Source organism: Vigna umbellata, chromosome 6, assembly GCF_029865625.1.
Source record: "Vigna umbellata cultivar VRB3 chromosome 6, Vumbellata_1.0, whole genome shotgun sequence".
Taxonomy (NCBI): Eukaryota; Viridiplantae; Streptophyta; class Magnoliopsida; order Fabales; family Fabaceae; genus Vigna; species Vigna umbellata.
Genome location: NC_142170.1, coordinates 26,233,676 through 26,305,764, shown reverse-complemented (window position 1 = coordinate 26,305,764; position 72,089 = coordinate 26,233,676). Strand labels below are relative to the sequence as shown.

At 33.3% G+C, this 72,089-nt stretch overlaps 5 protein-coding genes across 10 annotated transcripts in view; 2 read left to right on the top strand and 3 right to left on the bottom strand.

Annotated features, from left to right (window-relative positions):
- LOC124830763 (uncharacterized) overlaps positions 1-799 on the top strand; it is a 3,936-nt gene extending 3,137 nt beyond the window's left edge. Inside the window, exons 5-6 of the mRNA XM_047304569.2 lie at positions 10-101; positions 232-799. Of these exons, the coding sequence (XP_047160525.1) occupies positions 10-101; positions 232-473 (334 nt within the window). The 3' untranslated portion in view covers positions 474-799. The remainder of the gene's footprint in view (positions 1-9; positions 102-231) is intronic.
- Positions 800-14,443: 13,644 nt separating this feature from the next.
- LOC124820994 (ELMO/CED-12 family protein) lies at positions 14,444-18,827 on the bottom strand. 6 transcript variants are annotated; one of them, XM_088093301.1, is made up of 10 exons: positions 18,594-18,827; positions 17,358-17,460; positions 16,580-16,686; positions 16,390-16,458; positions 16,084-16,199; positions 15,860-15,914; positions 15,603-15,723; positions 15,294-15,341; positions 15,094-15,188; positions 14,444-14,660 (listed from the first exon to the last, which is right to left on the bottom strand). In XM_088093301.1, the coding sequence occupies exons 1-10, from the start codon at positions 18,810-18,812 to the stop codon at positions 14,565-14,567; spliced, it is 1,029 nt and encodes a 342-aa protein (XP_087949427.1). In that variant the 5' UTR covers positions 18,813-18,827; the 3' UTR covers positions 14,444-14,564. The 6 variants fall into 6 exon arrangements, 5 of the variants coding, with proteins under 5 accessions (XP_087949427.1, XP_087949429.1, XP_047148743.2 ...); XM_088093303.1 differs by lacking the exon at positions 18,594-18,827 and adding an exon at positions 18,299-18,490; XM_047292787.2 differs by lacking the exon at positions 18,594-18,827 and adding an exon at positions 17,974-18,277.
- A 22,601-nt stretch (positions 18,828-41,428) lies between these two features.
- Positions 41,429-42,922, bottom strand: LOC148197079 (uncharacterized). Its single transcript, XM_088093598.1, has 3 exons — positions 41,980-42,922; positions 41,547-41,830; positions 41,429-41,434 (listed from the first exon to the last, which is right to left on the bottom strand). The coding sequence occupies exons 1-3, from the start codon at positions 42,812-42,814 to the stop codon at positions 41,429-41,431; spliced, it is 1,125 nt and encodes a 374-aa protein (XP_087949724.1). The 5' UTR covers positions 42,815-42,922.
- A 10,041-nt stretch (positions 42,923-52,963) lies between these two features.
- LOC124823806 ((R,S)-reticuline 7-O-methyltransferase-like) lies at positions 52,964-58,514 on the bottom strand. Its single transcript, XM_047296107.2, has 3 exons — positions 57,927-58,514; positions 53,593-54,357; positions 52,964-53,503 (listed from the first exon to the last, which is right to left on the bottom strand). The coding sequence occupies exons 1-3, from the start codon at positions 57,969-57,971 to the stop codon at positions 53,204-53,206; spliced, it is 1,110 nt and encodes a 369-aa protein (XP_047152063.2). The 5' UTR covers positions 57,972-58,514; the 3' UTR covers positions 52,964-53,203.
- A 13,504-nt stretch (positions 58,515-72,018) lies between these two features.
- Positions 72,019-72,089, top strand: part of LOC124827841 (uncharacterized) — a 662-nt gene continuing 591 nt past the window's right edge. The window contains exon 1 of the mRNA XM_047300992.2: positions 72,019-72,089. This exon is cut by the window's right edge and continues 591 nt beyond it. The gene's annotated coding sequence lies outside the window, so the exon portion shown is untranslated.

The following is a 72,089-nucleotide window of genomic DNA, read 5'->3' as shown; positions in this document are numbered from 1 at the left end:
TGTTTTCAGGTACCCCATATATCATATTCCAATGGGAAGAACAATTAAAGATCTCTCAACATGCTTCCTCACATACCACACACTGTCATCTTCGTTCCAAGGTATAGTTATCATTGATCTCTTATTCATGCCTGACACCCTTTTGAAAATTGAGACGAAAAACAAAAAAAGAATAAAACTTTGGAAAGAGAATATGCACTGAGTGGAAGTTTTACTGATGATGTGTGATAGATATGGATGTGGATGATGATACCGGAGGAGGGAAAGAGAAGAGAAAAGAAGGTGAAGGAATATCGCTGGCAGCATTTGGTTTGGCCACGTATAAGATGCAAGGGAATTTGTGGGTCTCAGGGAATTGTGGTAGGGACCAAGAAAGACTGGTCTCACTGTTGAGCGTGGCAGATTCATGGTTGAAGCAACTAAAGGTCCAACATCATGACTTTAATTACTTCATGGGCATTCGGCATGGCTGAGACAATTAATGCACTGCTTTACCAATTCGTCTCTCGAATCACTAATCCTCCTTTTTCGGATGCTTCCACCATTAATTGCACCCCCGTTTTTGCTTATAAGGATTTGTAATTGTAATTGTAATTGTAGTTCTAGTTCTTGGATTAGGACAAGCTATGCCCTTGTAAAGGGTACCCTGAATGAGTTGACTCCTTTCAATGTAGAGTGGTAGGTGAGGAGGCCATAGTTACTTACTATGATCATGTGAGAGAGTGAGAGTGAGATTGCATACAACTTTGAACTTGGATTTTGTATTTATATCTATGTATGTAATGTATGTATGTTCTGACGTGGAATGTTTCTGCAAATGCCACGTATTGCCATGAACATTTTTTTATGGTAGTTGTTTTGGTTTGGTACGAAGAAACAAGAGTAAAAGAATGCAATCTGATGAAGCGGTTGGGCATTTGGGTTGTGGGCTTTATTTGCGCGTGGGCCCATCATTATAACAGAACATAGCACATGGAGTACCCTAATTCTGCTTTTATAAAATACGGTTGTGATATGAGCATAAATATCCTCTCACCTAGATTTTGGAGCCAAAAATTATAAATTCATTTCATAATTATCCAGATCCACGTGCGGTGTTAGGTTGCCGCGTGCGTTTTCTTCTCTCTAGTACTTTTTTTATTCATTTTATAAAATTTACTTTTAATTTCTTGGCCTATTTATATTATTTATTTTCAATTCTACTTTATTAATCGTTAATTTTATTTTTCTTTAACATGTACCCAATCGACACTGTTAAATGTTGCTCTAAGATAATTTCGTATGATCAATTTTCAAGAGATAAATCCGTGAGTGATGAAAACTAGTATTCTGAAATCAACGTGACGTTGTGCGTTAAAATTAAAATCATAGTGTAATACGTCTAACGTATACCCCACTATAAATAATGAATGATGTATATCTAAAGATATGTTTGTGTATTTCAGGAAATTCTGAATACCATAAATGGTATCATACTTGTATTAAAGATATCTTATCATATATCCACGTATTACGTATTTTTTTCTCTTCTGTTTAATATAAGACATAATATAGAAACTATGACATTTTAAACGGAATTTAATGTTTTTTTTTCTCTATGTTTATTAATAGTGATATAATATATAATAATTTTTTAAGTTATCTAATAAACTAAACATACTTTATCAATTTAAAATGGAACAAAATAAATATGTATCACTTATTCTATTACAGTAAAGGTCATTGTAGATTTGATAAAGTGCTAAAAACAATAGCATAAAAACATGATTGTTTTTAGCATATTATGCTTTGTCTAAAATATCTTAACAATAGATCATAAGATAAAAGTATTTCATTTTATAAATAATATAATATCATGCGTTTTTGTTTTCGTTTAACGTAACACAAATGTACTTAGATAATAAACATATAGAAATGAACTAAACTTGTATAAAACGAAAATATATATACTTATTTTTTATTGTTGGAGACATCTAATATTTTCGTCAATCAAATTAAATCTTTAACAAGTTTTTCAAATAACGAAAGTAATAAAAAGAGTCAAATTTGCTCAACAAACATAAACATTTTCAACAGTCAAGAATGACCAATAATGATTTGTGAAAAAAATTTTAACAGTCAAGAGTAATTAATGTAAAAAAAACTTAAAAAATTAACTAACAGTGACTATAAATCTAAACAATACTCAATAAGTTAGCTAAAATATCTCAATTTATAATATATATATATATATATATATATATATATATATATATATATATATATATATATATATATATTCTCAATTTCAATTTTTTATTAAGTATATCTTTAGTTTATTTGGTAATATATTTTACAATTTATGTAATTATAACTTTTATTATAGAAAAATATGTATTTTTTTAATACTTTTTTATAATATCATATTCCTTTTATTTTTTAATTTTTTTGAGACAACTTTATTAAATAAATATTTAGACATATATAAACAAACATGAATTCAATAAATAAATATACCTACTATTATTACCAAAATAAGAAATAAGTTTCATACCTATCCAATATTAATAACAAAAATGAACATAAATTTTTATTTTAAATACAATAATAAATATAGTCAAACATGTACCATAGTTAAACATTGTCAAGCTTATTCGCATAAAATCAAACTCATCACATTTTTCAATATCATCTTTTTTACTTGTTTAGTATAATCTTCATTTTATAAAACTATATTTTTTTATTAAACTTATCATACATACATACATACATACATACATATATATATATATATATATATATATATATATATATATATATATATATATATATATATATTAATTCAAAGGTGAATAATAGTGTAAAAATTCTTTAAATATCAACATATATATTGATTATTCATGCCTAATTAAATGTGGTATCGGTATACAAGTCACAATCCACTAAAGCAGCAACTGGTTTTGAACATGTAAAGTTGCAGTTTGTTTAATAAAAGGTTTGGAAGCCAGTTTTTAAGTCACATAGAAAATAAGTAAATCAGACAGTGAAGTAATGGTTCCAGACTGATTGCTTTAATTAGGAAATCAGGCATATTCTTACCAAATAAATCAGGCATATAAATTTCTTGAAAAAACATAATATTACTATAAATTGGTTTAGTTCCAGTTAATTGAGAAACATGATACAAAGATTAGTTTAAAATAAAATGTATCCGAATGAAGCAAAACCAATTCTTAAATATAAGAAAGTTGGTGTAGATATTGCAAGAAGTCAAAAGCAATATAGACATAGTGACAGATAACTGTCCTCTGGTTGAAGTTGTTTTCTCTTAAATTATGCAAAAAATGTAATGCTGTGATTAAAGGAGTGTTTGAAGGCTCCATTTTCAATGAAATCGGCACGATGTTTAGCACTTTGATGTTAATGATAATAAAAAGTAAGTGAAATTTGAGAAATGAGTTGCATGAATGAATGGGACACTTATAAAGTGAGTAAAGCCATGAATTTGATCCTTCAAAGTGTTGAGAGTGGTAACAACCAACAAACCCATCACTGATGCAATCACTAACACATGGGTTAGGGTTCTGAAAGTCAATGCATCAGTATCATTTAGCTGTTTGCCACCTTCGCCTGTTGCCATTTCATTCGTCTACAACTTTCATTTCATCAATTTTAGAACCCAACTTCTATCACACTAATTCGGCAAATGCCACATCACACATTCCACAAAATTCCTTCACAGGTGTTCTCTTTTTAAATTGGTAGATCACTGTCTAATTAAACTCTACATTGCTACAAACAAAGGCCTCATGGATTGTTGGCATTACTAGACATTGCACCATACCATTAAGGTTCTGGTCTATATATATTTTAATACTTTAAGTTCATTAAAAAACCTAAAATTATAATTATCTAATAATGTATTTTTATCTATAAAATATCAAAAAAGGTTTACGGAAAAACTATACTAATAGAAATGCAATTTCACTCAAGTTCACAATAAATTCGATGAGAAAGAAAATTAGTTCCCTTTCATTTTTCCCATTCATTCTTTTTATTTTTTTTCTTTCAGTTTTAATCATCAACATCCATCAAAATCCTTTTTTTAATCACTATGTAACTAGTCTAACTGATTTATAAAAGTGAGTAAATAATGATAAAAATACTTTTAACTATACGAACAATAGTATGAGTTGTTGGGTTATTGGGCTCCCTTCCTATGTGGAGAATGTGCCCAAATAATGTGGACCTTTATGTCTCACTAGGTTAAATAGAGATGAGTCAGATTAGTAGAACACATTAGAGTCATTTGAAGAGAGGCAAAAGCCAAGTGAGAGAAAAAGGAAGAGAGAAAGTTATTCCCGCATAACCCTAAACCTGCATTGGTGTTTTCGTCGCTGTGAAGGCGTTCATCGTTGGATCGAGTTGATTTTTGAACAGTAGGTTCCAGACATATGGTGTTTCATTCTGATCATTTGGATCGTTAATCGGAGGTCTAGATTGGGAGAAATCGGTCCCGCACCAGAAGCCCTGTTTTGGAGAATTTTCATCTTCTTTGTTCTCATTTGTAAGCATTTGTGCTTATTTAAATTGGCTTATTGAACACATCATTTGGTGTTATTATTGGAGACTCTTTTGTACCCTATTATTGATGATAGTGGATTTTTACCATTGCATTGAGGGGTTTTCCACGTTAAAAATTGTTGGTGGCTCTTTGTGCTTTGGATTCTATTTTTGTTCTATTTGTTTGGTGCTCCTTACAGATTCTCGCAAGAAGGGGGATTGAATTTCCACTGCATTATTACTTTTTTCTAAGTTGTTATATTTTTTGGCCCTTCTCCATCATCTCCATCAGAGTGGCATCGGAGCTCTTTGGTTAAGGGACTGTTTAGTTTGCGTGAATGATGGAGGCACATACAAAATTGATTCCTTTGAATGGAGAAAATTATCCCCTAAGGAAAGGCAAGATGAAGGACTTTCTGTTTGTGAAAAATTTGCATCTTCCTGTTTTTGCTTCCAATAAGCCGGAATCCAAGTCCGATGAAGAATGAGATTTTGAACATCAACAGGTATGCGGATTTATCAGGTAGTTTGTTGATGATAATGTTTATAATTTTGTTTGTAAAGAGACACATGCGAGAAGCCTATGGGATAAGCTTGAGTCCTTGTATGCTTCTAAGTTAGGGACTAATAAATTGTACTTGCTGAAAAATTTTGTGGAGTTGAAGTACAAGGAAGGAACTCCTGTTTCAAATCACTTGAGTGAATTTCAAGGATGCTATGATCAATTAACAGGAGTGGGTATAAAATTTGATGATGATTTATTAGGCTTATTCCTATTAAACTCTTTACCGGATTCATGGGAGACATTTCGGGTTTCCATGATAATTGCTACCCCTAATGGTGATATCTCTTTGCAAATTGCAAAGAGTGGTGCTCTTAATGAGGAGATGAGAAGGAAGACACATGGTACTTCATCTCATTTAGAAGTGCTTATTACAGAGAATATGGGGAGAAGCCAGAAGAAAGAACAAAATAGTGGTAGAGATAAAAGCAGGAGCAAGTCCAGGTCTCCGTATAAGAATGTGGAGTGTCACTATTGTCACAAAACAGGGCATATAAAGAAGAACTGTTTTTTGTTGAAGAAAGAGAGCAAAGACAAAAAGGGTAAGCAAAGAGAAAAAGATACTGATGATGGTGATCGTGTTACTACTACTACATGTGGTGTCCTTGTTTGTGTTCGTGATTATGACACTATTAATCTTGTATCTGATGAAAGCATGTGGATAATTGATAGGGGTGCTACACTGCATGTTACATCCAAGAAGGAGTTCTTCACATCTTATACACCTAGTGATTTTGGAGTATTGAAGATGGGTAATGATGGGGTGTCTAAGGTTATTGGTGTTGGTGATGTTCACTTGCAAACCAACATGGGGAGAATAGGCCCAAATAATGTGGACCTTTATGCCTCACTAGGTTAAATAGAGATGAGTCAGATTAGTAGAGCATATTAGAGTCATTTGAAGAGAGGCAAAAAGTGAGAGAAAAAGGAAGAGAGAAAGCTATTCCCGCATAACCCTAAACATGCATTGGTGTTTTCATCGCTGTGAAGTCATTCACTGTTGGATTGAGCTGATATTTGGACAGTAGGTTTCAGGCATATGGTTCTTCATTCTGGCCGTTCGGATCGTCAATCAGAGGTCTAGATTGGGAGAAATCGGTCCCGCACCAGTAGCCCTGTTTTGGAGAATTTTCATCTTCTTTGTTCTCATGTATAAGCATTTGTGCTTATTTAAATTGGCTTATTGAACACATCATTTGGTGTTATTATTGGAGACTCTTTTGTATCATATTATTGATCATAGTGGATTTTTCTTTGGTCTGGACGACTCATGGTTTTACCCTTGCATTGAGGGGTTTTCTACGTTAAAAATTTTTGGTGTCTCTTTGTGCTTTGGATTCTATTTTTGTTCTATTTTTTTGGTGCTCCTCACAGATTCTAAGTTGTTATATTTTTTGGCCCTTCCCCATCATCAGTGAAGTTACACCTCATATAGGCCTCAATATTATGGAGTATAGATTGTAAACATACTAATTTTTTAACATTGAGTATTCTTCCATTAAAATAATGCACACAAGGTCATATAAGCATCACTTCATCATTGCGGTGTGTGAATTTTGTAAATTCTTTTTTATTTCTCTTTTATAGTCATTAGTTATATGTATTTTACTAGTCCAACTTTGATCTATATCTACATCTTGTTGGATGATTAAAATGAAGTTTTGTCACTAGTGTACAACGCACTTTTATAAGACTCGAGAAGATTTTTTTTATATAGTTTATTAGAATATAAATTTTAATTAACATGTATTTTGGATTTTAAAAAATGGTAGCATTTTGCATTGGTTTTGATGAGGAGACACAAATATGAAAGTAATAATATTAAATCAACCACAATGAAATATGCACAACACATAGTGCAACCCACCAAAATTTTCTACAAAATTTGGAATGTGAATCAAAATATATGTACTAATGAACTATTAAAATAGTTGAGCTCCCTTTGATATGCTTATTTATACTTATCATTCAAAAGTATATAAAATCTTTTTACGATTTTCTTTGCTTTCATGACTACTAGATTCTTTCTAACCACATGTAAGATCTCACCTTTAGTATGAGTCTTACATCTAAGGTTATTAATTACCCTATGAGAAATAAATTCTTCTCCAACATCTTTGTTTTTCTTACCCTTTGAATTGTTTATGCACTATTATCATATATTTTTTATTTTGACAATACTAATCCCAAAAATCTCCAAAGCATGATTATTTCCCATGAACAATATAAGATCCTAGAAAATCATGTCGTAGTTGTCACAGAGTGTTTTAAACAATAAGACTCAATTATTTTAATATTAAAAGTTCAAAAGTATAAATATAATTTCTATTAATGAGCTTCCTTATCTAAAATCCAAAACTCTTTCTCTAGGAGCTTCTTATCCTCTCTCTAAATTTTCTAACTCCTTGTCCATATATCTGAAGATCAAGGTTGCCTAAGTGATCCTTGAGGTGAGATCATTGAGTCTATTTGATTAGTTTCTGCGAAAGAAAAAGTTTATCCATGCTCTTTTTCTTAGTTTGTGCATTTTTTTCATGCAAATGAATTGTTCTAGTCGCATGTTTCAACTAGTCTTCTATAAGACTCTGTGTTTATCAATGGTCCTGATGGTATGCGATGATCATGCTTTTGTGGTTTGTAGGAGTACATAAGGTTCCTAGAGTTGTTGGAGCTGTTTTAGGATCTTTAGAGTCGTTTGGTCATTTAATAGGTAAGCGAAGCTAGTTACTTTGATTTTAGCTGATAGGTAAGTTTTGATTGATGCTTGTATGCTTGGATGATAGTTGGATTGTGTAATTTAGTTTTTTGATATTGAGTTGAATTAGGAAGCTTGAATTTTCATTAGAAATAATGTGATTGAAACCTTGCTATCATTGAATGATTGAGCCTCTATTTGAAGTGAATTGTATTGTTGAAATGTATATGATTTGAGAACTGATTGGTTTGAGCATCTATAGTTGGGTGTTAGACTGGTTTTGTAGAACTAGAATGACATAAATCTGTAAAATTCTATTCACACTGAGATTCTTCACTTTTTCTTGAAGCATCCAATTTAGCTTTCCTGGACATTGTATCTCCTTATATTTTTATTTGAGTTTCTTCTCCACGACCTCTTGTATCATTTTCACCAACATCTTCGATTGCCTTACTTGCTGCTCCATGAGCACCAATTTTTTATCGTGTTTTATCATCTTTGTCAAGCTTTGCACGTCGTCGACCATCTTTTTCGAGCTCCTAAACAACTCAACACAGCTTCCCACTTGCTTTACTGGGTTACCCATGCTCTCCACAAAGCTTTACACTTCACTTTCTATGGAATTTCTCTCCGCCGAGCATAAATTTAGCTCGAGATCAACCAATTTGGATCAATCCACATCCAGCTTAACACAACTTAGATCTATCCCGGCATCCAGTCTTCTCGCCTTTCAACAAATCAAATTGAACTCGACAACCGATCTCCAGCTCGACAGGTCAGCTTTGAAGCTATTTGCCATCAGTAGAATTCCTATTTCTTCATCATCTTCCTTTATAATTATCTCATTCTTCTCAACCCGAAAGTACCTTGTAATGTGTGGTCGAGCTTACCAATATTATAGCCTTTTTTGGATCTGCAATCATTCTCATAGTGGTTGTGCTTGTCACACTTAAAACATTCCACTCCTGACTAACCTCCTCGATTGTTTCCTTGTCCTCAGCCAACCTAATTTTGCTGACTGATTTGCTCTTCGCTATCATCCTTGTTAGCAAAACGAAGAAGATGGACATCTTGCTTCAATAAAGAGTTTTGATGATGATTTATAGAGAAGTGTTGAAGTTTAAAGAATACTTTTATTCAAGAGATACACTGAAGAATGGATAATTTAGTTTGTTAGAGTCTTGTAATTTGTGTCTTATATTTAAAAATAATAGTTTAAGAGTCAATAGGTAGAACCCAAGTACGACATCGCTCAGGGATGTTTCCAATTTTTCAAAAAGTTTTGGAATAATCGATTATTATAAGTGATAATCAATTATCACAATTAATTTCAAATTTTTAGAAAAGCCTTTGGAATAATTGATTATGACTAGTTGGCAATCAATTATCACTGATAGAAAATAAGTTTTGAAATAGATTTTGGAATAATGATTATCACTTATGATAATTGATTATCAGTAATAATTGGGAATAGACTCTTAAGTTTTCTGACATAATTTTCAAATTAAGGGTCTATATCTAGTTTACCTAACACTAATGCAGAAAGAGCTTTAGACGTCTGTTATTTTGGGCTTTTAACGTCTGATATTTGTCTGGCGTCTATATGGGTGACGTTAATGAGACGTTTGACCCAATAGGTCAGACGTCTATGTAGACGGCCGATCCATACAGGTCAGATGTCTATATAGACGTCTGACACTATAGATCAGACGTCTAAAACGTTGCTGTATTTGATTGGATCTTTTTCCGCTTGAGGCCTCTCGAATTGCTCTTGGCTCATGGTGATTCGAGTTTACAACTTTATATTTTAGTTGAAGAGAATGTATTGTACGTTTTTTTTGTATTGGATGGTTTTAAAAACGTAGTGGAGAGAATTGGAGGAGTGCAAAACGCAAGAAATCGCCGCCCAAGCACACGAGCAAAACTGCACCAAACCCAATGAAAACGCATTTTAATCGGTTCAAATGAAATTTAATGCATCAAAGAGTGATGTAATCGGAGTAAAATTAATTTAAAACGGTGCGAAAGTGAGAAAACGAACCTGAAATGTGTAACCCGTAAAGAGAAAATGCGAGGAAGATGATTGACATTAAGTGCACGTAATTGCTGCCTCGCGCTCGTAGTGTTTTAATGCAGCCACATAGAAGTCGGTTCCCCCCACATCAGACGTCTATATGGATGTAGAAGTCGGATTGGCGGGATCTGACATCTAAATGGAGTTAAAAAGTGACTTTTTAGATTTAAAAAATGAGTATATAGAAGTCGGTTCCCCCCACATCAGACGTCTATGTGGCTGTAGAAGTCGGATTGACGGGATCTGACGTCTAAATGGAGTTAAAAAATGACTTTTTAGATTTCAAAAATAATTATATAGAAGTCGGTTCCCCCCACATCAAACGTCTATATGGCTGTAGAAGTCGGATTGGCGGGATCTGACGTTTAAATGGAGTTAAAAATGACTTTTTAGATTTAAAAGATGAGTATATAGAAGTCGGTTCCCCCCACATCAGACGTCTATATGGCTATAGAAGTCGGATATGCGGGATTTGACGTCTAAATGGAGTTAAAAAGTGACTTTTAAGATTTCAAAAATGAGTATATAGAAGTCGGTTCCCCCCACATCAGACGTCTATATGGCTGTAGAAGTCGGATTGGCGGGATCTGACGTCTAAATGGAGTTAAAAGGTGACTTTTTAGATTTCAAAAATGAGTATATAGAAGTCAGTTCCCCCCACATCAGATGTTTATATGGCTTTAGACGTTTGTTCCTTCCAGAACAGACGTTTATATGGTTGTTTTATTTATGGAAAATGTCACCGGTCATTTTTTAGTTGGATATTTGAGGGTCGGACGTCTAAAGGGTGACGTTAAAGGTCTTTTTTGCACTAGTGTTAAACCTAATTTCAAAATAACTTTTCACTCAAAGGTTTAGAGCTATGTGTCTGAGAGAAACTCTTTGCCTTTTGTGAAAAAGACCTTTGAAAAACCTAGCGTGGGTAGAGTGAGAACTTTGACAAAGTGTGTCTTGAATGATTGAGTGTTGTTGTTGTTGCTAGGAAAGTTGTTCATCCTTTGTGTGTCGAAGGAGGTGTTATTCATCCTTTGTGAAGGAAATGCTTTTTGACCTTAATTTTATTCTATGTGATTGTAAGTTTTTGGCAATTTTTAGTGATTAGTCAATCCCTCTTTGGAGAGATTAAATACTGGACATAAAGTCTTTTGATCCGAACCAGTATACAATTCTTTATTCGAATTTCTCATTCCCTAGACTCTTTAATTTTATAAATGCATCGTTTGTTAAAACATACAACATGTATAATTAGATGGTATTAAATTTAGATGATTCTTTAAAGGCTATAACATTTAGCGATCATTCGTCAGACAATATATTCTTTAAAAGGCTTTGCTTGATATGACACTGTATTGAATAATATTTTCTTTTAGCCTTAGTGTTATATAAGAGACAATCTTTCATTTTCATGAGACGTTAGCTTGTTTTACTCATATAGTCTATTAGATGATTTCAAAAGAGAGACATTTTTTTTTCTTAGATGTTGTTTATGATTTTATAATTTATTAGACAACTTGGTCTAGAAAACATTATTTATAAGCTTGGCTTCAAACGTTACAAAGTATTTCTTCTTTACCCACTATTTCTTTAAACGACTTTTCATACACAACAATATTTCGTTTAATTCTCCTTTCTCTGTAAGACTCTCAAGCGCACACTCTTTCACACAGACTCTCTCTTTTCTCTCTTTGATACCACTTTGTAAAAAAAAAGAAACTATAGAAAAAACTTTAATGCACACACTAATATATGTATTTAAATTCATTGTGCTTTCTTTCAATTAATTGTGATGGCTTTAAATAGTCATAGAAGTGGACCCTTTGGCCAATTACTGTACATGAAAACTAAACGAAATAAAAATTGGACCAACTAACTAAATAACACTGACCTATATCCTTAGAATAAAAACCAACCCGGTAACAAAACAACCACCCTAGTTCTATCTTAAAACAGAATGGAAAATAACCAGTGAGAATAGGCTTAAACAAATTTACTCATTAACCTCTTAAATTTAAATTTATCCTAATAAGATGCAAATGTAGTCGTGGTTATCAAACTCGTGATTCAACTTGTAGAATCATCCAAGTTTACGTTCCCACACTCATCTCATAAGTTAACTTGGTAGTAAACTCACGATCTAGCAAACGGGTTGGCGAGCCCATGTGACTTTTCTTCAAATCCAAAATGACAACAAAGATTATAGTTTCCTATGTGAAATCAACTCTACGTTTTTCTCCTCAATGACTCGCGATAAGGGTTCCAAGCTCTTCGCTTTATCACTCTTATGACTCGTCATGCAATTATTGATGTAGTGTAGTTTTGTTCTGGTTGTTCTTCGTTCTCTTGTAGGTGGCCTATTGTCAGTCTTCTTGTGTTGTGTTAGTTTTGTACCAGTGTCGCACTGATGTTACTCAACTATGGGTAGAAGTAAAGTTTGGTGAGAGATTAAGCTTAAAGTTTCCTTTATTCTTTTATGGGTTTTGGGCCTTAGTCCATCACCATTTTGTTGTTTTATATAAAGTGTATTATATCTTATATAAAATATTGTAACTAATTAAATTTATTATAAAATTATAATCATATTAGAAAAATATAAAAAATAATTAATAATATTTTATAATAATCTAATACTAATAATAATAATAATATTTCATTAAAAAATTATTAATAAAATCATATAACAATAAAATATTATATTATTTATAAATATTTTAATCTTTTTATATAAAGTAAACTCATAGGAGATTAGTTTCGAGTCTACTATTCGAATTTACCAAACTCTCGTAAGTTTCCGTTAACTCTCGAGTTTATCAATCTTGGACATTATCTCCCATTTGAGCCGTGATCTAAAATACGTCATAATTGAAGGAATGTGGACAAATACAGTAATTGAAAATGGCTCACCTAGTATACATATCCAGCTAGCACTGGATGATGGATGTGGATAGGCTTCAATGGTGGACATGAATATGCGCTTTTAATGCTTATATACCAAGTAAAGCAGAATTCAATGTTCTCCTTTTGCCATGCCATGATGAGTTTGATGAGGTCACAAAAAAAAGTTCAATGCTCTTTGGTGAATCCAATCCACAACAATCTCTTATGTTATCCTATGTGTTCTCATGAATATCGAATGTTCTTCACTCATTTTAACCATGTAACAGCATGGTGTGCTACCTTTGTCAAACCATTCGTGCATTATGCTGATTAGTTATAGTTAACTTTCCTAGTAACTAAACTCCTTCGAGGGACAAAATTTTGATGGACAAATGTATGCATGTCTTCTAAATATATATGAAATTAATTAGTTCTTCGTAAGCAATATGAATAAATTAGTTCAAAAGTGTGATGAGTAGAAACAATCATGTTAAATTGATGCTCCACCATATAATTTTGTTACACTTTCTTTTATAGTACTGCTGCATTTCAAAACTGTGTAACATAACAGCTAGCTAGGTGTCACTTATAGATGCCAGTTGAAGGATTATCAGAGAGAAAATGGAACAAATAAAATACGATTATAAACCCATCTGCATTAGCATAACTACAAATCAGAAGGTCATTTTCTCATTAACAATGACATGTTAGACTTAAACTAGTCATTTATCAGTGTCAGTTCCACTATGTATTGACATGTTTACATGTATGGAGACCATGTCCATTAGAGTTTGAAAACCATGCAACTGTCTCTTTTAGCAGTAAAATTCAGAAAAGACAGCAAATAATTCAGAAAAAGATAGAGACAGGAGGAAGAAAATTTTAGATGGTCTTCAATTAATCTGGTATTCAAATTTTAGTAGTATTAAGATTGGCTTCTATTATTTAAATTCAAAAATTTGATTCTTGACCTCTATTGTTATTAATAGTTTTAGTGATTAAGACGGTCAAATTCATAAACCACATCATTGTTAGTTGTCAACTTCTAGAATTAAATTGGTTCACTTTTTTATACTTAAGTTAGGAATCAGTTTTTTCAAGGAATCAATTCAGTATATTTGATTAGAAAAAACAAAACTGAGAGAGGAAGAATTTTAATGGAAGAGGAGAACAAAAACATTATATTAGAATAGAATTTTGAAATTTCCTTATTTCTGTATTAAGGAATATTAAACATGAGGATTATTGTATTAGATCTGAAAACAAATATATGTATGTGATAGTTTCGAATGTTCAAATATTAGAAGTCTTAACACAAAGATAAAGTAAATTAATTAACTGCTAAAGTAGTTAAACTAATCATTCTAACTACTATTAACTAGTTGAACTAGGCAATAACAAGTTGTTAAACACCTGTCACAATTAAACGAATTTAATCAATGTAACATTTTTTCAGCTAAGGAATTAACTTCTGTATTAACCTCATCAGTATTCTATGTTCAAGATTTGTAATTCAATTTTCTTTTGAACTGTTTGATGAGATGGTTTCTCACAGTTCATCTCTTTCCTTTTTCCCCAAGGATTGAGAACTCCACAACGACTACAATTTTATGCTTCTCAAACGCCCCCTTTCAATGTCATTATCTCATATTTATTCAGCATACAAAGAACTTCGAAGGTGACTCATACAAATCGATTCAGAAGAGAAGCAAAGTCCTGCAGTTCATTTAGGATAGACATTGTCTGCAATACTTACAAAATTGTGCCACTTGAATTTTTTTTGCTTATGGACAGAAGAGGAAGAATTATTCTTAGTGTTACAACAGATTGTGAGCAGGCAGATCTTGAATTCTGTTGATGTCTTCTAAGGAAAGCTCTCTCTCCAATTGAATTCGGGTTGCATTTAGAACATCCTAAAGACACGGGATCACGGGCAGTATCAATGCATTGCAAAAGTTTAAAATGACCAAACAATATAGTAGTGTGTCAGATAATCATTAGTGTCCTTGTTCCATAACACAATATAACAGCTCTCTTATTTTAAGGAAAGAAAAATGGTATTTTGACACCCTATTATTTATATTAATTTCATACTACCTTGTTACTTTTCACTCTTTTTTTCATATAAATACAAAAATTTAGTTTTTTTATCAAGTGGTTGTTAAATGGTGTCAAACAATCTTTTTTTTTTCACACCCAACATCTTTTATATCTATTTGATTTTCACTTTCTCTTTGTTTTTACAAATACAATAATTTATTTTTTATGATTATTTCACCCTACAGCCTAGGACGGAAAAGCATGAAGAACTGGTGATGCAGAAAACATGGAAAATAAAAAGCATACGTTAAAATCCATATAGGAAGCGTGCATAGCCAGCCATTGTGCATCCATCATCTCAAACGCTATGCAGTATAAAATATCGAACGCTTCTTCATTTTCTGCAGTAAGATGCAATGAGAATCATGAGCATTTGAAGGAGTAAAACATCAAAAGAAGAAAATATATGCACGCATTTGATACAACAGATTAAGATGTAACCACACCTCCTAATAACTTGACAAAATTCGAGCCTGGAAGACATCGTGGCTTTTCTGCAAAAAACAAACAGTTGGTGAAAACGTTATTGGAAAATGTACTTTGCTTTCTCACTTTCTGACAAGGGGGAATATTTACAAACCCCAAATGGTCAAACAACTAAATCATTGCTGCAACATCAGAATAAAGCTAAGGGAAATGTTGTCCAAATGCAATGTAGTGGTTTCTATCATTTTCCTCAAGTGGGTGTGGTGGTGGAGTACTAGTTCACTGGGCTACCCTTTACTCTTTCTAGCATTGTGAAATAGTACACAAACCTGAGTATAAATCCAACATCTGTATCAACATATATGATATATTAATGCCAGCAACAGCAAATGGGTACTCCCAGGTTGCTCTCATTCCTTCTTTCTTCAGTAACAACCTGTGAAAAGATGCCTTCATTTGAATTTCCATAAAATTAGTAATAACTCATCTTTTCTGGCAACATCGATATCAAGAAACTAAAATGAGAGGACATAAAAGGCAGATGAAGTTGTTTCAGGTGAGCTGAATAGAAGACACAAATGCATACCGGGTATTTCCTCGCGAAAAACAGTAGATTTTCAAGGGAAATGAAGCCACATCCCCTGAGGAAATCAGGATATCAGACATAATATAACGTTGGAATACAAAATTCTGAGGTAACGGACTGGTTAAGCATAATGCATTCTCTTTAACTGTGCATGATCAAGTGCTTTTATATAATATGCAATTACTAATCACAAAAAATGTTGTCGTATTCCTGAATCTGTGTACCTAAAGTCGGTTGATGGATTAGGACCTTGCCATCCCATATCTTTCCATTGGTCAGAAATTAGGCCTTCCAGAGATACATTGGGAAAGGAACACACCCATAATGCTCTCAGTGCTTCCTGTTGGAAGTCGATGATGTTCTTAGTAAAACGTGTATTGACATTACAAATCAAAAGTTGAAAGCATTCCTAAAACTTCAGGATAGAGTTTGTCTTTCTATGAAACAGAAATGAAGCTTTGATTTTCCAAGAACAAACTGAATCATTGAGAAATAAAGAGGCAAAATAGGTTCACAAAAAACATATGTACTTGATGTTCGGGGCGAGTTTCATCATAAGCCACTTGCACCCGTTCTTGAAGCCTTTGAAGTCTCTCCTCCTGACATAATCATAGAAACAATTTAAGTTCATCTGATCTAAAACACACAGGAATCAAAGAGAAGGAAAAACAGCAAGACAATGACAAGGGAAATTCAACACATCATCAACTTCCATTTTACCTCAATGGGACTCAAAGGATAGTCAACAAATTTGTCATTATTTCGCTTAGTGCTTGTGCGGTGAAAGAGTCCTCCTATCCATGATCTTGATCCAACCATAGCATTAGCTACATGCAACAAAATGTCGATCATCACCAGAAGAAAATTTGAATGATAAATAATGCTGACACAGGATAGAATCATCAAGTTGAAGTGTTGTTAGTCATTGCATACTTTGACATACTGAATTTCATATCTGAAATATTTCTTCTAATGCATTCTGAAAATGGTCATTGATTTCATTTGCTATTTCAGAAAACAGAATGCAGAAGAGGGATTCCTTGCAACAAAGTCCTTAAGAATTAAGAGGTGAATCTTGGATAGAACAAACCAAGCAAACAAGCTCAATTTTTCTGCTTGAAAGGCAGAGTTACACATGTCTAGTCCTCACACTTCACTTTAGGTTAATCATTGGTGGAAAGGGTACTATAATTTCATATGTAGGATTGAAATCAAGAATGCTCCCAAAATGAAACTGCCAAATAAAAAACATAATCCTTATTGATAAAAAATAGGCAGCTAAATATATCACCATATTTACAAGAATAACGTCCTTATGGAAGCATGAAAATCTGCTGATTGAAGTATTTTATGGAAACTGTCTGAAATTTCTCACAATGTTCACTTGTCCTCCACATTCCCATTGACTCATAACATCTATGAATTAACATATTAATCTGTGAAGAGAAGCAAAAATGTGCAGAAAAAGAAAGAGATGGAGAAAAAAAAATGTACTCACTAAAACATTGAGTCAACTGAGATATTAAGTGAGTGGAATTAGGTGTCCATTCCAACTCTTCATCTTCCTTTCTGTGTCTCCAATAAATCTCATCCTCGTCAACCTGCATTTCAAATTTGGAAGCATCCTTAGGCAAAGAGTGATGGCATAAAGGGAACATGAACAACATGTCAATGAACCGAAACGACTGACAAATTTCAATTCCAATCATTCAGATGAATGAATCCTGGCCTTCTATCTCAAAATGCTAAACAATGACTCAGGGAATAATCATGTTTTGGTTTTTAAACTCATCAAAAAGAAATTCTTCGTTTTCCAGTAGCTAGAGTGAGAAGAAGAAACAACAAGACAAAAGACTATTGAACCAAATGGCAGATAATTAGCACAAAACCACTTGAGGCTACATCAGTGTCAAGATCGAAATGCAAGTGAAGCATCCACATGATAATTTATTTAAAATCATAACAGTTAGGTAAAAAGAGACAGATTCTGAATGGTAGGACAATGCTTTAATTCCTCTGAAGACTCTACATTGTAAACATCTTTTTCTTAAGGCGAATTTTCAAACATGGAGCTCAAGATAGAGAAAGATGTGAGAAAACAATGGTGAATTTACTTTGCGAAGAGAAGAACAAGAGGGAAAACATCGTTTACGCTTCCTCAATCTCATGAGGGTGCAATCAGAAACAAGATTCTATCAACCTTTTTTCCTTTAACCGAAAGAAAAAGGGTGGAAAAGACAAATCCATTTTTGAAACAAATGGGTGACCTATGATTGCACTAAACTCATGCACCCTATCCTATAATTCAACCTCCCCATCATTCCTATGTTGTTTATTCGCTGATTTCGTCTGTAGCAATTACTAGAGAGAGAGAGAGAGAGAAGAAAATAAAATTAAAAACAAATGAAACAAAAGTGACAACATAATTGAATGCCAAACCTGAGGTTACAAAAGCCATAATAACATGTTGAAATAGAAGGAAAAGCATATAAGAAAGGGGTCTGTTTTTTGGTTTAACTTTATGCTGTAAAGAAGTTAGTGATGCAAAAGAAGATTTGAAAAGGGGAGGTGGGTGTCTCTGCTCTGCCTAGCATTGATTTTTGCTTTTTTAGCTCACCAACTTTCCATACAAGACAACCATGATATTTGTCCTATCAAGGTAAAGCCTAGGCATAAAGACATGTAATGGAACACAGTGCAATGTAAGAATTGAAAGAGATATAATAAAAAAAACCTGGTATGTGATGTTATGGTATCGGAGAAGAGGTGTCAGTGGTTGTGATGTTGTAGATACTTGGTGGTGGGGCAGTAAGTGGTGGGGCCAGACGGAAGAGGGAACATGGGAAGTGGAAAAAAGGCATTTTTTTTGGAGAATGAGTTTTGCATTGAGGAAGGAAAGGAGAGAGGGTGTTGTGTTTGTGTGTCTGTTTCTTTGTGTGGCTTTGGATGCCATACATTTTCCCCATTGTTAGCCTATACCGTAGTTATCGCTGCTGCCCAAAGTAACTATCTTTTGTGGTTTTTTTCTTCCCCCAAATAATAGCATTATTCTTTACGTGTTTCTGGTACAAAAGGACGTAAATTTTGACTACATTATTCTAGCATTTGGGACATAGACTCGTGTTTGAAAATATAGTTGATAAGATTTTAGGATATTTTAGAAGAGGGATTTTGTTGAAAAGAAATTCAAGCATGTAGGTGGAAACATTAAGGATGATGTTCACGATCCAACCAATTCAAAGGTTGTAGATGGATGCGCATGTGACAAAACTGCCAATTCATTCAGCCTAGTAAATGCGACAAGGAAAATGTTATTTGGACAACGTATTTTTAACACTGTTTTAACAACGCCACGTGTCAGCGCTTCATTGGCTCAGTAATTTGAAATTAAAACAGAGAAAGGGTTACGGGGCGAGGGGTATTTTGGGATTTCCAGGTTAAAATTTTAAGAATTGGGTTTGGCGGTTTAGGGTGGGAAAGACGTTCGTTCAACCCTTCCAGTGTCTCGCTCTCTCGCTCTCTCGCTCTCTCGCTCGTCTTCGAAACTTCCATTCCTCCTTCTTCAATACGTGCGTTGAAACCTTGAATATTCTGTGTGGCTGTGTGTTCAATCTTTACCGTAGTCGGTCTGTCGTCCACAAGGAAACCCTTCCATCTTGTGTGTCGCTCTGTCCTCCATCTTGCCCTTGAAACAAGATTTGAAAACATGGACATGGTCATCACTACAAGGTTTGATGCGTTGCAATCGCGCGTTGGGAACATTGAACAACAACTGCAACACTTCCAAAGTGCTTCTGAAAACAATCCTCAGACTTAAAATTGGTTGTTTAGGCTTTATTTTCTGCATTATAAAGAACTATGTACCACAGTTCCTACTTTGATAATTTCAAGTCTTTAATTTAATGAAGTTGTTTACTTTAAAACTGGTTCCTCAATTCTCGACATTTATTATGTAATGTTCAATTTATGATACACTTAATACCATTGCAGTTGTGAGTAAAACACCAATACCACTTAATGACATTGCAGTTGTCTGTAAAACTAAAACACTGTTGTAATCGTTTACAGTGGCCTGGTAAACGATTACACGAGAGAAATCACTGTTTTGTACAGAAAGTTGAACTGAAGTAGTCAGCTGTGGTGTCATGGGTGATCATTGGCAAAAACTGTTACTTTCAGGCACAAGTCCACTTGTATTTACTTGGTGTTGGTGTTTCAGTCGAGGTAGAGAGTGGAAAGTGATGGGAGGTGACACCAAGAAGTGGAGAAGAAGCCATTCTTACTTAGGGGACCAAGTTGGACAAGTGTAGAGCCAATCTGTAGAAAAAAACACTATGGTAATCGTATACAATTTCCTTGTAATCGATTACAGTGTCAAAGAAGGTGTAAACTTGATTTCTAAGGCATAATTTGAATGGTCTTTGAGTATAGATTCCAACAAAACAAGAATCAACTCATTTGGAGTTCGGTGGAGAAAGTTATGAGCAAAAGAACAAGCAAAGGTCAGAGTTGGCAAAAATATAGGAAACGCTAACTTGAAACAATAAACTGTACCAACTCAGATGTCCAAAAATTACAAATTAGTAGTAATTGGAAAGATTTTTGAGTCTAGTTTCTAATAAAAAAGAATCACATCATTTGGAGGTCGGTGGGAAAAGTTATCAGTAAAATAGCCAGCAAAGGTCAAAGTTGACAGCATGTTATCTCACCCAAGTTGCTCACCTCATAAACATTGTTTCTTTCCTCCATCATGGGGTGCCAAAACATCACATCCCACCACTAAAACACAAGGAACAGCCTAAGACAAGTGCAAAAGTGCCTAAAAGTCACTTCTTTTCCCAATGGTGACCCCTGTTCACCTAACTGAGTACCTGTGTTGGACTTTCTGTACAACTTCCAATTTTCTCTCGGGTAATCGTTTACAGTGTCCTTGTAATCGATTACAGTGTCAAAGAAGGTGTAAACTTGATTTCCAAAGCATAATTTGAAAGGTCTTTGAGTCTAGATTCCAACAAAACAAGAATCAACTCATTTGGAGTTCGGTGGAGAAAGATATGAGCAAAAGAACAAGCAAAGGTGAGAGTTGGCAAAAATATATGAAACACTAACTTGAAACAATAAACTGTACCAACTCAGATGTCCAAAAATTACAAATTAGTAGTCATTGGAAAGATTTTTGAGTCTAGTTTCTAATAAAAAAAGAATCACATCATTTGGAGGTCGGTGGGAAAAGTTATCAGTAAAATAGCCAGCAAAGGTCAAAGTTGACAGCATGTTATCTCACCCAAGTTGCTCACCTCATAAACATTGTTTCTTTCCTCCATCATGGGGTGCCAAAACATCACTTCCCACCACTGAAACACAAGGAACAGCCTAAGACAAGTGCAAAAGTGCCTAAAAGTCACTTCTTTTTCCAATGGTGACCCCTGTTCACCTGACTGAGTACCTGTGTTGGACTTTCTGTACAAATTCCAATTTTCTCTCGGGTAATCGTTTACAGTGTCCTTGTAATCGATTACAGTGTCAAAGAAGGTGTAAACTTGATTTCCAAGGCATAACTTGAAAGGTCTTTGAGTGTAGATTCCAACAAAACAAGAATCAACTCATTTGGAGTTCGGTGGAGAAAGATATGAGTAAAAGAACAAGCAAAGGTGAGAGTTGGCAAAAATATATGAAACGCTAACTTGAAACAATAAACTGTACCAACTCATATGTCCAAAAATTACAAATTAGTAGTCATTGGAAAGAGTTTTGAGTCTAGTTTCTAATAAAAAAAGAATCACATCATTTGGAGGTCGGTGGGAAAAGTTAACAGTATAATAACAAGCAAAGGTCAAAGTTGACAGCATGTTATCTCACCCAAGTTGCTCATCTCATAAACATTGTTTCTTTCCTCCATCACGGGGTGCCAAAACATCACTTCTCACCCTATACTCACACTTAAACAACAAAATCAAGTTAAAACCATGGGATTTATGCCAATCATACTGGTTTTCACAATGGTCGCCCACGTTAACTTGACTAACTACCTCTGTTGGACTTTTTGTACAAAACCTTATTTTCTCTCAGGTAATCGTTTAGGAGGGAGTTGTAAACGATTACCACAGCCTTTCTTCAGCACTCTCAGTCATCCCTTGCACAAGTTGCTCCCCCACTCATGAGGGGCCACTCTGTAAGATCCTTGAAAATATTTGTTAGATACTTAAAAAAAAAAAAAAAAAAAAAAAAAAAAAAAAAAAAAAAAATTATTTTTGGAAAGGATAAGTGTTACACGTAGCATTGAGATCAGAATTCACCAATTTGCAAATAAAAAATTATTTTTATAATAGTAAAATGAATAAAAAAATGAATAGTAAAAATGAATAGTAAAAATGAATAGTAAATTTTTTTACTATAAATAGCCAAGGGGGGAGGCTGGAAATTTACACCAAAATTCTAGAGAAATTGTGAGAGAAGAGAGTTGGAGTAAATTCTAGTTGAAGAGGGGAAATTCTGGAGGTTTCCGGAGAACGGTTTGAGAAGAGGAAACTAAGTCTGGAATAGAGGTAAGGGGAGCTAACTTTGAGTATTTCCCTTTGTATTATCTTGAGTCTTGAATATGCTATATTTTGCGTTTGTCTGATCTTAAATCTTGAGTGTGAAGTATTTTGTTTCTGTATGATCTTGAATTTAAATGAGAGTATGCTTTTATGTTGATATCTAAGTGTGATAGTTGTAAAATGTGATGTTGATTATGTTATGCCATTTGTATGTTATTAGTTGTTTATTTTTGTATTTTGGAAGGATTAGAAATTGTCTAACCGGCTCTGCCAGATTCAATTTCTTATTTCCCCAAACATTTTATTGCTTTCCTTATTTATTTTTATTGTATTTTGGAAGGATTAGAAGTTGTCTAACCGGCTCTGCCAGATTCAACTTCTTGTTTCCCCAAACTATTTATTGCTTTACTTATTTATTTTATTGCATTTTTGGAATGGATTAGAGGTTGTCTAACCGGCTCTGCCAGATTCAACTTCTTGTTTCCCCAGACATGTTAATGTTCGTGTTATTTAATTATATTGTATTTTTGGATGGATTAGAAGTTGTCTAACCGGCTCTGCCAGATTCAACTTCTTGTTTCCCCAGAAATTTTATTGTCTTATCTATTTTTTTATTGCATCTTTGTGGAAGGATGAGAAGTTGTCTAACCGGCTCTGCCAGATTCAACTTCTTGTTTCCCCTGAATTTTTATATTAATATTATTTTGATGGTAAGGGCAACTAATTATTTTTGTATGAATTTATAAATATACGAATGTTGAACTGGTGTTCTCTTGCGAAACTGTTTTATGACTTTTATTATATTGGGTGTTATAACTGAAACTGTTAAATTGTACATGTTGAGATGCGATGAATTTATTGAATGAGTTTGTTGGCTGAAATTGATCTTGTTGGAAGGTCTGGAGTAAGGGTTCTATAATTGCTTATATATGAGTATTAAATAGATATACAGATACTGTTTGAGGTTGTTGTGAGATGAAGTAAAAATATTAAAATTAGACATTTTAGATTTAGAGCATAAGACAACAAGGTAGATAAATTAAATAAATAAATTGATTAATTATTGAGGGCCTCCCTTTGTTGGTAGGATAGAGGAACCTTAAAAACCTGAGTTGGCACATCCCTGATCATAGAGCAGCCCTGGCCTGGTCCAGTCAGTTGTGACTAGTCATATGTGCTGACGTCGAAGGTGAGTTTGATGCGTTCAGACATCTGGGTCCTCTCCGGTGACCAATTGGAGTAAAGAAAAATCTCTACTAGGATGAAAATAAAATAAAACAAGTTGATTGTAGATGCATAATATTATCATGGTAAAAATTTCATATATATTTTATTTATTATTACATTGAGCCCAGACTTTAATATGTAGTTCCTACGATATGTTGATATATTTTGGTTGATCCATGATCTTTGTTTGGTGAAAATATGTTGAGTTATACTCGTTATGGGCAAAAATGAGTTTATAATATGAAGCATAATATATGGTAATATGTTTAATTTATTGATACCAAAACGGGTTATTATAAATTCTTGATTAAAGAATGAACATGATTGAGTTAGGTGGATAAGAGGGTATGAATTGTTGGTTTTATGAAATGTTGGAGTGGATATGAGAAATCATTACTTATGAAATGATGTTTACTACCGGGAGTAGTATGTTCGAGTTATACCATGAGAGTTTGGTATGAGCAAAGTAACACCTGAGGTTTATGAAAGCAGGCAGAAAGTGGTCTGACCATAAGGCTTTGACATAAACATATGATTCGTAAGTTATAAAGAAGCAGGCAGAGAGGGGTCTGACCATAAGGCTTCAGAAAGTAAGACATAGTATATAAGTGAGGCTTAAGGAAGCAGGCAGAGAGCGGTCTGACCATAAGGCTTCATGAGTAAGCATGGTACACTTGTAAGATTTATGGAAATGGGAAAGATGACTTTGATAATGATGAATTAATGACATCGGAATAATGATATTTTATCAATTGCAAAAATACATGATTATAATATTTTTATTACAAGTTTAATGATTTTATGATAAGGTTGGCTTACCCTTATTTGTTTGTACTATGATCATATAACTCATGTTATATGTGATTAGATAATGTTGCAGATGCGGTTGAACAAGCTTAGAGATGAGAGAGATGCGGGCAAAAACTTTCAGGGGTTTTTGTAAAAGAATAAATTTGTATGGGGAAGATTATGTTGTGTAAAACTTATAAGTTGAAATTTCAATGGTGAAGACTATATTGTTTAAAGTTTGTAAGTTTGGTATTGTACTTTGGATTAAATGAAATAAAGTTTGATTGTTTATAAGAGATATCAAATTAATTTAGTCTCTACTATCAGTAATACCCTTTAAAATAGTAGGGTGTTACATTTTGGTATCAGAGCAATGGTTTTCGAAAATATTTTGGGACTCTGGGGAGTGAAATTATTATTCTTAGTAAAATATCAATTGAGTTGATTCTTATTTTATTGGAAACTAGACTCAAAGAGCTTCAATTTGACTACTCATACGCATATTTTGGACTTCGGGAAGGGGTCTAACCGAGCTGGGGAAAAACGTGACAGTTTTGCTATCCTAGGGGCTAGCGTCCAACCTTAATTTTAGGTGTATTTTTTTACAAGTTGCAACTTTTTGGAGTGAGTAGGTTGTGTTCTGCACTAGGAGAACATTTTGGGACCCTTTGGAGACTTTCCTACCATGTTTTAGGGCTGGAAAATGGTTTAGAATGGTCCATTGGTTGTTTATTATTGTTAAGTGCGAAGTGCATGGGTCCTTAGTTGTCTAAGGCATCTTCTTTTAATTCCAAATCAGATTTGGAGTTTTGGAGGAGAGTAGAGAGGTCCTTGGTGGGAGGTGAACGAAATCCTAAGTGTCCTAAGTGTGGAGGCTGACTTGGTCTAGCAAGGAGGAGAGGAGTTGCTCTCTTTGAAGAAGAGTTTAAGGTGTTTGAGTCTTCAAGAGGTAAGGGGAGCTAACTCAACTTGATTTCTAGAATTTTGTAGTTAGAAATATGGTTCCAATTGCTTGACTTTGATGAAGGGGAGCTAATCCTTTATTGTTATGATCATGAATATGAATATGTTAAAAAAAAAAAAAAAAAAAAAAAAAAATTTGGTAATGGTAGTTATATATTGACTTGTGTAAAATTTGGTTTTCATGATTATAATTTCTTATTTTCGAGTTACTGTGGTGATAAATTTCTATTAATTGTTTTTACCGTTGGATTTAGCTAAAATTTTAATATGTGAATCCTAAGACATATTACTAAACTTTGACTGTTCGGATTTGAAAATAGAAGTCTGTACTGGGAGAAATAAATCCTGTAAGTTTGAGTAAATTAGTTACCCCTGTAGTTCTGTTACTAAGTTGTCTCAGTAAAATATAGAATTCTGACCTATTTGGACCGTTAGATCAACCTCAACATTTGATATAGAATCCCTAAGACATATTAATACATTGTGACCGATTGGATTTGTAATTAAAGGTGTATGCTTAGAGAAAGAAATTTCGAAAGTTTGAAATATTTGATGAACACTATAATTCTGTTCTTACGTTATATTGGTAAAAATTTCATGTATATTCCATTTACCGTTAGATTGAGCCCAAACTTTAGTATGGAGTTCATAAGACATAATAGGTGATCTTGACCGTTCAGATTTGGAATTAGAATGTCTGTGCTTAGAAGAATTCATTCCGTATTTTGAGTTTAAACCGAGAACCACTTAAATTTCTGTCTCTGAGTTAGCTCGGTAAAACCTTCATATCTACTTAGTAAGCCGTTAGATTAACCTTGAAAACTTTAGTATGAAGCGCGTAACAGATAGGGACATACGTCGACCGTTCGAATTTTAGATCGGAGGTACCGATTTAGGGATATTAATTTCGTAACTTCTCAGGGATTTCAATATTGCTTAATTTATGTTTTTGGATCATTTATACAAAATTGATGATTTCTGCCTCATTAACCGTTGGATTGGACTGAAAATCTTACCATATAATCTAAACATGTTATTGATTAGTTTGATTGGTTCAGATTGTCGATAAATAATATGTTGAAAAAGGTAATTTGGTTAATTTGTGCTACTTTGATAAGTAGGCAGGACGAGATGATGAAGGAAGAGATAAAGAGAATGATATAAATCGGGCTACTTTGATAAGTAGGCAAATTAATTATACCGTACTGCTTTGGTAAGTAGACAATAATGTCTTGCGGTGCTACTTTGATAAGTAGAGAGAATAACTTGGTTTGTACTACTTGGTAATTAAGTCAGATGAGGTGAAGTTGTAACACTTTGATAAGTGGAATTTTAAATTTCAGAAGTTTATGAACTGTGTGAAATTTTATTTTAGAAGACTTGTGTTGTAATAAATAACTTAATATTTTGTTGGTGTTGAAAATTGTTAAAGCAAAGTTGTATATGTATTTTTGTATAAATTGTAACGCCTAAATTGGGGTATTACACTATTGGGTATCAGAGCAATGGTTTTCGAAAATCCATATCTCTTTTGTAAGTAATCTTTTGTTAAATAGTCTTTGTTTAAATAAATAATTTTCGAGGACGAAAATAAATGTTGTTGGGGAGATTGTAAGATCCTTGAAAATATTTGTTAGATACTAAAAAAAAAAAAAAAAAAAAAAAAATTGTGAATAGTAAAAAGTGAATAGTAAAAAAAAAAAAAAAATTATTTTTGGAAAGGATAAGTGTTACACGTAGCATTGAGATCAGAATTCACCAATTTGCAAATAAAAAATTATTTTTGTAATAGTAAAATGAATAAAAAAATGAATAGTAAAAATGAATAGTAAAAATGAATAGTAAATTTTTTTACTATAAATAGCCAAGGGGGGAGGCTGGAAATTTACACCAAAATTCTAGAGAAATTGTGAGAGAAGAGAGTTGGAGTAAATTCTAGTTGAAGAGGGGAAATTCTGGAGGTTTCCGGAGAACGGTTTGAGAAGAGGAAACTAAGTCTAGAATAGAGGTAAGGGAGCTAACTTTGAGTATTTCCCTTTGTATTATCTTGAGTCCTTGAATATGCTATATTTTGCGTTTGTCTGATCTTAAATCTTGAGTGTGAAGTATTTTGTTTCTGTATGATCTTGAATTTAAATGAGAGTATGCTTTTATGTTGATATCTAAGTGTGATAGTTGTAAAATGTGATATTGATTATGTTATGCCATTTGTATGTTATTAGTTGTTTATTTTTGTATTTTGGAAGGATTAGAAATTGTCTAACCGGCTCTGCCAGATTCAATTTCTTAGTTTCCCCAAACATTTCTATTGCTTTCCCTTATTTATTTTTCATTGTATTTTGGAAGGATTAGAAGTTGTCTAACCGGCTCTGCCAGATTCAACTTCTTGTTTCCCCAAACTATTTATTGCTTTACTTATTTATTTTATTGCATTTTTGGAATGGATTAGAGGTTGTCTAACCGGCTCTGCCAGATTCAACTTCTTGTTTCCCCAGACATGTTAATGTTCGTGTTATTTAATTATATTGTATTTTTGGATGGATTAGAAGTTGTCTAACCGGCTCTGCCAGATTCAACTTCTTGTTTCCCCAGAAATTTTATTGTCTTATCTATTTTTTATTGCATCTTTGTGGAAGGATGAGAAGTTGTCTAACCGGCTCTGCCAGATTCAACTTCTTGTTTCCCCTGAATTTTTATATTAATATTATTTTGATGGTAAGGGCAACTAATTATTTTTGTATGAATTTATAAATATACGAATGTTGAACTGGTGTTCTCTTGCGAAACTGTTTTATGACTTTTATTATATTGGGTGTTATAACTGAAACTGTTAAATTGTACATGTTGAGATGCGATGAATTTATTGAATGAGTTTGTTGGCTGGAATTTATCTTGTTGGAAGGTCTGGGGTAAGGGTTCTATAATTGCTTATATATGAGTATTAAATAGATATACAGATACTGTTTGAGGTTGTTGTGAGATGAAGTAAAAATATTAAAATTAGACATTTTAGATTTAGAGCATAAGACAACAAGGTAGATAAATTAAATAAATAAATTGATTAATTATTGAGGGCCTCCCTTTGTTGGTAGGATAGAGGAACCTTAAAAACCTGAGTTGGCACATCCCTGATCATAGAGCAGCCCTGGCCTGGTCCAGTCAGTTGTGACTAGTCATATGTGCTGGACGTCGAAGGTGAGTTTGATGCGTTCAGACATCTGGGTCCTCTCCGGTGACCAATTGGAGTAAAGAAAAAATCTCTACTAGGATGAAAATAAAATAAAACAAGTTGATTGTAGATGCATAATATTATCATGGTAAAAATTTCATATATATTTTATTTATCATTACATTGAGCCCAGACCTTAATATGTAGTTCCTACGATATGTTGATATACTTTCGGTTGATCCATGATCTTTGTTTGGTGAAAATATGTTGAGTTATACTCGTTATGGGCAAAAATGAGTTTATAATATGAAGCATGAATATATGGTAATATGTTTAATTTATTGATACCAAAACGGGTTATTATAAATTCTTGATTAAAGAATGAACATGATTGAGTTAGGTGGATAAGAGGGTATGAATTGTTGGTTTTATGAAATGTTGGAGTGGATATGAGAAATCATTACTTATGAAATGATGTTTACTACCGGGAGTAGTATGTTCGAGTTATACCATGAGAGTTTGGTATGAGCAAAGTAACACCTGAGGTTTATGAAAGCAGGCAGAAAGTGGTCTGACCATAAGGCTTTGACATAAACATATGATTCGTAAGTTATATAGAAGCAGGCAGAGAGGGGTCTGACCATAAGGCTTCAGAAAGTAAGACATAGTATATAAGTGAGGCTTAAGGAAGCAGGCAGAGAGCGGTCTGACCATAAGGCTTCATGAGTAAGCATGGTACACTTGTAAGATTTATGGAAATGGGAAAGATGACTTTGATAATGATGAATTAATGACATCGGAATAATGATATTTTATCAATTGCAAAAATACATGATTATAATATTTTTATTACAAGTTTAATGATTTTATGATAAGGTTGGCTTACCCTTATTTGTTTGTACTATGATCATATAACTCATGTTATATGTGATTAGATAATGTTGCAGATGCGGTTGAACAAGCTTAGAGATGAGAGAGATGCGGGCAAAAACTTTCAGGGGTTTTTGTAAAAGAATAAATTTGTATGGGGAAGATTATGTTGTGTAAAACTTATAAGTTGAAATTTCAATGGTGAAGACTATATTGTTTAAAGTTTGTAAGTTTGGTATTGTACTTTGGATTAAATGAAATAAAGTTTGATTGTTTATAAGAGATATCAAATTAATTTAGTCTCTACTATCAGTAATACCCTTTAAAATAGTAGGGTGTTACACACTCCACACTCCTTGGGGCATAATCACATCACCAACCACCCTCTCCCACCACTGAAACACCAGGACCAGCCTAAGACAAGTGCGAAAGTGCCTAAAAGTCACTTTTTTTGACAATGGTCACCCCTGTGAATCTGACTGACTACCTGTGTTGGACTTTCTGTACAAAACCTTATTTTCTCTCGGGTAATCGTTTACCAGGCACTTGTAAACGATTACCACATCCTTTTTTCAGCACTCTCAGTCATCCCTTGCACAAGTTGCTCCCCCACTGATGAGGGGTCACTCCACACTCCTTGGGACACAATCACATCACCAACCACCCTCTCCCACCACTGAAACACCAGGACCAGCCTAAGACAAGTGCAAAAGTGCCTAAAAGTCACTTTTTTGACAATGGTCACCCCTGTGAATCTGACTGACTACCTGTGTTGGACTTTCTGTACAAAACCTTATTTTCTCTCGGGTAATCGTTTACCAGGCACTTGTAAACGATTACCACATCCTTTTTTCAGCACTCTCAGTCATCCCTTGCACAAGTTGCTCCACCACTGATGAGGGGTCACTCCACACTCCTTGGGACACAATCACATCACCAACCACCCTCTCCCACCACTATTTTAAAGGGTATTACTGATAGTAGAGACTAAATTAATTTGATATCTCTTATAAACAATCAAACTTTATTTCATTTAATCCAAAGTACAATACCAAACTTACAAACTTTAAATAATATAGTCTTCACCATTGAAATTTCAACTTATAAGTTTTACACAACATAATCTTCCCAATACAAATTTATTCTTTTTACAAAAACCCCTGAAAGTTTTTCCCCACATCTCTCTCATCTCTAAGCTTGTTCAACCGCATCTGCAACATTATCTAATCACATATAACATGAGTTATATGATCATAGTACAAACAAATAAGGGTAAGCCAACCTTATCATAAAATCATTAAACTTGTAATAAAAATATTATAATCATGTATTTCTGCAATTGATAAAATATCATTATTCCGATGTCATTAATTCATCATTATCAAAGTCATCTTTCCCATTTCCATAAATCTTACAAGTGTACCATGCTTACTCATGAAGCCTTATGGTCAGACCGCTCTCTGCCTGCTTCCTTAAGCCTCACTTATATACTATGTCTTACTTTCTGAAGCCTTATGGTCAGACCCCTCTCTGCCTGCTTCTATATAACTTACGAATCATATGTTTATGTCAAAGCCTTATGGTCAGACCACTTTCTGCCTGCTTTCATAAACCTCAGGTGTTACTTTGCTCATACCAAACTCTCATGGTATAACTCGAACATACTACTCCCGGTAGTAAACATCATTTCATAAGTAATGATTTCTCATATCCACTCCAACATTTCATAAAACCAACAATTCATACCCTCTTATCCACCTAACTCAATCATGTTCATTCTTTAATCATGAATTCATAATAACCCGTTTTGGTATCAATAAATTAAACATATTGCCATATATCATGCTTCATATTATAAACTCATTTTGCCCATAACGAGTATAACTCAACATATTTTCACCAAACAACGATCATGGATCAACCGAAGTATATCAACATATCGTAGGAACTACATATTAAGGTCTGGGCTCAATGTAATGATAAATAAAATATATATGAAATTTTTACCATGATAATATTATGCATCTACAATCAACTTGTTTTATTTTATTTTCATCCTAGTAGAGATTTTTTCTTTACCCCAATTGGTCACCGGAGAGGACCCAGATGTCTGAACGCATCAAACTCACCTTCGACGCCAGCACATATGACTAGTCACAACTGACTGGACCAGGCCAGGGCTGCTCTATGATCAGGGATGTGCCAACTCAGGTTTTTAAGGTTCCTCTATCCTACCAACAAAGGGAGGCCCTCAATAATTAATCAATTTATTTATTTAATTTATCTAACTTGTTGTCTTATGCTCTAAATCTAAAATGTCTAATTTTAATATTTTTACTTCATCTCACAACAACCTCAAACAGTATCTGTATATCTATTTAATACTCATATATAAGCAATTACAGAACCCTTACCCCAGACCTTCCAACAAGATAAATTCCAGCCAACAAACTCATTCAATAAATTCATCGCATCTCAACATGTACAATTTAACAATTTCAGTTATAACACCCAATATAATAAAAGTCATAAAACAGTTTCGCAAGAGAACACCAGTTTAACATTCGTATATTTATAAATTAATACAAAAATAATTAGTTGCCCTTACCATCAAAATAATATTAATATAAAAATTCAGGGGAAACAAGAAGTTGAATCTGGCAGAGCCGGTTAGACAACTTCTCATCCTTCCACAAAGATGCAATAAAAAGAATAGATAAAACAATAAAATTTCTGGGGAAACAAGAAGTTGAATCTGGCAGAGCCGGTTAGACAACTTCACATCCTTCCAAAAATACAATATAAAGATATAAAAAAAAACAACAAAAGCTTTGGGGAAACAAGAAGTTGAATCTGGCAGAGCCGGTTAGACAACTTCTCGTCCTTCCAAAAATACAATATAAAGATATAAGAAACAACCAAAGTTTTGGGGAAACAAGAAGTTGAATCTGGCAGAGCCGGTTAGACAACTTCTCGTCCTTCCAAAAATACCATATAAAGATATAAGAAACCACCAAAGCTTTGGGGAAACAAGAAGTTGAATCTGGCAGAGCCGGTTAGACAACTTCTAATCCTTCCAAAATACAATGAAAATAAATAAGGGAAACAATAGAATGTTTGGGGAAACAAGAAATTGAATCTGGCAGAGCCGGTTAGACAATTTCTAATCCTTCCAAAATACAAAAATAAACAACTAATAACATACAAATGGCATAACATAATCAATATCACGTTTTACAACTATCACACTTGGATATCAACACAAAAGCATACTCTCATTTAAATTCAAAATCATAAAGAAACAAAATACTTCATAATCAAGATTTAAGATCAGACAAAAGCAAAATATAGCATATTCAAGGCTCAAGATAATACAAAAGGAGATACTCAAGGTTAGCTTCCCTTACCTCTATTCTAGACTTAGTTTCCTCTTCTCAAACCGTTCTCCGGAAACCTCCAGAATTTCCCCTCTTCAACTAGAATTTACTCCAACTCTCTTCTCTCACAATTTCTCTAGAATTTTGGTGTAAATTTCCAGCCTCCCCCCTTGGCTATTTATAGTAAAAAAATTTACTATTCATTTTTACTATTCATTTTTACTATTCATTTTTTTATTCATTTTACTATTACAAAAATAATTTTTTATTTGCAAATTGGTGAATTCTGATCTCAAAGCTACGTGTAACACTTATCCTTTCCAAAAATAATTTTTTTTTTTTACTATTCACTTTTTACTATTCACAATTTTTTTTTTTTTCGAAAATCCATATCTCTTTTGTAAGTAATCTTTTGTTAAATAGTCTTTGTTTAAATAAATAATTTTCGAGGACGAAAATAAATGTTGTTGGGGAGATTGTAAGATCCTTGAAAATATTTGTTAGATACTAAAAAAAAAAAAAAAAAAAAAAAAAATTGTGAATAGTAAAAAGTGAATAGTAAAAAAAAAAAAAATTATTTTTGGAAAGGATAAGTGTTACACGTAGCTTTGAGATCAGAATTCACCAATTTGCAAATAAAAAATTATTTTTGTAATAGTAAAATGAATAAAAAAATGAATAGTAAAAATGAATAGTAAAAATGAATAGTAAATTTTTTTACTATAAATAGCCAAGGGGGGAGGCTGGAAATTTACACCAAAATTCTAGAGAAATTGTGAGAGAAGAGAGTTGGAGTAAATTCTAGTTGAAGAGGGGAAATTCTGGAGGTTTCCGGAGAACGGTTTGAGAAGAGGAAACTAAGTCTAGAATAGAGGTAAGGGAAGCTAACCTTGAGTATCTCCTTTTGTATTATCTTGAGCCTTGAATATGCTATTTTGCTTTTGTCTGATCTTAAATCTTGATTATGAAGTATTTTGTTTCTTTATGATTTTGAATTTAAATGAGAGTATGCTTTTGTGTTGATATCCAAGTGTGATAGTTGTAAAACGTGATATTGATTATGTTATGCCATTTGTATGTTATTAGTTGTTTATTTTTGTATTTTGGAAGGATTAGAAATTGTCTAACCGGCTCTGCCAGATTCAATTTCTTGTTTCCCCAAACATTCTATTGTTTCCCTTATTTATTTTCATTGTATTTTGGAAGGATTAGAAGTTGTCTAACCGGCTCTGCCAGATTCAACTTCTTGTTTCCCCAAAGCTTTGGTGGTTTCTTATATCTTTATATGGTATTTTTGGAAGGACGAGAAGTTGTCTAACCGGCTCTGCCAGATTCAACTTCTTGTTTCCCCAAAACTTTGGTTGTTTCTTATATCTTTATATTGTATTTTTGGAAGGACGAGAAGTTGTCTAACCGGCTCTGCCAGATTCAACTTCTTGTTTCCCCAAAGCTTTTGTTGTTTTTTTTATATCTTTATATTGTATTTTTGGAAGGATGTGAAGTTGTCTAACCGGCTCTGCCAGATTCAACTTCTTGTTTCCCCAGAAATTTTATTGTTTTATCTATACTTTTTATTGCATCTTTGTGGAAGGATGAGAAGTTGTCTAACCGGCTCTGCCAGATTCAACTTCTTGTTTCCCCTGAATTTTTATATTAATATTATTTTGATGGTAAGGGCAACTAATTATTTTTGTATGAATTTATAAATATACGAATGTTAAACTGGTGTTCTCTTGCGAAACTGTTTTATGACTTTTATTATATTGGGTGTTATAACTGAAACTTGTTAAATTGTACATGTTGAGATGTGATGAATTTATTGAATGAGTTTGTTGGCTGAATTGATCTTGTTGGAAGGTCTGGGAGTAAGGGTTCTGTAATAGCTTATATATGAGTATTAAATAGATATACAGATACTGTTTGAGGTTGTTGTGAGATGAAGTAAAAATATTAAAATTAGACATTTTAGATTTAGAGCATAAGACAACAAGTTAGATAAATTAAATAAATAAATTGATTAATTATTGAGGGCCTCCCTTTGTTGGTAGGATAGAGGAACCTTAAAAACCTGAGTTGGCACATCCCTGATCATAGAGCAGCCCTGGCCTGGTCCAGTCAGTTGTGACTAGTCATATGTGCTGGCGTCGAAGGTGAGTTTGATGCGTTCAGACATCTGGGTCCTCTCCGGTGACCAATTGGGGTAAAGAAAAAATCTCTACTAGGATGAAAATAAAATAAAACAAGTTGATTGTAGATGCATAATATTATCATGGTAAAAATTTCATATATATTTTATTTATCATTACATTGAGCCCAGACCTTTAATATGTAGTTCCTAAGATATGTTGATATACTTTGGTTGATCCATGATCGTTGTTTGGTGAAAATATGTTGAGTTATACTCGTTATGGGCAAAATGAGTTTATAATATGAAGCATGATATATGTCAATAGTGTTTAATTTATTGATACCAAAACGGGTTATTATGAATTCATGATTAAAGAATGAACATGATTGAGTTAGGTGGATAAGAGGGTATGAATTGTTGGTTTTATGAAATGTTGGAGTGGATATGAGAAATCATTACTTATGAAATGATGTTTACTACCGGGAGTAGTATGTTCGAGTTATACCATGAGAGTTTGGTATGAGCAAAGTAACACCTGAGGTTTATGAAAGCAGGCAGAAAGTGGTCTGACCATAAGGCTTTGACATAAACATATGATTCGTAAGTTATATAGAAGCAGGCAGAGAGGGGTCTGACCATAAGGCTTCAGAAAGTAAGACATAGTATATAAGTGAGGCTTAAGGAAGCAGGCAGAGAGCGGTCTGACCATAAGGCTTCATGAGTAAGCATGGTACACTTGTAAGATTTATGGAAATGGGAAAGATGACTTTGATAATGATGAATTAATGACATCGGAATAATGATATTTTATCAATTGCAGAAATACATGATTATAATATTTTTATTACAAGTTTAATGATTTTATGATAAGGTTGGCTTACCCTTATTTGTTTGTACTATGATCATATAACTCATGTTATATGTGATTAGATAATGTTGCAGATGCGGTTGAACAAGCTTAGAGATGAGAGAGATGCGGGGAAAAACTTTCAGGGGTTTTTGTAAAAAGAATAAATTTGTATTGGGAAGATTATGTTGTGTAAAACTTATAAGTTGAAATTTCAATGGTGAAGACTATATTATTTAAAGTTTGTAAGTTTGGTATTGTACTTTGGATTAAATGAAATAAAGTTTGATTGTTTATAAGAGATATCAAATTAATTTAGTCTCTACTATCAGTAATACCCTTTAAAATAGTAGGGTGTTACTGTAACACCCCAAAATATAAAACATCTCACACCCAAATTTATTTCATTAATAAAGAAAACATCATACAATATTACAACCCTCCATTTAGGAGTAACATAGTTCACACTAGAAATACATTAAATTTTCACACATAAATAAAACACTCTTAATTTTATTTTATATTTTTCTTCTTCTTAAAATATTCTTCATTTTTCTGCTGCTTCCTCCTTCACTTGAATTGGTTCAGATGTCGTTCCCTCATCTGCTCCCGTATAACAAAAACATTATACGATCATCGCAAAAATAAGATTTTTCCGGCACAAACAAACAAGTAAGGGTGAGTGGCGTGACTTCTGCCTCCCGTAACAAAAACATGATCATCGCAAAAATCGTCCAAACAAGTAAGGGTGAGCTACCATGCAACTTTCAAAGAAAAACATTACACTATTGCTATACGTAATACATTCACCATAAATTCATGTAAAATGCAATTATCATTCTAGACTCTATTATCCGGATATAATGTTGATGGAAGTCTCGGGTGGTCATGCACTTGTGGTGATTTCAACAACAAAAATTTTGGCCAAATATAATATATCATATCACCCACAAGGTTAATCCATTAATGTCTATAAACATAGACTAGGACCTCCTACTACTCTCACCACATAACACATCCTTCTCTAATTGATACTGGAAGATTATTAGAGTTTTAGGATAACCACCAACAACAGGACCCTCAACATCAACATATACACTAATACCATACCAATATAGAATCTCTCCATGAGACTCATATCATGCTCATTTTCCTCAACTCATGTCATACTATTACAAAATTCCTCATAAAACTCATATCATGTTCAGATTCATAATTTCATATCAACATCATAAAATACATTCAACACAGAAATCATACAAGATAAATATATTACAAACAAATTAACAATAATAAAATCTTACTATAAATAGTCAACGGAGAAGAATCAAATGTTTGACAATCATTAAAATAAACTTAATAAAAACTCTTGGGGAAACAAGAAGTTGAATCTGGCAGAGCCGGTTAGACAACTTCTCATCCTTCCAAGAATACAACGTAATTAAATAATAAGAATAATGACAGGTTTGGGGAAATAAGAAGTTGAATCTGGCAGAGCCGGTTAGACAACTTCTAATCCTTCCAAAAATAAAAACGAATAAGGAAAACAATATAAAGTATGGGGAAACAAGAAGTTGAATCTGGCAGAGCCGGTTAGACAACTTCTCATCCTTCCAAGAATACAACGTAATTAAATAATAAGAATAATAACAGGTTTGGGGAAATAAGAAGTTGAATCTGGCAGAGCCGGTTAGACAACTTCTAATCCTTCCAAAATAAAAACGAAAAAGGAAAACAATATAAAGTATGGGGAAACAAGAAGTTGAATCTGGCAGAGCCGGTTAGACAACTTCTAATCCATCCATAGGCAATTAATAGCATACATATGCATAACATAATCAACATCACATTTTACAACTATCACACTTGGATTAACACAAAAGCATGTTCTCATCAAAAATTCAAAATCATACAGAAACAAAATACTTCACACTCAAGATTTAAGATCAACCAAAAGCAACATATACAAGACTCAAAATAATACCAAACAAAATGTAACTCCCCTTACCTCTATTCCAGACTTAGGTTCCTCTTCTCAAACCGTTCTCCAGAAACTTCCAGAATTTCCCCTCTTCAACTAAATTTCCTCCAACTCTTCTCTCACAATTTCCTAGAATTTTGGTGCAAATTTCACCCCCCCCTTGGCTATTTATAGCCAAAAAATTACTATTCATTTTTACTATTCATTTTTACTATTCACTTTTACTATTCATTTTTACTATTCAAAAATTATTTTTTATTCACCATTCTTATCTCTGAATCATTGATTCTACGTGGAGTTTCTTCCACAATTTATTTTAATATTTTTTTTTAACTATTCACTATTCACTATTTACTATTCACTATTCACTATTCTTTTCTTTTTTTTTTTCTTTTTTTTTAACTTTTAAAATAAATTCTCAAATTTTTAAACTCCTTCCTTTGAAATTATTATTATTACCTATCATAAATTTTAATTTTTTTTTTTACCATACTTTTATTAATAAAAAAAAAAAACAACTATTTATTAAATTTAAATATTTTTCATGGGTCTTACATTCTCCCCAACAACAAAAATTTTCGACCTCGAAAATTCGACACTTCACAAAAAAAGATGGGGATAAGAATGTTTTACATCATCTTCTAATTCCCAGGTAGAGTCACCTGTTTTTCTATCCCAAACTACTCTCACTAAGTTGATAGTTTTCCCTCTAAGCTCTTTGGTTTTAGTGTCTTCTATACTAACAGGTTGCACTTCTACAGATAGATCCTCTCTGATTTGAATATCTTCTACTTCTAAAATGTGAGAAGGATCATGAACATATTTTCTTAGTTGAGAAACGTGAAAAACTGGATGGAGTTTGGCTAACTGAGGAGGTAACGCCATCTCGTAAGCGACAAGCCCAATTCTTCTCAAAATTTGATATGGACCAATGAACTTAGGAGAAAGTTTCTTCGAACGAAGAGCCCTTCCTACTCCTGTAGTTGAAGTCACCGCAAAAAGACATGATCTCCGACTGCAAACTCCAATGGTCTCCTCCTTTGATCAGCATATGACTTTTGTCTGCTCTGCGAAGCCTTCATTCTTTCTCGTATCAACTTTACTTTGTCTGTGGTCTGTTGTAGTAATTCAGGTCCTATCAGAGCCTTTTCACCGTCCTGGTACCAGCATAAAGGAGTTCGACATCGTCTTCCATACAGAGCCTCGTAAGGTGCCATTCCAATACTAGCATGAAAGCTATTGTTGTAGGTGAACTCCACTAGAGGAAGTACTTCATCCCAGCTACCCAGATGATCCAATACACGTTCTGAGTAGGTCTTCTAACGATTGGATGGTTCTTTCAGATTGTCCATCGGTTTGGGGATGATACGCAGAACTCATTCGTAACTTGCTGCCCATAGCTTCCTGTAGAGTTTGCCAGAATCTAGAAGTGAATCTTGGGTCTCGATCTGACACAATGCTTGAAGGGACGCCGTGCAATCTTACTATCTCTTTTATGTACAGTTGTGCCAACTTAGCCATTGACATTCTCAGATTTATTGCTAAAAAGTGAGCAGTTTTTGTCAATCGGTCAATGATAACCCAGATAGAATCATTACCTCTTATTGTCCGTGGTAAATGGGTGACGAAATCCATAGCAATGCTATCCCATTTCCATTCTGGTATGTCTAATTGTTGTAGCAATCCTCCAGGTCTCTGATGTTCCACTTTTGCCTTCTGACAAATTAAACAAGCTGCTACAAATTGTGCTACTTCCTTCTTCATTCCTGGCCACCAAAAGGACTCCTTGAGATCTTGATACATTTTAGTCATACCGGGATGTATGCTAAAACGACTTTTGTGTCCTTCTTCAAAGATTAGTCTTTTTATATCTACATTGTCTGGTACACATATTCGACTTCTAAATCTTAATACATCATCAGATCCTAGCCTAAATTCTTTAGCCTTTTCTGTACCGATCATTTTTGTTATCTTTTTCAAGCCAGATCCGACAATTGCTTCTCTTTAATTAAAATAAGAAAATCACTAGATATAGTCAGACTACTACATCTAATGAAATCTTCTCCAAACTCCATCTGTAACTTCAGTCTCTGAACTTCTCCACCAACTCTTGTTCTTTGATCATCAAATGAGAAACATGAATTGCCTTTCTACTCAAAGCATCGGCTACCACGTTTGCTTTTCCTGGATGATATAGGAGTTCAAAATCATAATCCTTCAAGAATTCCATCCACCGTCTTTGCCTCATATTCAGCTCCTTTTGGTCGAATAAGTACTTCAAGCTTTTGTGATCGCTGAATACTTGAAATTGAGCTCCATAGAGATAGTGCCGCCAAATCTTCAAGGAAAATACCACGCTGCCAATTCCAAATCATGAGTAGGGTAGTTCTTCTCATGAGTTTTAATTGTCTTGAAGCGTATGCCACCACTTTTCTTTCTTGCATGAGCACACAACCTAATCCCTGATGAGAAGCATCACAATAAACTTCAAACTTTTTACTTGGTTCAGGGATTACCAAAACCGGTGCACTAGTCAGCTTCTGCTTCAGCTCCAAAAAACTCTTCTCACACTTATCCGTCCAGACAAAAGGTTGATCTTTACGAGTTAGTTGTGTTAAAGGCGCTACTATTCTAGAGAAATTCTCTATAAACCTTCTATAGTAGCCAGCTAATCCCACAAAACTCCTTATTTCTGTTATAGTCTTCGGTCTTTCCCATTGCAACACTGCTTCAACTTTTGTTGGATCCACCGCTATGCCTTGAGATGATATAACATGTCCTAAGAATTTCACTTCTTGCATCCAAAACTCGCATTTTGACATCTTTGCATACAATTTCTTCTCCCTCAAGATCCCAAGGATGGTCCTTAAGTGTTCAACATGTTCTGCTTGAGTCTTAGAATAGATAAGTATGTCATCTATAAAGACTACGACAAACTTATCTAGGAATGGTTGAAAGATTCTGTTCATGAAATCCATGAATAGAGCTGGAGCATTAGTTACACCGAATGGCATAACTACATACTCGTAGTGTCCGTATCTGGATCTAAAAGCGGTCTTCTGTACATCTTCTGGCTTCACCAAAATTTGATGATATCCAGACCTGAGATCTATCTTTGAAAACACCTGAGCTCCATGCAACTGGTCCAGCAGATCATCAATCCTAGGTAGAGGATATTTGTTCTTGATGGTTAGCTTGTTCAACTGTCTGTAGTCGATACACAATCTAGAGCTTCCATCCTTCTTCTTTACCAACAGTACAGGTGCTCCCCAAGGTGACACACTTGGTCGAATAAATTGCTTCCCATAGTTCTTCAATTTGCTTCTTCAATTCAATTAACTCCGCCGGAGCCATTCGATATGGGGCTACTGATACTGGTCCAGCTCCGGGTATTAAATCAATGGAGAATTCTATTTCTCGTTGAGGAGGCAATCCTGGTACTTCTTCTGGGAACACATCACTAAACTCATTAACTATAGGAAATCAAGATTTTGTTCATTTTTCTCGACTTCCACATGAGTCAAGATAACGAAACACGAAGATCCTTCTTTGACTTCCTTTAACACTTGTTGCACTGACAACAACTCCGCTTCTTCAGGATTAGGGAAAATCAACTCCTTTTTGCTACAATCAATAAGGATACGATTGGCAGATAACCAATCCATTCCTAAGATTACATCTAAACCTTGTAAGGGTAAAGATATAAGATGTACTTTGAACCTACGTCCTTCTATAACTATTGGACATTGAGGACACATCCTCGATGTTTTTATCAGTTTAGAGGCTGGTGCAGATACCATGAGATCATATTGTAACTCTCTCACGGGTAGGTTCAACTCTTGAATAAGAGTTTCAGACAAAAAGGAATGTGTCGCTCCAGAATCAAATAGCACATTCAACTCTCTACTAGCTATCATACAACATCCAATGATGAGATTACCTGATTTTGCAGCTTCTGCTCCAGTCAAAGCATAGACCCTTCCAGTTGCTTGGGGCCTATTGTCAGTCCTTCTCTGTTGAATCGGTTGTTGAGGTTGAGTTGCTTCTCTTTTAGAGGGACAATTTCTAGCAAAATGTCCTTCTGCTCCGCAAAGGAAACATTTGATGTGTGAATTAATTGTGGACAAACGTTCTTCAGATGAGGTCCTCCGCAAACGTAACATTGGATTATTTTATGTTGGGGTTGTTGTTGATGAGGATTCCTTTGAGGTTGCGGTCTTTCATAAGGACGGATCCTTATGTTTTGTCCAACTCGTGACCCAGATGGTCCTCCTACCCTTGGTGGCTTCTGAACTTCAATCTCACTTATTAACCTTTCCACAGCTTTGGCATGTTCCACTAAAGCAGCAAACTCCTTAATAACTAAAGGATTCACAGCTAGTTGAATGTTTGCTCTCAATCCATTTTTGAATTTCCTGCACCTCCATTCTTCATTTGACGGTTGGGTGTAGAAACGAACCAAGTGTTTGAACCTGTCTGCATATTCAGCTACAGATTTGTTGCCTTGCACCAGCTGCAAGAACTCCACCTCTTTCAAATGTCTCACACTGTCCGGAAAGTACTCAGCATAAAATTTACTCTTAAAAATTTCCCAAGTGATAATCTCACCGCTTTCCTCTAATACTAGCTTTGTGTTGTTCCACCAGTGTACTGCTTCCCCAGATAGCTGATACTCAGAATATGCCAACCTAGTTTCGGGTGGACACCTTTTCGCTTCAAAAATCTTTTCCATGTTCCTTATCCAGAGATCAGCCTCATCCGGACTTGTTTTCCCATTAAAAATAGCTGGACGATGTTGCAGAAAATTTTCTAAGGTCCATTCTTGAACTCTCTGAGGTTGAGTTTCCACATGGGTTCCATTCTCGGCTAGTTGTCTTAAGGTTTCTACATGTTGTCTTTGGCTTGCTTCAGAATTTAGTCTGGCCGTTTCTAACTGTTGTAGGGCCGTTGTGTGTTGTTGCATTAAAGCAGCTCCTTGTTGTTGAAGAGCGGATGCGATAGATTCTAAAGCCCTTGCAAGGCTGGGTACCTCAGGGGTTTCACGGTTGGGTTGTCTACGAGCCATTTCTCTCTGTTCACACAGAGAATTATTGTTATTATGAGTTATAATATGAGTTTGTAGGATTAATCCACAACTCTTAGGTCGTCTTAAGGACGAACCGCTCTGATACCACTAAATGTAACACCCCAAAATATAAAACATCTCACACCCAAATTTATTTCATTAATAAAGAAAACATCATACAATATTACAACCTCCATTTAGGAGTAACATAGTTCACACTAGAAATACATTAAATTTCACACATAAATAAAACACTCTTAATTTTATTTTATATTTTTTTTTTCTTAAAATATTCTTCATTTTTCTGCTGCTTCCTCCTTCACTTGAATTGGTTCAGACGTCGTTCCCTCATCTGCTCCCGTATAACAAAAACATTATACGATCATCGCAAAAATAAGATTTTTCCGGCACAAACAAACAAGTAAGGGTGAGCTACCATGCAACTTCAAAGAAAAACATTACACTATTGCTATACGTAATACATTCACCATAAATTCATGTAAAATGCAATTATCATTCTAGACTCTATTATCCGGATATAATGTTGATGGAAGTCTCGGGTGGTCATGCACTTGTGGTGATTTCAACAACAAAAATTTTGGCCAAATATAATATATCATATCACCCACAAGGTTAATCCATTAATGTCTATAAACATAGACTAGGACCTCCTACTACTCTCACCACATAACACATCCTTCTCTAATTGATACTGGAAGATTATTAGAGTTTTAGGATAACCACCAACAACAGGACCCTCAACATCAACATATACACTAATACCATACCAATATAGAATCTCTCCATGAGACTCATATCATGCTCATTTTCCTCAACTCATGTCATACTATTACAAAATTCCTCATAAAACTCATATCATGTTCAGATTCATAATTTCATATCAACATCATAAAATACATTCAACACAGAAATCATACAAGATAAATATATTACAAACAAATTAACAATAATAAAATCTTACTATAAATAGTCAACGGAGAAGAATCAAATGTTTGACAATCATTAAAATAAACTTAATAAAAACTCTTGGGGAAACAAGAAGTTGAATCTGGCAGAGCCGGTTAGACAACTTCTCATCCTTCCAAGAATACAACGTAATTAAATAATAAGAATAATGACAGGTTTGGGGAAATAAGAAGTTGAATCTGGCAGAGCCGGTTAGACAACTTCTAATCCTTCCAAAAATAAAAACGAATAAGGAAAACAATATAAAGTATGGGGAAACAAGAAGTTGAATCTGGCAGAGCCGGTTAGACAACTTCTCATCCTTCCAAGAATACAACGTAATTAAATAATAAGAATAATAACAGGTTTGGGGAAATAAGAAGTTGAATCTGGCAGAGCCGGTTAGACAACTTCTAATCCTTCCAAAATAAAAACGAAAAAGGAAAACAATATAAAGTATGGGGAAACAAGAAGTTGAATCTGGCAGAGCCGGTTAGACAACTTCTAATCCATCCATAGGCAATTAATAGCATACATATGCATAACATAATCAACATCACATTTTACAACTATCACACTTGGATTTAAACACAAAAGCATGTTCTCATCAAAAATTCAAAATCATACAGAAACAAAATACTTCACACTCAAGATTTAAGATCAACCAAAAGCAACATATACAAGACTCAAAATAATACCAAACAAAATGTAACTCCCCTTACCTCTATTCCAGACTTAGGTTCCTCTTCTCAAACCGTTCTCCGGAAACTTCCAGAATTTCCCCTCTTCAACTATAATTTCCTCCAACTTTCTTCTCTCACAATTTCTCTAGAATTTTGGTGCAAATTTTCAGCCTCCCCCCCTTGGCTATTTATAGCCAAAAAAATTACTATTCATTTTTACTATTCATTTTTACTATTCACTTTTACTATTCATTTTTACTATTCAAAAATTATTTTTTATTCACCATTCTTATCTCTGAATCATTCATTCTACGTGGAGTGTTTTCTTCCACAATTTATTTTAATATTTTTTTTTTAACTATTCACTATTCACTATTTACTATTCACTATTCACTATTCATTTTCTTTTTTTTTTTTCTTTTTTTTTTTAACTTTTAAAATAAATTCTCAAATTTTTAAACTCCTTCCTTTGAAATTATTATTATTATTACCTATCATAAATTTTAATTTTTTTTTTTTACCATACTTTTATTTTATAAAAATAAAAAAAACAACTATTTATTAAATTTAAATATTTTTCATGGGTCTTACATTTGGTATCAGAGCAAATGATAAAAAAAAGTGAATTTTGTATGGGGAAGATTATGTTGTGTAAAACTTATAAGTTGAAATTTCAATGGTGAAGACTATATTATTTACAAACAAGCCTGCAACTTAGCAAACACAAAACTTTACCACATTCTAAAATCCACAAACCCACAACTCATAATAACAATGGTATTCAAAAAATAAAATGAGACCAACTCAAACAAAAACTCAAATTTTATATCATTCAAATAAATCCGATACATTACACTTTGTTTTCTTAATCTATTTACAATGATTACAATGATCATCTACTTTCCATTAATCAACTAAATACACATATCACTCATTTTTTATTCTAAGCACTACCGTTCCGGTGTATGGAGTCCTAAGTGCTCTTCCCTTGTAACGCATTCGGGATCCAACCCTAACATACGTCTTCAAAGGTTGTTCATTTCCGTCGTCGGACAATGGTCACCGGACCTTGCCATTCAGCACGATAACTTGTACGAAAAACACCACCTTTACGAAAATGGAGGGAGACAACACCACGCACACAGAACAATCACATACAAAGCTAAGTCAAGAGGCACGAAACACGTTCAGGAGACGGGACCTTCACGAGGCGGGAACTTCGTTTCCAATGAAACAGAGAAAGCGGTATTTTCGGATTTTCAGTTAAAAGAAGGGTTACGGACTTCCATTTCGAAGGTTTTTATAAAATATTTTTTTTAAACCAAACCAATGAAAACAGAACACGTGGCGTTGTCAAAAAAGTGTTAAGAAATGGTTGTTGGAATATCGCGGTCCATGCGACAATAAGTAGTTTGAAGAGAAGAGTTGGTATTTTTCTTCTGAAATTTTGACACACGATTTGCACTACAACATGTGACACATAGCCTAGTGTGACCCTGTACACCAATACTAAGCCTGTCTATTCAATAAAACCCCATCAAATTCATAAATCTCAAATTACTTCTTATTAAATTATAATAATTATAATAAAAAGGTAAAAATTATCCCCACACCCCATTTTTAAATTGTGTTATTTTCAAATTCAAAAATATATTTTAATTTTTACAATATATTTTAGATTATGTAATTCGAAAAATATTTTAATATATAAAAATACATTTTGGAGTACACAATTTGGAATATACTTTAAAAACGATTACATTCCAAAATGTATTTATTCTAGAAGATATTTTTGAATCTTAAAACATGTTTTGGAATACAATCCGAAATATATTTCTTAAATTTGTTTTAGATTGTATAATCCAAAAGATACTTCTGGATCAGAAAAAATATTTCAGACGACATATTTTCAGATGATATTTTAAAAAAATACATTTCAAAATATAGAAGGTATTTCCAAATTTGAAAATATTTTCTGAAATATTTAAAAATATATAATTTTTTTTCGAATAGATGAGTTGGGAGTGCATCAACTTTAGAATTTTAGTGTTTAGGATCTTCTTATTTTAACCCATTTTTTCCACTTTTTTTTTTCTCAACCCATCTTCATGCAAGGGGTGTGTGACTACCAAGTTTAGCGAGGAGTGGCTTATAAAGGAGATCTGCAACGAGTTTAATGGACATAGAAAAAGGGGTGAATGGGTTTGGTGGATATACAAGAGTTTGATGGAAAAAGTTTCACTTTTGTGGTTGCAGCTCTTGTGAAGGAAGCGGTAGGAACAAAGGTGTGAAGCAACAAAAACAAAGGTGCAAAGAAGCAGAAATGGAGATGAACATAGGTACACCGCTGTCGTCGGGTTTTGGGTCATAAGAAAGAAGAAGAGGGTAAACTAATCATTTTATCAAGCCTGTGGGAGTGTAGGGAAAAAGAAGGGAGGAGTAAGAAGAAAGCCAAATATCAGACTCAAAGCCACTTTCATTACTAATTTCTACAACTCTTTCTCTTTTATCTTATTTTCACTTCGAAACTATTATTTTATCGCTTAAACCGAATGACTTTGCTGTATAATTTACGTCAATATTTGTATTCCTTTTTATTTATTGAACATAAATTTCAGCCTGGGTCCAAATACATCAAAAATTACTCTTGAAATATTAGAAATTAATACTCTTATTGTTAATTCAAGAGATATGTGATTAAATTAGTATTTAATAATGTAAGATATCAATATAATATTTTGATACATTCTATATACTCATTAGCTTAAAAGACTTATAAATACATGATTTCATCATAATACATGATTTCATCAATACTCAATCAATACTACTTATTACTTTCATTATAGTCACAAACTATTATTCAACTTAAGTGTAGAAAAATCTTTATCAGTGAAGTTCCCTTTTGTTCTTCTTAATGAACTCAGATTGAAATCGTCAAATAGCAACAATCCTCTCTTACAATCTCGTGTTTCACAATGGAACAAAATAAAACTCTTGTCCACTCGTAACATGTATTATACTAACTCTTACCCAGACTCGTGCATCAACATCCCTTAGTCCCAAAGATGAATTTGCATATTGTTAATACCATGAAAAGCTACATGAGACACTTTTCAACAAAAATCATGAGAATCTTTTAGTAAATAGTTGCTAGAATGCAAGGAATGCAACAAAATTTGATAAAGATATATACTAGAATAGATGCAAGCCCATGACACTATAAAGAATTATAAGCTTCAAATCAAAATCTGGATAACCTCGAAAAGGAAAGATCCATCACATGATTGAGGACCAGAGGGCTTTCCCTACTTTTTGTACGAGTTACTAAATCTCGAACAACTCAAATTGTTCAACCAAGGTAAGAAAAGTACACAACTCGAAGTTACAAGACTTATTTGCCTAAGCAGAGAGAATGAATTAATACTGCTCACCCTAGGAGAGGGTTTCCTCTACTAAAACGACAAGAATGTATCAGTCAAAGTCATAGATCGACTACGACAAAAGGAGATATCGATTATAAACTAGACAAGATCGTCTAGACTACCACTAAGGTTGACAATAAATTATTGCTAATCAAGAGTTGGGTATAAGAGCATGACCCCTCATTACCTAATGAGTTTAGGGTATATGATTAACACATATCTTACCGGGTTGTCCTAAGGCCATAGTTGAATCTAGCAATACAAGTTCTGATCAAAGGCTTTCACCAGTTCCACCTACACGTGTTTTGAAGCGAATTGTCATAAATATTGACAAATATGATAGGACCACTAACCCAAATGCACACGTCAAAGCCTACATGACTCAAGCCAACATTTTCTCTCAAGATATGAGAGTACATTATTAGTTGTTTTCATTTACTCTTAAAGTATGAGCCTAGAATGGTACTATGCACTTTGCTCCAATTCCATTAATTCATTCAACACTTTATGTGCAATCTTTGCAACACAGTTTGTCGATCCCAAGCTAGTGTTAACTTCCTCAATCCACTTAAACACATTAATTAAAGAGATCATGAATATGTCAATTCATAGACTGATTCATAGTAGTTGTAAGCAAAGTACCTAACTTAAACTACTAGTTACCATGCATGTCCTGTTATGCAAACTTTGACCAAGCTCGTTTTTTGATTCATTGATAATTGACCCTTGTTAACTCCTTGACAAGAATACCAAGTTGTGCAAACAGTAAAATGAAAATTCCAAGTATCATTTTTCTAAGGAATTTGTGTTTGTTTAGTTAATTATGACTATTTACTAATTTAAGTTATGAATAAAAACATTGATTGATTCAAATATTTGCAAGATATGAAATCAAGTTAAAAGCATATTAAATTTATAAAGTGATAAGGGAAACTTTTCACTAAGGTTGGACTTCACTAGGTTCAACCTTCGACCTGGCTAGGTCATTGTAACCTTTGATTCAACCTAACTCATCTCAAACTTTAACTGAGCCAGACCCATCTCGAGGTTCAACTTGAGAAGACCTGTCTCACCTTTTGACCTAAATCTAAGGCATCACAACCTTTGATTCAGTTAGCCCACATCAATTTTCGGTCTAGTTCGACTAAGAATGACAATGGCTTCGGTCGGGCATGGATAGTGTCAATCTGCTACCCAACCTGCCAAAAACAAAATACACACATTACTCACCCGTTACTTGCGCGGATTGTTGGGTACAAACAAAGTTCCACATCGGATAAAATAAGAGATGGACATGAGTTTATATACACATAACATACCTCCATTGGTAAGAGGCCTTTTGGAGTGGTACCAAAAGCAAATCTGTGGGGGCTTGGCCCAAAGCGAATAATATCTTACTAGTGTGGAGATCTATCTGTACATGTGTGTGTGTTGAACCTCCCTACAAATGGTATCATAGCCCATGGTTCAGGTCTGGTGATTGATCTCAGACGAGCAGATAGCCTGGAAGTGAATCATGAGAGGTGGAGAGCAAGAGATGCTCAATGTTGTGACCATGGATAGTGAAAAGAGAGTGTTGACCATGGTGTACTCGAGGATAAGATAAGAAAAGACTTCCGTTGTAGGGAGGTGGAGGTGGAGAACCATAGTCTTTTATTTGAGGGGAAGATGTTGGTTACAAACAAAGTCCCACATCGGATAAAATAAGAGATGGACATGGATTTATATACACATAAGATATCTCCATTGGTAAGAGGCCTTTTGGAGTGGTACCAAAAGCAAATCCGTGAAGGCTTTGCCCAAAGCAGACAATATCTTATCAGTGAGGAGATCTATATGTGTATGTGTGTGTGTTAAACCTCCCTACACATGGTATCAGAGCCATGGTTAGAGACTATCCTAGCGATATTTGTTGTTTGTTTGGCTATTGTTCCACCCACTATCGGACCACTCATTAAAATGTCTAATCCTACACTCGAGATGTATATACCTCGGCGTGAGGGGGTGTGTTGGAAGTCCCACATCGACTACCGTTTAAAAAATATTTTTAAGTATTGTAAAACCCACGAGTACTCGTGGATACTCACTAATATTTAAAAAAACTTATATTTCATAAGTTTTTAAAATAAAATTTAAATGAAATTATAAAATATATATATATATATATATATATATATGATATAAATTAAATTAAAATTTAATTTTAATTAAATTTAACTTGATAAAATATAAATTAATTTTAATTTAAATTAAATTAAATTTAATAAAATATAAATTAAATTTTTACTTTTTGTGGGTAGCGGATACGTGTGAGTACGGGTAGTATGATACCCGCACCCAACCCGTTTATAAGCGGATATTAAAATACTCGCTACCCACTACTCATGGGTACACGGGTAGTAAATACATGCGGGTACCAACTATATGTCGCAAATTTTATCCACGGATATTCACAAGCATGAATAATTTTTCGATCCCTATAGGTTCAACCCATATTGATCTTTGTTTGGGCCGGCCCATCACCTTTAGTCCGATTAGCCCTTCTCGACCTTCGGTCCCAAACTGTTTCAACCTTTGGCGTCACCTGAACCAAAGGTTGAAAATTTATATTTTTCATATTTGAAAATAGATATTAAATGGATGAATATCCAATCTAAAAAATTATAAAATATTTATTATATTAGAATCTAGATTTAATAAAATGGAGTTTAAAAATATAAAGGATTTTAAATGGATTGAATCAGACCAAAAGTATATTAGTTTTCCATAAATGGATTTTTTGCCCACCCCTAATTACGTAACAAAAAACTCTTCATTTCATCTAACTCTCAACATTTTAACCACTCCCAAAATGTGTCTTCTCATTGGACAAGCATAGCCCCTTGTTGGACAAGAGATTGCTTTTGTAACAACTAATTTCCCCAACTCGTTGGGCAAACACTTTATTTTTGGGTGCGTCAATGCTATCTCGTTGGGTGAGAGGATCCTTGAAAGTAATTCTTCATGCTTCTCTAATCTTCCACTTTCCTACAAAATATTTCAATAAAAAGGTAGTTACATCCATCTTAGAAGAAAATATATGAATTTTACATCTTTTCATGAAAATAACATAAAACATATGATACAAAGACAAATAAGAAGTTTTAAGAGAGAATGAATAATAGGTAATTATCACACTTATCAATCATCCTAATAATACAAACATTCTCAAAATATGTGCAACCAGTAGACTTTTATTAAAAAATAAAAATTAACTCATGAAGAAAGATTCCTCTTTAGACACACGAGCCTTCAAGCCAAGGCGTCCAAGTAAATATGATTCTTACACCCCTTTAAACGTCAACTGAGAAGTCAAATTATAGAAGGCATGTAATTTAAAACTTATACGACTAGCCCCAACCATTATCAATTTTCGTCGACTGATCTTAGTAAAAGGTGCATCTACCACCATAATTAAGGGCATACCAAAGAAGAATGCATAAGAGTAATGGATCTAATTAAAGAATTAATTGTTTTTTTGTCTCCCATCTTCCCCTTTCTTCTCCATGTCGTCGCTTGCATCCCATCTCCACTTTTCTCTTCATCAAAACAATAGTGCACCTACATCTAATTCTCTCACACAATGGTCTTCAATGGTCATCCTCCGTCCCTGTACCATTGCAACCTCCAACCTATTTCTCTTTCGATTTATTTCTCTCGCGGAAAAGTACCTTCATGCCAAGAACCATTTCATTCTTCCCCTCTAACTAGAGCTTCGCCAGCGAAGTAGGTCATCGCCACTCTGCCTCGATCCCAAGACCAAAGATTTTGCACCCCAACCCTTGTCATAGCCAAAACTATTGCCCATGTTGCATGGAGTCATTGTGCTTCCCTCCTTCCTCTACCATTCACTCTTCCTCCCACATTTTTTGATTGGTTTTGGCCTTATGGTATTGTTCTAATCAGTTGTTATGTGTGAATGATAGTGTGTTTTTTCTAATGGAGAATATAGATGAAGTATAAAGGGGTGTATGGTAAAGCTAATGCAACGTTGATGCTATAGGATGAAAAAAATAAGTGTGAACCTAAAGACGAAAACAACACTAATTGAAAAAAAAAAAAAAGAAGAAGAATGGTGTCTTCCAGATTCAAGATTCTGATAATATTTTTTCATTGGTGTGTTTTTGGACAATCTAAAATATATTCCTAGACTAAGGAATGCATTTTGCATTTACTAATCTTAGAATGACATTTGAGTTTTAGATTAAGTAATTTGGAATGCATTCTCAAATCTAGGAGTACAGTTCAGATTGATCAATTTGGACCTCAAGTGTAATTCCTGGATTGGGCAATCCAAAATACATTCTTAAATAATGCGTTTTGGATTGTCATCTGAAAATGTATTTTGGATTGGCCAAGTGAACTTTTCTTATTTTCTTATTTATTTTGTTATATAGTTAGGAGGTGTAAATGGTAATAATATATTTTATATGGGTGCAAGAAGAAAAAAATGGAGGTGCATAAAGAAATGGCCTTTAAGTTTTGCATTTACCTAGCAACCTTATTGAGTAGCTTTTTGTAAGCCTTAGCCCATCTTATCTTTGTTGTTTCCTTTTATGTATTTAAAAAATACGTGGTTGCACGTTTTAGTACATGAAAGAAGGAAAATAATAAACGGGTGATAGACAAACACCCCACATTCTAATAAACAGCTATCCAACACTAATCATATTACATTTTTATTTTAAAATATAAAATAATGTAGAAAGAATCTACTACAAAATTAAAAATATTATTTTTCAATTATTTGGTGTGTCGTAGGTGAAGGAAAACTATAAGATGTTCATGTAAATTTTTTCAATAATAAAATACCCTGTTTCCTATTCATCCTCATCTTCTCTCTTGGTTTCATATTGAGTTTTTCTTCCTTTCCTCTGTACCATGTTTAGCAAGGATAGTAAACAATCCCATGAGTTCAATTACAATCACGTAGATTTAAATCTATGTAAAGTCAGCAAGACGAAGGTTATCTCCTACTTCAATACAACACTTTAATCATATTACTGGTAGATGTAAAATAAAAGGACAAGAAACAGTTGTACACACCAGAAATTTCATTCCTTAATAAAGAGCAACAGATTCTTGACAACCACGCACCACTCGCTTCAAGGAACATATACATATAACCCATATGAACCCTGCATTACTTTCGTGGTGGCGTTTTATAGTTTTTATTTAGTAGACAATAGAGAAAGCCACATGATATAACACGAAGATCATAAAGCTGTTGATGACAGCAACAACAATAACACGAGACATACGAAGATGTAGCTTCTTCAGATTGGATACGCCTCGATGATAGATGGGAGAGCATTGATCTTGATGATGTTGTAACGAGTGAATCCTGTTTCTTTGAATAGCCACTTCCAATTCTCTTCGGTCCTCTCTTTGCCACCAGCGTTGTGAGCGAGAAGCATCATGTCAAATGCAATGCCAACATCAGTGAAGGGTTCGTTCCCTTCGGGTCGAAGCACATGATCCACAATTATCACCTTTCCTGTCTTCTCTGGTATTGCTTTCCTGCAGTTCTTCAGGATCTTCACGCAGTGCTCGTCGCTCCAGTCATGCAAAATCCACTGCATTCATCAAAAACAAATATTTCTAGGTAAAAGTTTCAAATTGTATGTGTTTAAATTACGTATGCATTATGGAGATATATAAATACCTTCATGTAAATGGCATCAGCAGAGGGAATGGAGACGAACATGTCACCTCCAACATGAGTGATTCCATCAAAGTTAGGTGCAGTGGAAACGACATGAGGCAAGTCAAAGTTGATGCCTTTGATGTGAGGGTAAGCCCTGACAATCTCAGAAAGAGAGCCTCCAATGCCACCTCCCACGTCAACCAAAGACTCAATCTTGTTAAACCCATCTCTGTAGCCATTGATGACAGCCTTGGTGATGAACTTAGTGGTGCACACCATCCCCTCATTGAACAACCTGTTGTACTCGGAGTCCAACCCCGTCATCTCAAATTGTTCATGCCCATGGCACCTGAAGAAAGCAGTGCCGTTTTTGGTGCCTTCTCTCACAATCTCACTGATGTAGTGAGCAGGGTTGAGGTGAATTGGGTGGTTCTCCAACAGCAAGAATGGTGCTAAGGTGATTTTTGTGTCTCTTAGGATCCATTTGGAAGCACGCGTCAAGCCGTAAAGGGTCTCTCCAGTCTCTGATTTCTCTGCACTGAAGATCTTTCTGCGCACCATCACTCTCATCACTCTCTCCAGAAGACTCACATCTGGGGAAGGTGCATTCTCAATGTTCTCCACAATTTGAGACAAGGATAGTGGTTTGCCATAGCTGTCTATTATATCTGCTATGCGAAGCTCTACCACAGATTTTAGGGCCATGGAATCAGTGAAGCTTGTCATGTACCTCCATATTTCAACTTGCCCTAGAAGTGACTCTTCCTCCTCATTGCTCAAACCCTGATTACAAATATACCACGCAGATGTTATAATGTAAAAATGTAATACTAGCTCATGCACAATCCTTTCACATTTACGTCCTTTTCTTCTATAGATTAGTAAAGTTACGTGCATGTAATAAGAGTCACAATGAATGAGATTTACGTCTTCAGTCTTTCAAAATAAGGACATACCACATATTACCATATTTCTTCTGTCTGCATATTCACGTAATAGAGTTGAAATTATTAAAAGTTGGATGAATTGTTTTTTTTTTCCTCTTTATCTGATGTGTTCATGTTATCTTGATAGGGTACACCAAGAAAAAGTGTATCAATATAATATATTCAGAGAGAAAATAAAAATAATAGGTTAATAAATTATGAAATATGATAAAGAAGAAAAAATAGAAAAAAAAATATATCTAATTGGTGTAGACGAAATCAAAGTGTCGATAAATATTTTTTATATTAATATAATTTGTGACTTTAACTTCTCCACTAATACATAAACAAAGTTTATATAATTTGGGTTAAGTCTTATTGTTTATTTTCAAAAATAAAACTCTTTTAACAACTATATATTTTCTTTACTTGTGAAACTCATATGAGAAATCTTATTATGTAAAAAATCTATTTCTTACTTCTCATATTTGAAATCTTAGGCAAAATATGCATAAAAAATACAAATACTGATGAAAGAAGTACTAACAGTTATCAAGGATCTTCTTTTCATTATCAAAATGACATTTATCAAGGATCTTCTTTTCATTATTTTACTTTAGTCTATTCTTTTTATTCCATTATTATTATTTTTTCCCTAACTATACGCTCCCAGAAGTAACCTTTGTGAATTGTATACATCTTACAATTACAGACTGAGAAGGTAAAAAATATATATTTATTATATAAATAACTGAATTTAGATTTTTTATTATGCATATTTTCTTAACATCTTTTTAACAGTATTGTAATTGGGACAACATATTTATCAAGTTCATATATTTTTCTTTCAACAATATTTAAATCCAAAATTTCATTTAAACCATTTGAGTTTAGTTTTATCTGGATGATTGATATGTTGATTATTTTTTAATAGCTTAATAATATTACTATCTAAGTTGCCAATTTTTTTATAAAGAAAAACTATAAAAAACACTGCTATTAAATTATATAAATGACAACATTCTTAGTTAAAATTTATAGAAAACAAATTCAAAAACTCCATGATTGTTGTATAAATGCATCCATCGATGAGTTTGTATCTATATTAATAGTCATTAAGATGGTAAATTAAAACAAGAGAGATTCATCATCTTATTAATTTTAGAACATAAATTTATTATATATTTTTTTATATTTTTTATATAAATATATATTTCTTATATTTTTTTATATAAATATATATTTCTTATATTTTTTTATATAAATATATATTTCTTATATTTTTAATAAAATAATATTCATGTCTTTTATTTTATTTAAAATTATCATATCAATTAAACTTAAAAATTATGAAAAGTAGAAGTTAAATTCTAAAATATAAAAATAGAGTTTTGTCACGTATTTGGGTTTTCAACGAGTTTTTGAATCCACAAGCCCATTTTAATTGGGATATTGTTAATGACCAATGAATTGTCAGACATTTGTAGGCCAATTGCTTCCTCACCCTATCATTTTCTTTCTACAATCTATCATTTTCGGAATTTATTTTCCAGAACACGATAAATACTTTTGAATTTTCTTTTTCTGAAAATCTGGAAGAAGCAACTGCTCACATATTCTGCTGCTCACATATTCTGGATTCAACAGTTCACTATAAATATCATTTTTATAACTATTGTGTTTATTTTTTTTTCATATTAATATTATAATTTTATTATAGATAGATCTATTATTTTTATAAATAATTTTTTAAAATTTTTAAATTTTAAAAATGGTTAAATTAAAAAATATTACTTAAAAATAAAAAATGATAAAATTGATTTAAAAAACATTATTTAAAAAGTACAAGAGAAAACAAAATATATGACAAGAAAAAGGAGATCTCTCTTTATATAATATAATAGTATAGAAGTCTAAACTATATCTAAAAATATCTTAATAATGTCTACTATTGAATTATTCGATTTTTATATAAAAAATAATTTTTTTTAAGGTAATATAACTTTAGAAAATATGATTTCAAAAAGAGGTACGTGCAATATTTTCTTAATATGATATACCTTATTTTTTAAAAAAAAAATAAGTATTTTGCTAATGTTGAATTTGTTGAATACATTAAGTTCGTAAAATTAAACCAACCTATTCTACCAATTGAGCGAAGAATGAACCAAGAAACTAATTTGAAAAACCCAAAAAAAAATAATATCAGTAAATTCAATAAAAATGATCAACTTAAATTAATGTAAAAAAGTCTATTAGAATTGCATGTTGTTTTTTCATAAAAAAAAATACAAATTCTTATGTAAAATTATGTAAAAAACACAAAAAAGAACTATGTCCAAATTTTGAAATACTATAAATTATCTTATAAGACATGTCCTGTAATCTTTTAGCTCGGTAAAACTGTAGTTTCCAACTAAATAAACAAATAAAATAGTCAAAGTCAATAAAAAAATAAAACTAACTGTCATTTATGCAAAGAAAAATAAATAACATTTTAATATTAAAAAAATGAAAAACTCTCAATTAAAAAAAGTTCTCTTTCATAGAAAAACCACTTTCTTAAAAAAAGTTCTTTTCAAAGAAAACCCACTTTTATATTTTAAAACCTATTATCCCAACAAAATTTTCATTAAAATAATTTTAACAGTAAAGTAATTTGTATTCACATCAGATTTGATTAGCATTTGGCAATCCTTACACAGTTCTCAACAGTGCTACTTTAAATACACATAAACATTAAAAATAAATGCTTAATTGACACAAAAATTCCCCTGCATTAAATAATAATATGGCAATCAGCACCAACATAATCAGCAATGTAAGCTCAATGGTGCCCTCAAAGTCCTTATTCTCTCAAACTGGGAAAGGCCACAAAGCCAAACTGGAATCAAAGTGACAAATTTAACCAAACTTTATAGCATTAACTAACAAAGTTAATCAGTTTAAAACTGACTAAAATGTAAAGAACCTACAACCACTTTTTAATGTAACATCCCATGCATATTGTTCATGACCAACTACATTAATTCCATCAAAAATCAAGAAAATATATGGTTCCTTCAACCAGAAATATCAAAATGAAAAATCACCCATGAAACTGATGCATAGATCAATGGTTTTGGCTATCATCATCACCATAAAGACATAAAACTCGTAACTTAACCTATAAACTGTTAGATTCATGTGTTAGCACCATAATTAGCCCAACATACTAATAAAAGCTGATCGAAAGTAAGACAGTTTACTAAGTTTGTTAAACAAAACAGTGAGTCCATGTGCAATATGTCTATATTTAGTTGGAATATACAATATTGAAAGTTACTTAAGATCACATAGAGGGATACAGTAGTGAAAGTTGAAGTCCCAATATTAGTATATTTTAGTGAGAAATAACCACATAACCATTTGATCTATTCTACGCACCTTGAATTCCAAAGGTGGGGAGTGGTTGGAAAGAACAGTCTCCATATTCTGTGGAGTTCTATACAAAGAATCAGAGGTATGAAGTCCGTGCTGAGTGCAAGAAGCCTTTCTCTTACTTACAACTAGGGTTCCAGTGAGTGAGTTCAGTGGGTGTGGAAATGGTGGTTAATAAAGATGATAAGGTAGCATGACGTGTGTGGTTGATTGCTTCAGTTCAATGTAAGAACTGATAGGGTAGATGCTGTGTGTGGTTGAGATTCATATCACAGATTTCCAGGAACGTGCTGTTAAATTATTGAAAAGCTATGATGCTATGTGATGGATGAGTGTGTGGTGCAGATCACACCCAATAAAGTCTGTTCTCTGCTTTAGAGCAACTTCATTGGTACTGTAAGGACACATGTATTGCAATTTTCATGCATTTCAGCCAGATTTATACTATCTCACCCCTGATTTTGGATAGTGACTCACCCCAATGACACAGTTTTCCAATAAACATCATTACTCCTACATTATTGCCATTCTTATATCATACATTTTTCTAATAAACATTATTGCTGATACATTATTATCATGCAGTAACCATCACTGTTCATAGATAATGCTATAGTCTTCTATTTCATGCAGTTTTAAAATAATCATCAGATTATGCCATTTTAAAACAGACATCATCTATCAATAAACATTATTATTGATGCATTACTTTTGTAATGAAGTAGAAGAAGCTTTCAAGGCATGTATTAAAAAGAGAAGAACCTAACCAAGATATATGATAAACGACAAACCTGGTAGTCACATCTGTTATTTTGCTCCATTTGAAAGTTAACACGTTATAGCGAGAGATCAAACGTATAAACGTAAGCCTTCAATAATTCTGATAGAAATTGGTACCGAAGGCCAATGAAATCAAGACAGGTGGTGCAATGCAATGATGAATATGACTTATCATGTCAGTTAGTGTTTTTGTTTTTTTTATTATCAAAGTGAAACAACAGTTCAAGGGATGCAATCGGTACAATAAAAATAGACTCTCACGCACATGGTGACCACAGTTGCACTTAGCACAGTATCTTTCAGCAATTTTTCTTACCATAAGACCAATGCCACTGCAATTTAAGACCTTGTCGTTAACAACAGAGACAAATTTTGTTAGGTAAACAAATACAACTACCCTGGTTAACTATGTAGTGTGGGTCAAATTTTGTACGACTATGAAGTCTACAAGCTATATCAAAATAAGATATACAAAATTCTCCATCCTATAAAGTTTTTGGTTCATTGTGTTTCATTCTTAAATGAATATTCCTAATTGTAAAACTTACGTTCCCAAATACTCATTCCAATATGAAAAGAGAATGAAAGATTAAAGTGAGAGTGAAATCAAGAGTCTAACTTCCTATATCCTATTACAATACTCATACCAAAATGAAAGAAGTTGGATGAAGATATTTAAAAGGATGAGTAAGAAATAAACTAAAGAGTGCAAATTATAAAATTCTTGGACCACACCTTCAATCTTTTTCTCGTAATGGACTTTCTGGAAAGCTCAATAATGACAGGTGTTTACCGGGCAAGGAGTCCTGGAAGTTGAGGCCTAACCTAAACTCAGTTGATAGATTGGATCCTCCATGGCCTAGTCCATTCCAGCTTGTCCCAGCCCATTTTGGAGGGCATACAAACGGCCCATTTCTAACTGGGCCTTAAGATCATAGTACATATCAAAACCAGTAAGAGCTAACCCTATGTGTATCAATATGTGAAGTGGGTGATACTTACCACTGCAGTTCAATCTGTAATTTTCATCATTTTTCTTAGCAAAAGAACAATGCAACTCCAATTTAAGATCTTCTGTCCTAAACATTAAAAGACAACATTTGTTTGGAACATACATATGGGCCTGTTTGAGTAGTTAGCAGTTTGTAGATTGATCAGAACCATAGAGCACATGTTTCTTGCAAGTTGTATCAAAGGAAAATGAAATCTGGACTGGACCAGCCAAAGCCCAGTGCATACCATGAAGGCCCAGCCCATTCCTCCTCAAACAAAATCCATTAAGATCTTGGAAGGCCATAGAAACAGCCTGCTACTAAGAGGGCCTCAGTAACATGTAGCCTTATGTGAAGTAAGAGAGAAAATTGAAAAAAAAATAAGGATGATTGATTGTACAGCAAGTATCTTAGAGACGTATACTACCATGGTTTAAATGAAAGCAAGAAGAAAGTGGCTAAGATAAAATAAAATTTGTGCAAGAGCTACCACCAGTAAGTAGACTCCATGACCAATTAATCTATGAGAATTCACTTAAGTTGAGTAAATCTTAACCATGACATAAAACTGTTAAATAACCTTAACAATTCATGTGTAAGTGTATCACCAATATCAACTCTTCTCAAATCTGAAACTCTCTGTAGATATGTCTCACTGTCTATGTAGAGAAAGATAGATGAGTTCTGAATAGAAGCACAACAAAAATATATGTAGGAGTGTTTCAGCTACAGACTGCAGTTTTCATCATCATATAAAAGAAGCATTACAGGAGAGGAAAACAAGGTATCCGAAGAGAAAGGAAGTATAAGAAGAATCAGAGTCAGATTGGTGGTGAAGGAAGTTGATTTGTTTCCTGCTAATTCACCCAAAAAACAAGTATGAACAAGAGAGATAAAAAACCTGGACTAGAAAGGTTTCATTCGAGATAAGTGGCCTGCATTCCACACCTCAGTACCATGCTGAGCAGCTGAAACCAATTTATAAGATCATAAAATATCCATCCAATGATCCAGTAGAAGTGCAACAGAATAACAAACAGAGAATAAAGAAGAAGAAAGAAAAACAAGGTCTGCATAGACAGCAGATCCACACACGTAAATAAGGAGTAAAAACCAGCATTCCTCTTCCGTCCTTCCAAAGTACTATCATTAAATGTACACTCTTATTACCATAAGAGCCAAAAAGAGGAGGCAAGAGTAAAAGATTAATTTTTGAGAGGCAGCAAGGAAGCCTGAAGGTGTAGTGAAAAGTGTGCGAATAAGAGATCAAAAGGGTGTGTGAGAAGAGGTTAAAATATTGCATTGAGAGTGAAGACAGCAAAATCATCGAATGAGATTAATTTATTATTATAAAAGCTTGAAGTAGTTCCCTACAGCTGTAACGTGTGTACAGCATGCATAAGATTTGAAGCTTTCGTTTTAGGATCCACGGCAGCATGCGTTGTCAAGCAAGTTGCGTTGAAATTGGAGTTGTCGAGAGCGTACGAAAGGATAAGATATCTTTGAGCGAATCCTCCCGAGCCAAGTAAATGGCGTCATCAATCATCAACTTCCAGAGCCACAACTTCTTTTCTTTTTCTTTCACTTCAAATAAATACAACATCTCAATCATTACAACACCTGCAACAAAATACCGTTCCTACACCTTTCATCACAAAAATTATACATATTTTACTCTCTTCATTCAATTTTAACTCTTTTTTAATTATTTATCATAATTAAGACAATTACTATTCGTTATTTTACATTCATCTTATATTAGTTACAAAATTATTATATATTTTCTGTATAAGAGGACTAGTAAATATTTAGATGGGATTATTGGATTCTTTAAAATATTTTTTGGTGATATACCTTTTCACATATTAATGATAAGATTCCTGTGGGATTGTTGTTTAATAGAACAGTTTTATTCCATTTTAATTTATTTTATGGTACCAATACATATTTTTTTGTTCATAAGGTTTAAAGTACAGTTTAAAGTGAATTACATTGATATTTCTTAAGATTTTGTGAATATTACTTGTGATATTTCTCATTTTTCTATTCCATGTAAGCTATCTTTAATTGTTTCTAAATATATACTAATGTTTTTGTACTCTATATCAGATTTCTTTGATTGTTTTAAAATATATATACGCATATTTTTATTTGTTTGGAAAAATAACTCTTTCCATCTTCATACGAGATATTGCTTTTGTGTTTTTACAAAACAAGAATACTATGTACACCAAAAAAGCATTGATTATATATCAGTAAACTAAAACAAAATTAAATTAGAACTTTTTATCTTCTACATTTTTTGTAAATGGGTTTAAGAAATAAAATTGAATAAATTACTATGTATCAAGTAATTTCAAGTAACCATAACTTAATTATAGGAATTCAATCGGAAAAAGTGTAAATATTTATTAAGTGTATTACATTTTTATTTTTGTTTTAGATTTGATTATAAATATTTTAAATTTAAAACCAACAATAGTTGTCTAGTTAACAAAAGGGAAGAGAATACTTCATAAAAATATTGATAGAAAACTGATTCCAGAAAATTATAAGCGATAACAACTAAAACTTTAATTGATTTGCATTTTTTTAAATATTTTACATCTAGATTAAATTGAGTTTAAATTAATTATTTATTATTGCTATTTTATTTTTTGAATATATATATATATATATATATATATATATATATATATATATATATATATAAAAGAATTGTGTGAAATAGAAATTTATGATTAAGGAATAAGACGAAGAAGAATTGTCTTCTTGATATATGAATGTTATATTATGAATTTAAAAAAATATATTTGATAATATAAATAGAAAATAATTACTTTAATTTTTTATTTTTTTTGTTACACTCCTTATACGTTTTCATATTTTAGCAAATTGTTTAATACAATATAAAATTAAACAAATCTTTAAAAGATAGTGAAATAGAAAAAGGAGAGATATCGTCAAATATATGTACTTATAAAATATTATAGAAAAATCACAAAGCCAATTTTAATCAGACAGGAAAAATTATTTTAATTTACTTTAAATTTCTTTTATATCTAAATTACATGTATTTTTAATTAAAAACCAAACCAATTGGTAGTGTGAATACCTCAATAACTTGTTCAAGAATCTCTGAGAAAGATAAATTTAGGAAGCTATGATAAAAGTATAGATAATATCACTTGATATTTTAAAAATGAAAAATATAACTAAATATTTTTAAAATTATTTATATTGTATTTATCTGAAAAAACATTTGCAACAGACTTCGAGAGTTTGAGAATTAATGGATAGATACCCCTTAAAGGTATCATTGGAAATGCTGACATGAAACCTACTTAGTATATGTGGAAGATAACTAAGAAGTCACTTTTCAGGACATTTAAAGTGTCTATTTTACCCTTCAGAAACAGCATAAAGGTTCTGGAATATGTACATGGATCGAGAACTGAAAATGAGAATAAAAATATCTCTATGGACAATGGACCTACTCCCACTAAATTTATATTTTTTCAGAAATAAATATTTTTATTCTTTTGAAAAATTTTAAAATTATTTTACTTTATAATAATTAAGCTAACTAAAATATATAATTACACTAGAAAATAAAATACAGATATAAATTAGGAACCAACATCTGAGACCAATAATTGATGGCTAGATAACAAAAGAGATGTTCTTCTTTTACAAGATCTTAAAAAGAAAAAAATATATATAAATAAATAAATATGTTTAACATTTTGAAAATAAAAAGAGATTTAACATTAGTTAAAAATTTCACTGAGTTTCAAATGACTAAAGTTGTGTGACAAAGAAAGGCACTTGGAATTTCTCGATACGTGTCGAACAGATGTTTTCTCCATTAAACCAAATTCAATACCATATTGCCAACACAGATAGATGGTTGCGTTTTGAAGTCTCCTTACGTACAATCAATAAGGCCACAATGATGGTTCTTTTAGGTTTCCATCGTCAATGTCGCTTCATAGACAAAAGGAAATATGGCAACATGTTTTTAGTATAGAAGAGGATTTACAACTTATATTCTACTCTCCATTTTAATGAGAGTTTCTTTACATTTATGAAAAACACTGAAGACGAACAATCATATAAAATTTTATCTCAAACATCGTTGAAAGATTATTTCCTTTCTATCTTTTTCACTGGTGTGGAATGCTTTCTTTTATGTCAACAAGTTTTGTTAATTCATATAATAATATTAATTTTTCGAAATTTAGATTCGAAATTGACACAGTATTTTTAGTAAATTCAATTTACTTGACGTAGGTTAGTTTACAATGGACTAGTAAATTTAATGTTTTTCAATTATTAAAAGTGTTTGTATATTTTATACATTTATTTGAGAATATGAAATATACACAATTCTATATTGAGTTTGTGAATTTTTATTCTCACGTTATATTAACTATAATCAATCAACATATATGTATTTTTTCGAGAGATAATATTTTTTGTATTTTTGTTGTTAAGTGCGAATCGATAAACACTAGTGCCTCATAGACGTCCGTCCACCAAAACCCCAACGTAAATAATTGACCGGTGGCATAAATGTAAATAATTGAGTGTGGAGACGTCCGTCCTAGACGGGGCCGGACGTCTATAATACAGTAGACGTTCGACCCCTCTAACAGACGTTCAAGGGGTTGACAGGTTCAACTACTCTGTCAGCCTCTTGAACGTCCGTCCTGGAGGGGGACGGACGTTTAATATATATAGACGTCCGTCCCCCTCCAGGACGGACGTTCAAGAGGCTGACAGAGTAGTTGAACCAGTCAGCCCCTTGAACGTCCGTCCTGGAGGGGGACGGACGTCTATATATCCTTAAACGTCCGTCCCCCTCCAGGACGGACGTTCAAGAGGCTGACAGAGTAGTTGAACCAGTCAGCCCCTTGAACGTCCGTCCTGGAGGGGGACGGACGTCTATATATATTAAACGTCCGTCCCCCTCCAAGACGGACGTTCAAGCGACTGACTGAGTAGTTGAACCTGTCAGCCCCTTGAACGTCCGTCCTGGAGGGGGACGGACGTTTAATATATATAGACGTTCGTCCCCCTCCAGGACGGACGTTCAAGGGGCTGACTGATTCAACTACTCTGTCAGCCTCTTGAACGTCCGTCCTGGAGGGGGACGGACGTCTATATATATTAAACGTCCGTCCCCCTCCAGGACGGACGTTCAAGAGACTGACTGAGTAGTTGAACCTGTCAGCCCCTTGAACGTCCGTCCCCCTTCAGGACGGACGTTCAAAAGACGTTTAAAATAAGGACTTACTAACCAAAACGCGAACCCGCGAGGAGTTATGCGAACCCGTGAGAGTTCCCTCTGCGCCTTGCATTTCCAGGTTGGTTTTTATCTGTTTTGGACCATTTAATCTTACTTTTATTCCGATTAAATTGTTCAGTGATGAAATATCTTTCATTTGAACCGATTAAAAGTCGTTGTCTGTGCATTTTTGTGCAGTTTGTAGCGTGTTCTTGGGCGGCGTTTTTGGCCTACGTTTTAGGTCGTTTACTCCTCCATCTCCCTCCATTTTCATTTCGAATCTGCTCTTCAGACGTGTTGCAGTGCACAAACAAACGTCCAAACCCTGTAATCCTAAATAACCCGTAAATAACCCTAAATAACCCGTCTAATAAAGCCCTTTCTGCAGTAGTGTATAGACGTCCGAGAGGTTCACAGCGGACGTCTATATAGACGTCCGCCTGACACAGCGGACGTCTATATAGACGTCCGGCCTGACACAACGAACGTCTATATAGACGTCACCCACATAGACGTCCGTTGGAGGTCGGACGTCAAAAGACCCACAGAACGGACGTCTATAGCCCGTTCTGCACTAGTGAAAAGATTAAAAGAATCAAAATAAAGAGTGGAGAAGTATAGATAATAAAGAAAAAAAATACAAAAATGTACATTGTAAACTAAATTACCAAAGATAAAATAAAAATTGATAAAGTAAATAAACAAGAGCGGTAATTCAAATTGTTACAATCAATACTAACCTTTTAATTTCTTTTGTTTATAAAGTTTGTCAATATGTTTAAAATTGTATCCACAATTTTGTTATTCTTATTTTACGTTTGACTACCTTATTTATATTTTCTCTCTATTTGACAATTACTTGATATAATAAAGAAATAAAGAAAAACAGATAAATTTAGTAGCCATTCTAAAATATGCCTACATCATGCTAGATGTATTCTTTGCTTCCATGTTTTGTGATAGTTACTACATATAACATTTTTCTTAAGTTGGTCTTAGTATTTGTTTTGATTGTGTTTTTTCGATGTTTTTCTTTTTTTTCGATATTACTGACATCTTGTGTCTTAGTCAAGTTTCTTTCGATGTTTTAATAGTGTTTTCTAGTCGATATTTCCTATCGATTCTGTTTGTTTTTAACATGCTTCTTTTCCACCATTTTGGAAGGAACATGCTTACTACATCCTCCGATTTGTTTCTCGATGCCCTCAATAGATGTCGTCCTAGGGAATAGTGATTTGTGACTCTCTCAAATATGTATTCTTTTGAACTTTGATTAGGATCTTCAACTTCAAGCCTTTACACATTCTTTAGATTGAACGCACATTAGTTAGAAATGTCACATGCATCTTCACTATCTATGCATTTAATGCATTACCCATGCCTACTTTGGTGTAATCGCTTACTAAAGTAACAATATAATATTAATTTTTCAAATAAGCTCTAACCCATTTAGTTTGTAACGTCTTTAAACCTTCTTCAAAATTGATAAGCGTCTAGTTCACTTAAAATTGCATATCACTTAGACATTTATCTTTATGAATTTGATGCAAATCTTAGTAAAACAACCCATTTTGCCTTAAATTACAAAATGAGGATAAAAAAGTTAGAAAATATGGAATTTGTTGTGTTTGTGATGTTTTTTAGGTAAATTCAAAGAAATTAAAACAATTACACTGAGTCCTAAAGTTGATGTTGAGCATCGTAAGACATTTGATGAAGATTCAAATGAGTCTTACGATTGAGCAACGATATTGGCCATGAACCACAAATGAAGAAACCTTCATTGTAAGAAACATCAACCACCAGAATTGGCAATTAAGCCTTAAGAGAAAACCCATATAAGAAGGAAAGCTCCATTGTTAACCACTGAGCTAGAAACTCAAGCATGTAGGAAATACACCTAGGTAGGAAACATCATGGCTGACCAACATCATGGGAGTTCAAGCAACGCATTATTTCTCTACAAAATCATAGCCTTGCTTTATTATTTGTATGTTGAAATTAACACTAATTTTGTAGTTCTATTCTAGAGTTCTTATGACTCATTGTAATATACTTAGAGAGAGAACAATGGGAGGAGGACAACAACTCGTTGGGCTTGTTCTAGGATTCAGTAGCTAAACTTTTCCTTGTTGGGATTGGATGTAACTTTTCTAACTCTTTGTATTGTATTTACATCTTTGTTATTTGATTTGCATTTAATTCTTTAATGACTTTTGAGCATCTTATATCATCAACTTAAATTGACTGAAAACTAGTTTAATTTTAGATATAATCGAATCTCCTAATGTTTGTTAGATGCTAGGAATAGATATAAGTCTTTAGATGGATATAGAGTTGTCAATACCCAATTTTATTTGGATGAATATATTTGTTTCCAAAATATTCAAAAATAAATAGTAAATAAATATGGATAAAAGGTTATGATAGAAAGAAAAAATTAATAAAGAAAAAAGATTACAAATTCATTTTCATTCACTACATTTTTTCTTTACATTTTTGTTTTGACCCAATTAACTTTTAATATCTACATCATTTGTTTTTGTTTTTACACATTAATTTTGTTTTCTTTGTTACATCCATATTGTTTTTTAATACCTACACTTTGATATTTTTAACTACCAGTTTTATTTGAGTATAATTCTCCCTGCACCTCCATGAGTTCTGGTTGTACCTCCAAGTTTTCCATAATACCCTTTGCATTAAATGAAGCTCAATGAATTTTGTGTATACGATGCACCTCATTACCCCCTCGCTCATTCATTTTGCTTCTTCTTTGCTTCTCGTGTTGATTTGTTGTTTGGAGAGTTGTGGTCCCTCGTGTTCGTGGTCCTAGTGCGATCTTGTGTGGTCGAGTTTCAATTCCTCATCGGAGCAACTTTGAAGTGCATTTGAGGTTAGAATAGTGGAACACCCTTAACCGACGATTGAATTGCGGTTAAGGGGTCACTGGCATTCGAACGTCGGCGACCCCTTAACCGCAGTTCGAACGTCGGTTAAGGGTCCACCACATTTTGAACGCCGATTATGGTTGTGTCATAGTTCGAAATGCGATTGCCCCTGCTCGCGAGCCCATGAAGAAAATAGTGCACTAAGGCACAGAGTGGAAGAGCTACACCAAGAGAGGGAGGGAGAAACATAGAGAGAGACAATGAGAGAAGGACTTGAAGAAGGAGGCAGGAGGGAGAAAGAGAGGTCTTTTTTATTTTGAGGGAGGCTCACAAAGTATGGGTTTTGGGATGGGGTATAGAGTTTGCTTTTAATTTTTGAAAAAAAATGTCAACAGTCAATTCTTTTGTTTTTTCATATTTATGCACAAGTATGCAAATAGTCAAAAGGGCAATATGGGAAATTTGGATACGTGGAGGTGTAGGGAGAAAATCTCATTTTATTTTCTTCATGAGGCATAGGTCCTTTGTTTTTCATTTTATCATACCCACATTTTTACTTTTCACATCATAAAACAGTGTCCACCTATGGCCCTTCACATGGAATTCTTTTTTCTCTCTCCCTAACTAATTTTGACTTATCACACACATAAAACACACCGGATATGATCTCACCTTTCTTCTACTTCATGAGGCACCCAACATCTCTCACTCTTCTCTCTTCCAAAAAATCACATAAACTCCTCTACTCAAAGCCCCAACGATTTTCTTTTCCCCTTTTCAAGCCAAGAGACACACACACAATTCCTCACCAACAGAACAACACAACATTCATTATCTTGTCTTCCATCCCTAACAGTAAAGGACATTCTTGCTTTACCATCCACTCTACGCACAAAACACACAGAGGCAACAACACCATTTTTATTTCGTTCCTCTTTCTCTAATAGCTTATACGTTGAGTTATAGAGCCGAGTATACCCTTTCAATGATTGTAACCTCACGAATTTCTTCAATCTTCCATGTGTCAAGCATTCTTTCTTCCTCCTTCCAATACTCGTCTTCCATGGATGGATGGTGGTATGTCTGCAAAAGATACTCAAACTCCCAAGTTAGTTGGGTGCGTTAGATAAAAGTTAATGTTGTAATAATGAACGTAAATTATTTACCTCGATGAGTGTACTATTTATAGGCTAATTATGAATATTGTAGACCCTCACCTATAGAGGTCAAGGCCTATTTACCTTATAATCCAGTTCTTTGATCCAGAATATGATAAGTTAAAGAATAATACGACATTAGAGTATGATAGACCGATTTACGATAAAATAGAAATAGGTCAGCTTGTGGCCGAATGACAAGAGGTCGACTTGTGGCCGAATAGCAAGAGGCCGACCCTTGGCCGGATAATAATAGGTAACAACAGGCTCGCTTATGAACGAGTAGCACCAAGCCGACTTGTGGTTGGGTAGCACTAGGTCGGCTTATGGTCGGGTAACAACATGATGGCTTGTCGCTGGGTAGGAACATGTCCACTTATGGCAGGGTAGGAACATGTTATGGTCGGGTAAGAACAAGTCGACTTGTGTTCGGGTAGGAATAGGCCGACTTGTGGCCAAGTAAGAACAAGTTATCTTGTAACGAAGTAGTAAGAGGTCGGTTTGTGACTAAGTAGGAATAGGTCGACTTATGGTCCGGTAGCATAGGTCGTGTACAATAAACCACTATACCTATAAGGTTATTGCCACAAGCCGACTTATTCTTACCCAGCCAAAAGTTAACCTGGTGCTACCTGGCCACAAGCAAGCTTGTTGCTATTAGGCCACAAGCCAACCTGTTGCTATCGGATCACAACTCAACCTATTTGTACCTGTCCATAAATCGGTCTTTCATACTCTAATGGTGTATTATACTTTAACTTAGCATATTTTAGATCAAAGAACTGGATTATGAAGTAAATGGGCCACTAGGCCCATCCCGTCCTACATAGGTATGGGCCCACAATATTCATAGTTAGCCTATAAACAGTACACTCATGGAGGTTAATAATTTACATTCATTATTACAACATTAATTACTATCTAATGCACTCGACTAATTTGGGCTTCAAAGTGTCTTTTCCAGGAACACCACCACACATCCATGGAGGATGAGTACCAAGAAGAGGAAGGAAGATACTTGATGCATGGAAGATTGAAGAAATTCGTGAAGATATAATCTCTTCACAGGATATACTTGGCTCCGTAAGTACAAATGGCATCCACTGTGGGACTGAAGTATAAATTGTGAAGAAAATGTTTCGTATAACGATTAAAGTGTCCACGTCAACCAATAACTACCATGTCATTCACTGATTGCTCAACTGAATATTTAGTCGTTAATGATTTGAACGTTGTTTTCCAAAAAAAAATAAATTAAACCTAAATTATGATATAAGAGAGTACGATGATCATTTCAAATAAAATCGACAAAATTAGGGACTAAAAATGATATTAAGCAAAATAATCTTACTTTCTCAACAAGAATTCCTACTCTCTTTCTCACAATGGAACTTGGAAGCAAAGATTACGAAGAGAAAGTAAACATGAAACTATTCTCCCAAAATTGTAGAAAGTTCTATGGCTAATTAAAGCAATACAGAGAGATACTAAATACAATATGAACAAACGACTATTTTCTTCTAGAAATCAACGGAATCAATACAGAGTTCTCATTGCATTCACCACAAACAAATAAATCAATAAAGCACAAATTCAATTCAAAGCATTCACCCAGTTTTCTTCCAGAAGAAAATTGTGAAAATAAATAAATAAACTAAAAATGTCATTTTCAGAGAATATCGATGTTAACGAGTTATGGCCTGGTGAAATGGTCAAATAATAGAGTAACGCGAAGCTTCGTTTCCCATGTTATTAGTTCCTACTTATGTAAGCCTCCTTTAATTTCAATGTGTGTGGACTCTGAATTCAATTTAATATGACTTTAAGGGGTTATTCATATTAAATTAAAAAATAATTGTGCTAGTAGCTCCACAGTTTTACATAATTAAATTTAAAATTGAGATTTAAAATAAATAATATTCTTGAATACTGTAATTAACTCTAATAATGTTTTAATAATTTAAAACAGTATCAACCATAAAAAATAGATATATACTCATTTCTACTTTTGTTTCTGATTCTAATTTAAAATTAAATAATTTTTGTGCTCATATTTAAACCAATTAATTTAGACTTTCTTTTATTTGTTATCAACAAAATAGGAAGTGTGAAAATTGTGATAGTATTAGTAAAAATATTATTTGTTCGACAAATTTTTTACATTAGTTTAGATATAATAAGTAATGTATTGTTATAATACACGTTAATATGATTTGGATACAAAGTGAGTTGAAACTATTTTAATATTATTTATAAATGAATCGAGTATAAGTATCATATTATTCGTATTTATATAGTATGAAAATATTAAAATTAAAATTTAATTTATATTTTATTAAGTTAAATTTAATTAAAATTAAATTTTAATTTATATTTATTTTAATTTATATTATAATTTATATTTTTAATTTTATTTAAATTTTATTTTAAAATTATATAAAATATGGTTTTTAAATATCCATTATATCTCATGTACACGTGGTTTTAAAATATCCATTGATATTAAACGAATATCTATAATAACAAAACGAGTAAATTAATGAAAGACATGTATGCCTAATTCAACCCTTAACAAGTAATTACCATATAAAAATTTCATGCCATGCTAGTATTTACCAAATGTTTAAAAGAAAATTAGCAAGGGATTGAAAGGGGAACTACGATAATTATATAATATTTTTTGGAATTAAAATTTGATAAGTGGAAACCAAAATTCTTTCTTTTTTTTAATATTTGATTGTCACTCAAAAAAGTGTAATATTAGCAGTAGTCTTTGTGGCACGTGCCAACAACCACACTGTAAAATCATTAATCATATAAAATTTTAGATTTGGTAAAAAAAAAATCTGATGTTGCCATAAATGAAAAAAAAAAGTGAGTGCGCACGCCAAGTGCGAAAAACCAAGGAAATAACGGTCAACAGTCAAACACGCTTTTACACGAGTCTATACCAAACCCCAAAACGTGCGAGAGACATATTTATGAAGAAAAACTTCATTTGCAATTTGCAGGCAGCAACGTTAAATCTGAATCAAAAGGCGTGTCCGTATTTTCTTTCC

What these genes read in the sequence shown, in the direction of transcription:
- LOC148197079 (XM_088093598.1), bottom strand. Translation starts at nt 42,814, where the DNA reads ATGGCTCGTAGACAACCCAACCGTGAAACCCCTGAGGTACCCAGCCTT. An exon ending in TGGACAAAACATAAGGATCC is followed by an intron (nt 41,831 to 41,979) that starts GTCCTTATGAAA and finishes TTTGCGGAGCAG; the next exon opens with AAGGACATTTTGCTAGAAAT.
- LOC124823806 (XM_047296107.2), bottom strand. Translation starts at nt 57,971, where the DNA reads ATGGAGACTGTTCTTTCCAACCACTCCCCACCTTTGGAATTCAAG. An exon ending in CCCCACCTTTGGAATTCAAG is followed by an intron (nt 54,358 to 57,926) that starts GTGCGTAGAATA and finishes ATTTGTAATCAG; the next exon opens with GGTTTGAGCAATGAGGAGGA. An exon ending in CTGATGCCATTTACATGAAG is followed by an intron (nt 53,504 to 53,592) that starts GTATTTATATAT and finishes TGATGAATGCAG; the next exon opens with TGGATTTTGCATGACTGGAG.
- LOC124820994 (XM_088093301.1), bottom strand. Translation starts at nt 18,812, where the DNA reads ATGGCATCCAAAGCCACACAAAGAAACAGACACACAAACACAACACCC. An exon ending in ACCATAACATCACATACCAG is followed by an intron (nt 17,461 to 18,593) that starts GTTTTTTTTATT and finishes TTTGAAATGCAG; the next exon opens with GTTGACGAGGATGAGATTTA. An exon ending in TCAGTTGACTCAATGTTTTA is followed by an intron (nt 16,687 to 17,357) that starts GTGAGTACATTT and finishes TGTTGCATGTAG; the next exon opens with CTAATGCTATGGTTGGATCA.